Source organism: Pseudophryne corroboree, chromosome 1, assembly GCF_028390025.1.
Source record: "Pseudophryne corroboree isolate aPseCor3 chromosome 1, aPseCor3.hap2, whole genome shotgun sequence".
Taxonomy (NCBI): Eukaryota; Metazoa; Chordata; class Amphibia; order Anura; family Myobatrachidae; genus Pseudophryne; species Pseudophryne corroboree.
Window position 1 is genome coordinate 828,374,578 of NC_086444.1, and position 72,089 is coordinate 828,446,666.

Here is a 72,089-nt window from a genome sequence, read left to right on the forward strand (position 1 = left end):
CCTGAGGTGCCTTTTAGTTGTGCCTATTAAAATATGGAGAACAAAAATGTTGAGGTTCCAAAATTAGGGAAAGATCAAGATCCACTTCCACCTCGTGCTGAAGCTGCTGCCACTAGTCATGGCCGAGACGATGAAATGCCAGCAACGTCGTCTGCCAAGGCCGATGCCCAATGTCATAGTACAGAGCATGTCAAATCCAAAACACCAAATATCAGTAAAAAAAGGACTCCAAAACCTAAAATAAAATTGTCGGAGGAGAAGCGTAAACTTGCCAATATGCCATTTACCACACGGAGTGGCAAGGAACGGCTGAGGCCCTGGCCTATGTTCATGGCTAGTGGTTCAGCTTCACATGAGGATGGAAGCACTCAGCCTCTCGCTAGAAAACTGAAAAGACTCAAGCTGGCAAAAGCACCGCAAAGAACTGTGCGTTCTTCGAAATCCCAAATCCACAAGGAGAGTCCAATTGTGTCGGTTGCGATGCCTGACCTTCCCAACACTGGACGTGAAGAGCATGCGCCTTCCACCATTTGCACGCCCCCTGCAAGTGCTGGAAGGAGCACCCGCAGTCCAGTTCCTGATAGTCAGATTGAAGATGTCAGTGTTGAAGTACACCAGGATGAGGAGGATATGGGTGTTGCTGGCGCTGGGGAGGAAATTGACCAGGAGGATTCTGATGGTGAGGTGGTTTGTTTAAGTCAGGCACCCGGGGAGACACCTGTTGTCCGTGGGAGGAATATGGCCACTGACATGCCTGGTGAAAATACCAAAAAAATCAGCTCTTCGGTGTGGAAGTATTTCAACAGAAATGCGGACAACAGGTGTCAAGCCGTGTGTTGCCTTTGTCAAGCTGTAATAAGTAGGGGTAAGGACGTTAACCACCTCGGAACATCCTCCCTTATACGTCACCTGCAGCGCATTCATAATAAGTCAGTGACAAGTTCAAAAACTTTGGGTGACAGCGGAAGCAGTCCACTGACCAGTAAATCCCTTCCTCTTGTAACCAAGCTCACGCAAACCACCCCACCAACTCCCTCAGTGTCAATTTCCTCCTTCCCCAGGAATGCCAATAGTCCTGCAGGCCATGTCACTGGCAATTCTGACGATTCCTCTCCTGCCTGGGATTCCTCCGATGCATCCTTGCGTGTAACGCCTACTGCTGCTGGCGCTGCTGTTGTTGCCGCTGGGAGTCGATGGTCATCCCAGAGGGGAAGTCGTAAGACCACTTTTACTACTTCCACCAAGCAATTGACTGTCCAACAGTCCTTTGCGAGGAAGATGAAATATCACAGCAGTCATCCTACTGCAAAGCGGATAACTGAGGCCTTGGCATCCTGGGTGGTGAGAAACGTGGTTCCGGTATCCATCATTACTGCAGAGCCAACTAGAGACTTGTTGGAGGTACTGTGTCCCCGGTACCAAATACCATCTAGGTTCCATTTCTCTAGGCAGGCGATACCGAAAATGTACACAGACCTCAGAAAAAGAGTCACCAGTGTCCTAAAAAATGCAGCTGTACCCAATGTCCACTTAACCACGGACATGTGGACAAGTGGAGCAGGGCAGGGTCAGGACTATATGACTGTGACAGCCCACTGGGTAGATGTATGGACTCCCGCCGCAAGAACAGCAGCGGCGGCACCAGTAGCAGCATCTCGCAAACGCCAACTCTTTCCTAGGCAGGCTACGCTTTGTATCACCGGTTTCCAGAATACGCACACAGCTGAAAACCTCTTACGGCAACTGAGGAAGATCATCGCGGAATGGCTTACCCCAATTGGACTCTCCTGTGGATTTGTGGCATCGGACAACGCCAGCAATATTGTGTGTGCATTAAATCTGGGCAAATTCCAGCACGTCCCATGTTTTGCACATACCTTGAATTTGGTGGTGCAGAATTATTTAAAAAACGACAGGGGCGTGCAAGAGATGCTGTCGGTGGCCAGAAGAATTGCGGGACACTTTCGGCGTACAGGCACCACGTACAGAAGACTGGAGCACCACCAAAAACTACTGAACCTGCCCTGCCATCATCTGAAGCAAGAAGTGGTAACGAGGTGGAATTCAACCCTCTATATGCTTCAGAGGTTGGAGGAGCAGCAAAAGGCCATTCAAGCCTATACAATTGAGCACGATATAGGAGGTGGAATGCACCTGTCTCAAGCGCAGTGGAGAATGATTTCAACGTTGTGCAAGGTTCTGATGCCCTTTGAACTTGCCACACGTGAAGTCAGTTCAGACACTGCCAGCCTGAGTCAGGTCATTCCCCTCATCAGGCTTTTGCAGAAGAAGCTGGAGACATTGAAGGAGGAGCTAACACGGAGCGATTCCGCTAGGCATGTGGGACTTGTGGATGGAGCCCTTAATTCGCTTAACAAGGATTCACGGGTGGTCAATCTGTTGAAATCAGAGCACTACATTTTGGCCACCGTGCTCGATCCTAGATTTAAAGCCTACCTTGGATCTCTCTTTCCGGCAGACACAAGTCTGCTGGGGTTGAAAGACCTGCTGGTGAGAAAATTGTCAAGTCAAGCGGAACGCGACCTGTCAACATCTCCTCCTTCACATTCTCCCGCAACTGGGGGTGCGAGGAAAAGGCTCAGAATTCCGAGCCCACCCGCTGGCGGTGATGCAGGGCAGTCTGGAGCGACTGCTGATGCTGACATCTGGTCCGGACTGAAGGACCTGACAACGATTACGGACATGTCGTCTACTGTCACTGCATATGATTCTCTCAACATTGAAAGAATGGTGGAGGATTATATGAGTGACCGCATCCAAGTAGGCACGTCACACAGTCCGTACTTATACTGGCAGGAAAAAGAGGCAATTTGGAGGCCCTTGCACAAACTGGCTTTAACCTAAGTTGCCCTCCCACAAGTGTGTACTCCGAAAGAGTGTTTAGTGCCGCCGCTCACCTTGTCAGCAATCGGCGTACGAGGTTACATCCAGAAAATGTGGAGAAGATGATGTTCATTAAAATGAATTATAATCAATTCCTCCGCGGAGACATTGACCAGCAGCAATTGCCTCCACAAAGTACACAGGGAGCTGAGATGGTGGATTCCAGTGGGGACGAATTGATAATCTGTGAGGAGGGGGATGTACACGGTGATATATCGGAGGATGATGATGAGGTGGACATCTTGCCTCTGTAGAGCCAGTTTGTGCAAGGAGAGATTAATTGCTTCTTTTTTGGTGGGGGTCCAAACCAACCCGTCATATCAGTCACAGTCGTGTGGCAGACCCTGTCACTGAAATGATGGGTTGGTTAAAGTGTGCATGTCCTGTTTATACAACATAAGGGTGGGTGGGAGGGCCCAAGGACAATTCCATCTTGCACCTCTTTTTTCTTTAATTTTTCTTTGCGTCATGTGCTGTTTGGGGAGTGTTTTTTAGAAGGGCCATCCTGCGTGACACTGCAGTGCCACTCCTAGATGGGCCCGGTGTTTGTGTCGGCCACTAGGGTCGCTTATCTTACTCACACAGCTACCTCATTGCGCCTCTTTTTTTCTTTGCGTCATGTGCTGTTTGGGGAGGGTTTTTTGGAAGGGACATCCTGCGTGACACTGCAGTGCCACTCCTAGATGGGCCCGGTGTTTGTGTCGGCCACTAGGGTCGCTTATCTTACTCACACAGCTACCTCATTGCGCCTCTTTTTTTCTTTGCGTCATGTGCTGTTTGGGGAGGGTTTTTTGGAAGGGACATCCTGCGTGACACTGCAGTGCCACTCCTAGATGGGCCCGGTGTTTGTGTCGGCCACTAGGGTCGCTTATCTTACTCACACAGCTACCTCATTGTGCCTCTTTTTTTCTTTGCGTCATGTGCTGTTTGGGGAGGGTTTTTTGGAAGGGACATCCTGCGTGACACTGCAGTGCCACTCCTAGATGGGCCCGGTGTTTGTGTCGGCCACTAGGGTCGCTTATCTTACTCACACAGCTACCTCATTGCGCCTCTTTTTTTCTTTGCGTCATGTGCTGTTTGGGGAGGGTTTTTTGGAAGGGACATCCTGCGTGACACTGCAGTGCCACTCCTAGATGGGCCCGGTGTTTGTGTCGGCCACTAGGGTCGCTTATCTTACTCACACAGCTACCTCATTGCGCCTCTTTTTTTCTTTGCGTCATGTGCTGTTTGGGGAGGGTTTTTTGGAAGGGACATCCTGCGTGACACTGCAGTGCCACTCCTAGATGGGCCCGGTGTTTGTGTCGGCCACTAGGGTCGCTTATCTTACTCACACAGCTACCTCATTGCGCCTCTTTTTTTCTTTGCGTCATGTGCTGTTTGGGGAGGGTTTTTTGGAAGGGACATCCTGCGTGACACTGCAGTGCCACTCCTAGATGGGCCCGGTGTTTGTGTCGGCCACTAGGGTCGCTTATCTTACTCACACAGCTACCTCATTGCGCCTCTTTTTTTCTTTGCGTCATGTGCTGTTTGGGGAGGGTTTTTTGGAAGGGACATCCTGCGTGACACTGCAGTGCCACTCCTAGATGGGCCCGGTGTTTGTGTCGGCCACTAGGGTCGCTTATCTTACTCACACAGCTACCTCATTGCGCCTCTTTTTTTCTTTGCGTCATGTGCTGTTTGGGGAGTTTTTTTTGGAAGGGACATCCTGCGTGACACTGCAGTGCCACTCCTAGATGGGCCAGGTGTTTGTGTCGGCCACTAGGGTCGCTTAGCTTAGTCATCCAGCGACCTCGGTGCAAATTTTAGGACTAAAAATAATATTGTGAGGTGTGAGGTATTCAGAATAGACTGAAAATGAGTGGAAATGATGGTTTTTGAGGTTAATAATACTTTGGGATCAAAATGACCCCCAAATTCTATGATTTAAGCTGTTTTTTAGGTTTTTTGGAAAAAAACACCCGAATCCAAAACACACCCGAATCCGACAAAAAAAATTCGGTTAGGTTTTGCCAAAACGCGGTCGAACCCAAAACACGGCCGCGGAACCGAACCCAAAACCAAAACACAAAACCCGAAAAATTTCCGGCGCTCATCTCTAACCTCAACCCTGGCACACCAAATGCACCAGATATCTGCAAAAATGCTCACGTACTGCTGAGCGTCACTGGAGGACATCACGCTCTAAGGCAGACTTCCTCCATTTCAAACTTATGCTCTCATCCTTCAGTGCTGCCCTTTCTCTTGCTAAACAGTCATACTTCAAGAACCTCATCTCTTCCCAGTTTTCCAACCCCCGGCGCCTCTTTGCCACTCTCAACTCACTCATTAGTTCTTTTGGCTTCCAATATCATCTCTATGCTGATGACACCCAAATCTATCTTTCCTCTGCAGACCTCTCCCTTGCTCTCCTCACTCGTATCTCCAACTGTCTCTCTGCTACCTCTTCCTGGATGTCACAGCGCTTTCTTAAAGTTAACATGTCTAAGACCGAGCTGATCATCTTCCATCCCTCCCGCATAACCTCACCTCCTACAATCTCATTATCTATTGATGGCACTACTATCTCCTCTAGCCCCCAAGTTCACTGTCTTGAAGTAATCCTTGACTCCTCCTTCTCCTTCAAACCACACATTCAGCACCTCTCACAAATCTGCCGTTTTCATCTAAAAAATATTTCCAGGATCAGACCCTTTCTGACCCAGGATGCTACTAAGACTCTTATCCACTCACTGGTCATCTCCAGACTGGACTACTGTAATCTCCTCCTGACTGGCATTCCTGACAAACACCTCTCTCCACTCCAATCTATCCTCAATGCTGCTGCCCGGCTCATTTTCCTCACCAAACGCACTATGTCTGCCTCTCCTCTCCTACTAGCCCTTCACTGGCTCCCCTTCCCTTTCAGAATCCATTTCAAGCTTCTCACACTCGCTTACAAAGCCCTCACCCACTCCTCTCCCACCTACATCTCTGACCTTATCTCCCTTTACACTCCCACCCGTCCTCTTCGCTCTGGTAATGCACGACGACTCTCCTGCCTACGGATTACTTCCTCCCACTCCTACCTCCAAGATTTTTCGCGTGCTGCACCACTTCTCTGGAATTCCCTACCTCTCCCCCTCAGACTCTCCACCTCTCTACAAAACTTCAAACGGGCTCTCAAGACCCACTTCTTCACCAAACCCAGCCAAATCTCATCTTAAGCCTCTGTTCCACATTCTCTATGTACCCCATCTGTGTCACCCCTGCCTGTCTACCCCTCCCCTTTAGATTGTAAGCTCTCACGAGCAGGGCCCTCTTCCCTCATGTGCTTTTCCTTTGTCTTACTTTAATATTCTTCAACTGTACCACATCCAGCAGTCTTCTGCCACCTGATACTTATTCCAGTGTCATCTGCTGATGTAACTATGTTTATTTACCCTGTACTTATCCCATACTGTCTTCAACTGTAAGTTGCTGTTTTCCTGTTTGATTATTTATGTACTCTGTAATTGGGCGCTGCGGAACCCTTGTGGCGCCATATAAATAAAGAATAATAATAAAATAATAATTAATTGCAAACATTGGAGGCAGTAGTCTGTCAGAGATCTGCACCTAGCATGGGGCAGGTGCAGTTCTTGAAGTTTGTGTTTTAAGATGCACCAAGAGGGTTTGCAATGTCTAAAGAAGCTGTAAGTGGACATGTCACTGCTTGCATATACACACGCACCGCTGTACACCAACGATGGGCTTGTACCAATAATAGCATACAGAAGCAAAAGATGCACACACAGATGTGCCTGAGTTTGACTCAGAATCAGGCCCAATATTTTGGTTATTATATATGTTTTAATGGGGTTGGTATCAGGATCCCGACGGTTGGGATGCCAGCTGTCAAAATACAGACAGCGGCATCCTGATGTTGAAAATACCGACATGAACTAATTAACTAAGCTAACCCTGATCCCTAACCCCCCCTAACCCTAACCCACCATTCCCGTAGCCTAACCCTAACCGCCCCCCACCGCAGACTAACGCTCCCTGGGCGTGCCTAACCCTTACCCTCCCTCCCCACAGCTTAACCCTGACCTCATTCCGCGCCCCCCCGCAACCTAAACCTAACATCCCTCCCCCCCGCGGCTTATCTCTGGTGGTCTGTGTAATCATTGTTCGAGATTCCGGCGCCGGTATAGTGATCAATGCCAGGATCCCGGCGCCGGTTTTCTGAGTACTGTCGGGTTTCTGGCATCGGTATTTCGACTGCCAGGATCCCGACTACAGGGATCCTGACTGAATCCTGTTTTAATGGTGCTAAACTATCTGTATATTATATTCTGGTGCTATACACATAAAATATTTTTTGGGGGACAGCGGGGCAGGCTTTGGTTTTTATTGAGGGGGGTTGGCAATACACAAAAAAGGACCCAACACACAGTATATATAACACTACAAGCAGCACACTCAGTTTGCTCCCTCCCCCCCCAAACAAACAATATTTACTATACACAAAACTTTTCTATACAGGCAAGCAGGGATTGGCTGTACACAGAGTGCATCTCCAGAGACCATTTTGTTTTATATAAGCGAGTTATTGATCCTAATTTCTGGGTAAAATACACGCTTATATGAATTATTATTTAAAGCAATATGCACTCCTCCCGCAGTCTCACCAGTAAGGGTGCTACATAATGTCACCGCATCCAAAGGTGATCACATGCAGGCAATTTTCCACTAACAGGGCACTCACCGATACACAAACGATATAACCACTTTTGAATTTTACATCACCTTGAGAAATCTCCAGTTATGGGAAACAGTTGACTTCATATTCATACCACTGAGCTGGTAATCATTCTTAAGACACATTGGCACCCGACAGGAAAATACAAACAAAAACATTGGCACCTACAGGTAAAATAAAACACACTGGACCCCAAAAGGGCGGAAAAAAACCTCAATGGCCTCAGTAGGAAAAACACATTGCCCCCACACTCCCTTGTGGCCTGTGCTGTATCACACTGACACACTCCCTCCCCCCCGCGGCCTGCGCTACATCACACTGACACACTCTCCTCCCATGGCCTGCACTTTACCACACTCCCTCCCCCCGCGCTATATCACGCTCACACACTCCCTCCCCCCTCACTCTATTACATTCACACTCCCACCCCCACAATACAATCTATTACATTAACACACTCCCCTCCCCCGCGCCCTACGCTTTAGCACACTCTCTCCCCACATGCTCTATCACACACTTCCTTTGCCTGCTCTTTATCACACCCCTCACCTTGTGCTTTATCACAGTCACACACACCCTCCCCCGTGCTCTATCACAGTCACACACTCCCTCCCCCCTGCGCTTTATCACACCCCCTCCCCCGTGCTCTATCACAGTCACACAATCCCTCCCCCTACACTTTATTACACTCCCTCCCCCATGGTCTATCACAGTAACACCCCCCCTCCCCCACGCTCTATCACAGTCCCACACTCCCTCCCACTGCGCTTTATCACACCCCATCCCTTGCGCTCTATCAGTCACACACTCCCTCCCACTGCGCTTTATCACCCCCCCTCCCCTACGCTCTATCACAGTCACACACTCCGTCCTCCTGCGCTTTATCACACCCCCTCCCCCGTGCTCTATCACAGTCACACACTCCGTCCTCCTGCGCTTTATCACACCCCCTCCCTTGCGCTCTATCACAGTCACACACTTTCTTACCCTTGCACTATACTAACTCCTGACCCCTGCAGCTGCTCACATGCAAGACACACACACATATAGAAGTTCACATGGAAGTCACACACACAGATATATACATACACAAGTCACACACACAGTCACACAATTCCCTGTACCTTACACACTACAGCATAGTGTAGTCTCACTGGGCTGGGCCGTCCCTGCATTCTCTCTCCTGCTTCAACTCTCCCTCTCACAGCAGCAGCAGCCATGAGCAGCAGGCAGCCTTAGTGTCCCATGTAGCCCCGCCCCCTGGACCCCGTAGCCCCGCCCCCTGCCGAGTTCCTGCATCACCTGCCCATGTGTTTGAGCTTTGAGCCGTTCCGCCGGCATCTACTACCTATCAATACATCTAACTGCGCGCAGGAGGTACTGTCACTTGTAAGCTGCTGTAGCAGGAAAAAAAATCCTGGCTGCAGCAGCATAACAGGTGCTGTGGGCCTATTGTGATGGGGGGCCTGGAGCTGCAGCTCCACCCGCCCCATTGTTAATCCGGCCCTGGTTCTATTCCCACTCTATGAGTGTCACGGACCCCCACGAGTGGGAATAGCCCTTGGCCCCCTGCCGGCATTCTGGCGGCCGGGATCCCAGCGTCGGTATGCTGACCACCGGCATCCCGACTTAAAATAATATGTAAAAAGAAGCATATAAGGAGATAAAATAGGTCTAAGTGTGTAAGGTGTGAAACACTAATAGAAACACTAAGGACACATCGGCAGACGCTGCTTTGTGCAACCGCAGCAGCCTGTTTACTGTCGTCTGCTAATGCGAATATCCGCCATCTATGCTGGTTATCTGTTTGTCTTCACACAGAAGGACGTGCCGCCGAGTATCTCCATCCACAGTCACTATTAGTATCGGGACTTACACCCACCCCTTACTGGTGATAATGGAATTGTTTTCCCTGACAATATGAATATTTTTTCATATTATAAATAATTATCATAGTTATATATTTAGATAGACATAAGATATATTTCTCACTACAAATACATTAAATAGAGACAATAATGCACTGAAGACAATATCTTTGCTCTGGCTCTTTATTGATGTTAAAGATTAACTACCAGGTATAACCACAGTAAGCTGTAACCAGTAGATGTTGGCCATGGATCACTGTTTTTATGTACTTACCTATTAGAGAAGGTGAGAAAAGGTGGAAAATACACACTGACAGATTTCTGCAGACTTCAAAAAAGAAAGGTCGCTCCTTTTCGATTAGAAGATTACAGAAACCTCTCAGTGCATATTTCCCCCTGCTCTAATAGGTGAGTGCATAAAGATAAGAATCCATGGTTACTGGTCAGCTACTGGGTGAGCCTCCGTAACGGCGGCGGAGTTACACAGGGGCCTACAACAGCTCTATGACCTTCGTTAGCGTGTCTTTAAGCATTTCAACCTTGATCTTTAATAAGGTGTTTTCTGCTGCTAACAAGTTGTTCTCCTCGACTAACTGTTTGTTAATGAGATCGAGGACTTTTATCTGGCGATCCTTGTTCTTCTCACTGGGAGATAGTTTTTTGGATAAACTGCCATCAGAGTGATCATAACCCACTGGCTTGGTTGGAGGCATTTCTTCCTCAAGCCTGGTATGGCGAGGCAAGTGGGCATCTCTTCTCTGTGCATTCCAGCTCCTGTATCTTCTGCATGGACAGCAGGCAGTTATCGTCTCCCACAGTGTGATCATCCATCTCGGGGCCATAGTGCTGATGTGGAGAAAGATGAAGAGTAGACAGTGTTAGATGCCTTGCAATGCATTTACAATTGTAAGTAACATCAACTACAGTATTTAAGGATATACATTCATATTTAAGATCAGCTAGAACCTGAAACTGTAAGCTGTATAATGGCCTTTCTGGACAGTCCATTTCACCGGTTACTATTATACTTATGTAAGCTGAGAACATTTTCATTGTTGGAATTTGTAAAATCATCTGCGGTGTCCGACATAAACCTACTTTCTGCCTTCCCTAATATTTTCAGACTTATCAAACCTTCTAAAGAGTATAAAAAGGAGCTGTTGCCCATAGCAACCAATTATCTTCTAGCTATTATTTATCTAGTATACTCCATGCAATGATACAGTAGTTAACATTGGATTGTTGCTATAGGCAACACCTCCCATCATTAGAAGGGAATTGAGATCTCCCCCTAGATTACTAGTAATTAATGGTGGCCATGTATTACTGATGTACTCTATGGCTCAGTGTGTAATAAGGAAACCAGGAGAGCGGTGAGGATTTCTCAGTACATAAATAGCTCCGTAGTTTGGCTTCAGTGGCAGAAGATGAAACCATCATGGAAAACCTCAGTGACCACTATAATAAACTAACATACACATGTATAATACAAAACATTTTAAATAAAACATATGATAGTATTATTTAAATAAGCACCAGCTACAGTATGACATAATTTAATTTACTATGTATTTGTTTCCAGTTTAATGTGTAGTATCTGTATCCTATGTTCTGTCTTATTAAATCATTAAAGCAATCATTTCTATTCCCCTCTGATTCTTGTTGCCCATTTATCAATGATTTTTAGCTGTTTAAAACTCATTCCGTATGATAAATGTTGCTCCAGCCAATCAGCTCCCAATGGTCATTTTTAAACACATGACAGTTGGGAGCTGATTGGCTGGAGCACATATGCAACAGGTTTTGAATAGCTGATAAATGGGCCCCTAAGTCTGCTGCCACATCTAACTAAGCTGCCCTTGTCTTTGTCCAGTTACTAACCTCAGCCAAGTGTGTTTCTCCTGCCAGTTGTTTCTACTCCTGCCGGTGAGCTTTGTGTCTCCAGGTATTGAAGGAGAATGAGAGAGGCAGCAGCCAAGCCGGGATATAGGCAGTTGATACCGTTATGACATCACAGCATGACCTCACAGACCCCACCAGGCCAGCCGGGACTGGTTCTTTCTGGTTTGAGTCCCATTATGACATCACAGCATAACCTCACAGACTCACCTGTCTTTTGTGTGACTGACATAAGGAAAATGTGATATCACACCTTATTTAAAGTTATTACATTCACATTAGAATATGAGTTATTATTTTATGGCAGGGTTTCCCTATTGATTTCCCTATTTGATTATGGGAGACTTTGTATAAACCCAATGTTCACTGTGCTTTCGTTGTTTGTTAATGTTACTGTGTATCCGCAATAGCCTCAATTAAGGATAAAACACTGCTTATGGCACTGACCTCCTTCAGAAGTATTAGGATTCTGTTAATTAAACATCATATTGGCCATAAAGGCCCGTACACACTGGTCGATGTATCGGCCGTTCTCTTGAACGGCCGATACATCGCGGGACCGTCGGCCAGTGTGTACGGGCGATACGTCTGTGAACTCCGTCGTTCACAGACGTATCGCGTCGGCCGCGCAGCACAGCCGACAGCCAATATATCTAACGATATATTGGCCCTTCGCTGTGTGTGTACGGGGCGGTCGTCCGACCGCCCGTACACATGCTGCGGCGGCCGGCGGTGATTGACAGGTGAACTGGGCGGGCGGGCGCGACCGCCCAGTTCATGACGTCAGTCTTTCGACGGATCGGGCTGTGTGTATGCACAGCACACTGCCCGATCCGTACATAGATATATCTGCAGATCAATTGATCTGCAGATATATCTAATAGTGTGTACCCACCTTAAGACTCAACACAACATCTCTCTCCCTTCCCTGTTAGGCTCTGAGTGAAGCTATGGAAGGTGGTGTTACTTCATGCTGGCTGCTCCCCTGCTGTTGCTGCCTGCTGCGGTGCCTCTCTCATAGTGAAGGGCTGGCCCCATTTTTCTGTGCCAGATTCTTAGGGCCTGGTACGGGTGTCCCCTATGACCCCTCCTGTCGCCGGGCCTGCATGCGTCTCTGTGTCTGCTTCTGTTCACAACCATGTGGACACAACCTTGCTTTACTTGGCATAAGCAGTGCCAGATTAAGGTCCATATGGGCCTGGAGCTGAAATTTATGAGGGGCCTATTTCATGCCACCGCAGGGGATGTGAAAACTCTATGGGGGTGTGACTAGTAATGTTGGGGGTGTGGTTGATGTTGTGAGGGTGTGGTCTGCACAGGGGGTGTGACTAGCACCTACCGTGAAAAACCTCAATCTCCCTCACTTCTTCAGTTACTGTATATCAATAGTGTAATGTGAGAATCTACAAACGAACAAAGGAAAACATCTCTTGTTAATGTGACTGTAATATGGTAAATGGTGCTTAGTGATGACATAAATATGAAACCTCTCAACGAAAGAGGCTACATGTCGCTTAGGGATGTCATGAATGTGAAATCTATCTAAATAAAAAAAAAATGTTTTACCTTTGTAATAAGTAGTTATACTGAGAAGATATATCAGGAATGGTGGAAAGAGGGGGTGGGGTTGGAGGGAGGGTGTCACACGGACAGGGCAGAACAGGGGGAAGACTGAGGTGACCCAGCATATAGTAGTATGTGTAGTAGTATGTGTACACACACACACACACACACACACACACACACACACACACACACACACACACACACAGATAGATTCAAACCCAAATTGCTCATCTCCAATACATAGCTACAGTATAATGTATCAGGGGTTGCTGACTGGGGAATGGCATAAGACACCACAGAGATGCACCATCTTACGGACATGTTGTAGGAATGTCACTGCAGTTGTAGTGAAATCCCCTACTAGCCATTACTGAAACTTGGATTACGCCCCCTGACACTACCTCTCCTGCTGCTCTCTCTGCTGGAGGCCTCGCATTCACACACACACCCGGCCTGGGGGTCGCCATGGGGGGTGGTGTTGGGGTCCTTTTACCTTCTAGTTACTCCTACCAACTCATACCACCAGAACCATCCCTTACATTCTCTACATTTGAGGTCCATACTATACGCCTTTTCCAACCAGTCCATCTTAGAGTAGCTGTCATTTACCGCCCCCCTGGCGCTGCTTCCAAATTCATCAACAACTTTGCTTCCTGGCTTCCTCACTTCCTCTCTTCTGACATTCCCTCCATTATCCTAGGCGATTTTAACATCCCTATTGACATCCCCACACAATCCCCTGCCTCTAAACTCCTTAACCTTACCTCTTCACTTGGTCTCTCCCAGTGGACCTCCTCACCCTCCCATGTGAATGGGAGCTCACTGGATCTGGTCTTCACTCACCGCTGTGATATTTCAGATTTGTCCAATTCCCCATTTCCCCTCTCTGACCACCACCTGCTTTCCTTTAACCTATCTCTCTCGACTTCCCCATCTCTACCTCCTAAGGCTACCATCACTAAGCGTAACATTGAAGCTATTGACACCACATTCCTTTCCTCCTTGTTTGATTCACTTCTCTCTCCTATTCTCTCTCTCTCATGCCCTGAACAAGCCACTTCCCTATACAATGCATCCCTCACTTCTGCTCTTGACTCTGTTGCTCCACCAACCACTATTCACCCTTGCAAATTAACACCTCAACCCTGGCACACCAAATGCACCAGATATCTGCAAAAATGCTCACGTACTGCTGAGCGTCACTGGAGGACATCACGCTCTAAGGCAGACTTCCTCCATTTCAAACTTATGCTCTCATCCTTCAGTGCTGCCCTTTCTCTTGCTAAACAGTCATACTTCAAGAACCTCATCTCTTCCCAGTTTTCCAACCCCCGGCGCCTCTTTGCCACTCTCAACTCACTCATTAGTTCTTTTGGCTTCCAATATCATCTCTATGCTGATGACACCCAAATCTATCTTTCCTCTGCAGACCTTTCCCCTGCTCTCCTCACTCGTATCTCCAACTGTCTCTCTGCTACCTCTTCCTGGATGTCACAGTGCTTTCTTAAACTTAACATGTCTAAGACCGAGCTGATCATCTTCCATCCCTCCCGCATAACCTCACCTCCTACAATCTCATTATCTATTGATGGCACTACTATCTCCTCTAGCCCCCAAGTTCGCTGTCTTGGAGTAATCCTTGACTCCTCCTTCTCCTTCAAACCACACATTCAGCACCTCTCACAAATCTGCCGTTTTCATCTAAAAAATATTTCCAGGATCAGACCCTTTCTGACCCAGGATGCTACTAAGACTCTTATCCACTCACTGGTCATCTCCAGACTGGACTACTGTAATCTCCTCCTGACTGGCATTCCTGACAAACACCTCTTTCCACTCCAATCTATCCTCAATGCTGCTGCCCGGCTCATTTTCCTCACCAAACGCACTACGTCTACCTCTCCTCTCCTACTAGCCCTTCACTGGCTCCCCTTCCCTTTCAGAATCCATTTCAAGCTTCTCACACTCGCTTACAAAGCCCTCACCCACTCCTCTCCCACCTACATCTCTGACCTTATCTCCCTTTACACTCCCACCTGTCCTCTTCGCTCTGGTAATGCACGACGACTCTCCTGCCTACGGATTACTTCCTCCCACTCCTACCTCCAAGATTTTTCGCGTGCTGCACCACTTATCTGGAATTCCCTACCTCTCCCCCTCAGACTCTCCACCTCTCTACAAAACTTCAAACGGGCTCTCAAGACCCACTTCTTCACCAAACCCAGCCAAATCTCATCCTAAGCCTCTGTTCCACATTCTCTATGTACCCCATCTGTGTCACCCCTGCCTGTCTACCCCTCCCCTTTAGATTGTAAGCTCTCACGAGCAGGGCCCTCTTCCCTCATGTGCTTTTCCTTTGTCTTACTTTAATATTCTTCAACTGTACCACATCCAGCAGTCTTCTGCCACCTGATACTTATTCCAGTGTCATCTGCTGATGTAACTATGTTTATTTACCCTGTACTTATCCCATACTGTCTTCAACTGTAAGTTGCTGTTTTCCTGTTTGATTATTTATGTACTCTGTAATTGGGCGCTGCGGAACCCTTGTGGCGCCATATAAATAAAGAATAATAATAAAATAATAATTAATTGCAAACATTGGAGGCAGTAGTCTGTCAGAGATCTGCACCTAGCATGGGGCAGGTGCAGTTCTTGAAGTTTGTGTTTTAAGATGCACCAAGAGGGTTTGCAATGTCTAAAGAAGCTGTAAGTGGACATGTCACTGCTTGCATATACACACGCACCGCTGTACACCAACGAAGGGCTTGTACCAATAATAGCATACAGAAGCAAAAGATGCACACACAGATGTGCCTGAGTTTGACTCAGAATCAGGCCCAATATTTTGGTTATTATATATGTTTTAATGGGGTTGGTATCAGGATCCCGACGGTTGGGATGCCAGCTGTCAAAATACAGACAGCGGCATCCTGATGTTGAAAATACCGACATGAACTAATTAACTAAGCTAACCCTGATCCCTAACCCCCCCTAACCCTAACCCATCATTCCCGTAGCCTAACCCTAACCGCCCCCCACCGCAGACTAAGGCTCCCCGGGCGTGCCTAACCCTTACCCTCCCTCCCCACAGCTTAACACTGACCTCATTCCGCGCCCCCCCCGCAACCTAAACCTAGCATACCTCCCCCCCGCGGATTATCTCTGGTGGTCTGTGTAATCATTGTTCGAGATTCCGGCGCCGGTATAGTGATCAATGCCAGGATCCCGGCGCCGGTTTTCTGAGTACTGTCGGGATTCTGGCATCGGTATTTCGACTGCCAGGATCCCGACTACAGGGATCCTGACTGAATCCTGTTTTAATGGTGCTAAACTATCTGTATATTATATTCTGGTGCTATACACATAAAATATTTTTTGGGGGACAGCGGGGCAGGCTTTGGTTTTTATTGAGGGGGGTTGGCAATACACAAAAAAGGACCCAACACACAGTATATATAACACTACAAGCAGCACACTCAGTTTGCTCCCTCCCCCCCAAACAAACAATATTTACTATACACAAAACTTTTCTATACAGGCAAGCAGGGATTGGCTGTACACAGAGTGCATCTCCAGAGACCATTTTGTTTTATATAAGCGAGTTCTTGATCCTAATTTCTGAGTAAAATACACGCTTATATGAATTATTATTTAAAGCAATATGCACTCCTCCCGCAGTCTCACCAGTAAGGGTGCTACATAATGTCACCGCATCCAAAGGTGATCACATGCAGGCAATTTTCCACTAACAGGGCACTCACCGATACACAAACGATATAACCACTTTTGAATTTTACATCACCTTGAGAAATCTCCAGTTATGGGAAACAGTTGACTTCATATTCATACTAGAGATGAGCGCCTGAAATTTTTCGGGTTTTGTGTTTTGGTTTTGGGTTCGGTTCCGCGGCCGTGTTTTGGGTTCGACCGCGTTTTGGCAAAACCTCACCGAATTTTTTTTGTCGGATTCGGGTGTGTTTTGGATTCGGGTGTTTTTTTAAAAAAACACTAAAAAACAGCTTAAATCATAGAATTTGGGGGTCATTTTGATCCCATATTATTATTAACCTCAAAAACCATAATTTCCACTCATTTTCAGTCTATTCTGAATACCTCACACCTCACAATATTATTTTTAGTCCTAAAATTTGCACCAAGGTCGCTGGATGACTAAGCTAAGCGACACTAGTGGCCGACACAAACACCTGGCCCATCTAGGAGTGGCACTGCAGTGTCACGCAGGATGTCCCTTCCAAAAAACCCTCCCCAATCAGCACATGACGCAAAGAAAAAAAGAGGCGCAATGAGGTAGCTGACTGTGTGAGTAAGATAAGCGACCCTAGTGGCCGACACAAACACCGGGCCCATTTAGGAGTGGCACTGCAGTGTCACGCAGGATGTCCCTTCCAAAAAACCCTCCCCAATCAGCACATGACGCAAAGAAAAAAAGAGGCGCAATGAGGTAGCTGACTGTGTGAGTAAGATTAGCGACCCTAGTGGCCGACACAAACACCGGGCCCATTTAGGAGTGGCACTGCAGTGTCACGCAGGATGTCCCTTCCAAAAAACCCTCCCCAATCAGCACATGACGCAAAGAAAAAAAGAGGCGCAATGAGGTAGCTGACTGTGTGAGTAAGATTAGCGACCCTAGTGGCCGACACAAACACCGGACCCATTTAGGAGTGGCACTGCAGTGTCACGCAGGATGTCCCTTCCAAAAAACCCTCCCCAATCAGCACATGACGCAAAGAAAAAAAGAGGCGCAATGAGGTAGCTGACTGTGTGAGTAAGATTAGCGACCCTAGTGGCCGACACAAACACCGGGCCCATTTAGGAGTGGCACTGCAGTGTCACGCAGGATGTCCCTTCCAAAAAACCCTCCCCAATCAGCACATGACGCAAAGAAAAAAAGAGGCGCAATGAGGTAGCTGACTGTGTGAGTAAGATTAGCGACCCTAGTGGCCGACACAAACACCGGGCCCATTTAGGAGTGGCACTGCAGTGTCACGCAGGATGTCCCTTCCAAAAAACCCTCCCCAATCAGCACATGACGCAAAGAAAAAAAGAGGCGCAATGAGGTAGCTGACTGTGTGAGTAAGATTAGCGACCCTAGTGGCCGACACAAACACCGGGCCCATTTAGGAGTGGCACTGCAGTGTCACGCAGGATGTCCCTTCCAAAAAACCCTCCCCAATCAGCACATGACGCAAAGAAAAAAAGAGGCGCAATGAGGTAGCTGACTGTGTGAGTAAGATTAGCGACCCTAGTGGCCGACACAAACACCGGGCCCATTTAGGAGTGGCACTGCAGTGTCACGCAGGATGTCCCTTCCAAAAAACCCTCCCCAAACAGCACATGACGCAAAGAAAAATAAAAGAAAAAAGAGGTGCAAGATGGAATTGTCCTTGGGCCCTCCCACCCACCCTTATGTTGTATAAACAAAACAGGACATGCACACTTTAACCAACCCATCATTTCAGTGACAGGGTCTGCCACACGACTGTGACTGATATGACGGGTTGGTTTGGACCCCCCCCAAAAAAGAAGCAATTAATCTCTCCTTGCACAAACTGGCTCTACAGAGGCAAGATGTCCACCTCATCATCACCCTCCGATATATCACCGTGTACATCCCCCTCCTCACAGATTATCAATTCGTCCCCACTGGAATCCACCATCTCAGCTCCCTGTGTACTTTGTGGAGGCAATTGCTGCTGGTCAATGTCTCCGCGGAGGAATTGATTATAATTCATTTTAATGAACATCATCTTCTCCACATTTTCTGGATGTAACCTCGTACGCCGATTGCTGACAAGGTGAGCGGCGGCACTAAACACTCTTTCGGAGTACACACTTGTGGGAGGGCAACTTAGGTAGAATAAAGCCAGTTTGTGCAATGGCCTCCAAATTGCCTCTTTTTCCTGCCAGTATAAGTATGGACTGTGTGACGTGCCTACTTGGATGCGGTCACTCATATAATCCTCCACCATTCTTTCAATGGTGAGAGAATCATATGCAGTGACAGTAGACGACATGTCCGTAATCGTTGTCAGGTCCTTCAGTCCGGACCAGATGTCAGCATCAGCAGTCGCTCCAGACTGCCCTGCATCACCGCCAGCGGGTGGGCTCGGAATTCTGAGCCTTTTCCTCGCACCCCCAGTTGCGGGAGAATGTGAAGGAGGAGATGTTGACAGGTCGCGTTCCGCTTGACTTGACAATTTTCTCACCAGCAGGTCTTTCAACCCCAGCAGACTTGTGTCTGCCGGAAAGAGAGATCCAAGGTAGGCTTTAAATCTAGGATCGAGCACGGTGGCCAAAATGTAGTGCTCTGATTTCAACAGATTGACCACCCGTGAATCCTTGTTAAGCGAATTAAGGGCTCCATCCACAAGTCCCACATGCCTAGCGGAATCGCTCCGTGTTAGCTCCTCCTTCAATGTCTCCAGCTTCTTCTGCAAAAGCCTGATGAGGGGAATGACCTGACTCAGGCTGGCAGTGTCTGAACTGACTTCACGTGTGGCAAGTTCAAAGGGCATCAGAACCTTGCACAACGTTGAAATCATTCTCCACTGCGCTTGAGACAGGTGCATTCCACCTCCTATATCGTGCTCAATTGTATAGGCTTGAATGGCCTTTTGCTGCTCCTCCAACCTCTGAAGCATATAGAGGGTTGAATTCCACCTTGTTACCACTTCTTGCTTCAGATGATGGCAGGGCAGGTTCAGTAGTTTTTGGTGGTGCTCCAGTCTTCTGTACGTGGTGCCTGTACGCCGAAAGTGTCCCGCAATTTTTCTGGCCACCGACAGCATCTCTTGCACGCCCCTGTCGTTTTTTAAATAATTCTGCACCACCAAATTCAAGGTATGTGCAAAACATGGGACGTGCTGGAATTTGCCCATATTTAATGCACACACAATATTGCTGGCGTTGTCCGATGCCACAAATCCACAGGAGAGTCCAATTGGGGTAAGCCATTCCGCGATGATCTTCCTCAGTTGCCGTAAGAGGTTTTCAGCTGTGTGCGTATTCTGGAAACCGGTGATACAAAGCGTAGCCTGCCTAGGAAAGAGTTGGCATTTGCGAGATGCTGCTACTGGTGCCGCCGCTGCTGTTCTTGCGGCGGGAGTCCATACATCTACCCAGTGGGCTGTCACAGTCATATAGTCCTGACCCTGCCCTGCTCCACTTGTCCACATGTCCGTGGTTAAGTGGACATTGGGTACAACTGCATTTTTTAGGACACTGGTGAGTCTTTTTCTGAGGTCCGTGTACATTCTCGGTATCGCCTGCCTAGAGAAGTGGAACCTAGATGGTATTTGGTAACGGGGGCACACTGCCTCAATAAATTGTCTAGTTCCCTGTGAACTAACGGCGGATACCGGACGCACGTCTAACACCAACATAGTTGTCAAGGCCTCAGTTATCCGCTTTGCAGCAGGATGACTGCTGTGATATTTCATCTTCCTCGCAAAGGACTGTTGAACAGTCAATTGCTTACTGGAAGTAGTACAAGTGGGCTTACGACTTCCCCTCTGGGATGACCATCGACTCCCAGCAGCAACAACAGCAGCGCCAGCAGCAGTAGGCGTTACACGCAAGGATGCATCGGAGGAATCCCAGGCAGGAGAGGACTCGTCAGAATTGCCAGTGACATTGCCTGCAGGACTATTGGCATTCCTGGGGAAGGAGGAAATTGACACTGAGGGAGTTGGTGGGGTGGTTTGCGTGAGCTTGGTTACAAGAGGAAGGGATTTACTGGTCAGTGGACTGCTTCCGCTGTCACCCAAAGTTTTTGAACTTGTCACTGACTTATTATGAATGCGCTGCAGGTGACGTATAAGGGAGGATGTTCCGAGGTGGTTAACGTCCTTACCCCTACTTATTACAGCTTGACAAAGGGAACACACGGCTTGACACCTGTTGTCCGCATTTCTGTTGAAATAGTTCCACACCGAAGAGCTGATTTTTTTGGTATTTTCACCAGGCATGTCAACGGCCATATTCCTCCCACGGACAACAGGTGTCTCCCCGGGTGCCTGACTTAAACAAACCACCTCACCATCAGAATCCTCCTGGTCAATTTCCTCCCCAGCGCCAGCAACACCCATATCCTCCTCATCCTGGTGTACTTCAACACTGACATCTTCAATCTGACTATCAGGAACTGGACTGCGGGTGCTCCTTCCAGCACTTGCAGGGGGCGTGCAAATGGTGGAAGGCGCATGCTCTTCACGTCCAGTGTTGGGAAGGTCAGGCATCGCAACCGACACAATTGGACTCTCCTTGTGGATTTGGGATTTCGAAGAACGCACAGTTCTTTGCGGTGCTACTGCTTTTGCCAGCTTGAGTCTTTTCATTTTTCTAGCGAGAGGCTGAGTGCCTCCATCCTCATGTGAAGCTGAACCACTAGCCATGAACATAGGCCAGGGCCTCAGCCGTTCCTTGCCACTCCGTGTGGTAAATGGCATATTGGCAAGTTTACGCTTCTCCTCCGACAATTTTATTTTAGGTTTTGGAGTCCTTTTTTTACTGATATTTGGTGTTTTGGATTTGACATGCTCTGTACTATGACATTGGGCATCGGCCTTGGCAGACGACGTTGCTGGCATTTCATCGTCTCGGCCATGACTAGTGGCAGCAGCTTCAGCACGAGGTGGAAGTGGATCTTGATCTTTCCCTAATTTTGGAACCTCAACATTTTTGTTCTCCATATTTTAATAGGCACAACTAAAAGGCACCTCAGGTAAACAATGGAGATGGATGGATACTAGTATACAATTATGGACGGACTTCCGAGTGCCGACACAGAGGTAGCTACAGCCGTGAACTACCGTACTGTGTCTGCTGCTAATATAGACTGGTTGATAAAGAGATGTCGTAGTATGTATGTATGAAGAAGAAAGAAAAAAAAACCACGGTTAGGTGGTATACAATTATGGACGGACTGCCGAGTGCCGACACAGAGGTAGCCACAGCCGTGAACTACCGTACTGTACTGTGTCTGCTGCTAATATAGACTGGTTGATAAAGAGATGTCGTAGTATGTATATATGAAGAAGAAAGAAAAAAAAACCACGGGTAGGTGGTATACAATTATGGACGGACTGCCGAGTGCCGACACAGAGGTAGCCACAGCCGTGAACTACCGTACTGTACTGTGTCTGCTGCTAATATAGACTGGTTGATAAAGAGATGTAGTAGTATGTATGTATGAAGAAGAAAGAAAAAAAAACCACGGGTAGGTGGTATACAATTATGGACGGACTGCCGAGTGCCGACACAGAGGTAGCCACAGCCGTGAACTACCGTACTGTACTGTGTCTGCTGCTAATATAGACTGGTTGATAAAGAGATGTAGTAGTATGTATGTATGAAGAAGAAAGAAAAAAAAACCACGGGTAGGTGGTATACAATTATGGACGGACTGCCGAGTGCCGACACAGAGGTAGCCACAGCCGTGAACTACCGTACTGTACTGTGTCTGCTGCTAATATAGACTGGTTGATAAAGAGATGTCGTAGTATGTATGTATGAAGAAGAAAGAAAAAAAAACCACGGTTAGGTGGTATACAATTATGGACGGACTGCCGAGTGCCGACACAGAGGTAGCCACAGCCGTGAACTACCGTACTGTACTGTGTCTGCTGCTAATATAGACTGGTTGATAAAGAGATGTCGTAGTATGTATGTATAAAGAAGAAAGAAAAAAAAAACCACGGTTAGGTGGTATACAATTATGGACGGACTGCCGAGTGCCGACACAGAGGTAGCCACAGCCGTGAACTACCGTACTGTACTGTGTCTGCTGCTAATATAGACTGGTTGATAAAGAGATGTCGTAGTATGTATGTATGAAGAAGAAAGAAAAAAAAACCACGGTTAGGTGGTATACAATTATGGACGGACTGCCGAGTGCCGACACAGAGGTAGCCACAGCCGTGAACTACCGTACTGTACTGTGTCTGCTGCTAATATAGACTGGTTGATAAAGAGATGTCGTAGTATGTATGTATAAAGAAGAAAGAAAAAAAAACCACGGTTAGGTGGTATACAATTATGGACGGACTGCCGAGTGCCGACACAGAGGTAGCCACAGCCGTGAACTACCGTACTGTACTGTGTCTGCTGCTAATATAGACTGGTTGATAAAGAGATGTAGTAGTATGTATGTATAAAGAAGAAAGAAAAAAAAAACACGGGTAGGTGGTATACAATTATGGATGGACTGCCGAGTGCCGACACAGAGGTAGCTACAGCCGTGAACTACCGTACTGTGTCTGCTGCGACTGGATGATAAATAATGATATAAAAAATATATATATATCACTACTGCAGCCGGACAGGTATATATATTATATAATGACGGACCTGCTGGACACTGTCTGTCAGCAGAATGAGTTTTTTATAGAATAAAAAAAAAAACACCACACAAGTGAAGTCACACGACGAGTGTTTAACTTTTTCAGGCAATCACAATATAGTATACTACTAACTATACTTGTGGTCAGTGTGGTCAGGTCACTGGTCAGTCACACTGGCACTCCTGCAGCAAAAGTGTGCACTGTTTAATTTTAATATAATATGTACTCCTGGCTCCTGCTATAACCTATAACTGGCACTGCAGTGCTCCCCAGTCTCCCCCACAATTATAAGCTGTGTGAGCTGAGCACAGTCAGATATATAATATATACATAGATGATGCAGCACACTGGGCTGAGCAGTGCACACAGATATGGTATGTGACTGTCTTGTACTCCTGGCTCCTGCTATAACCTATAACTGGCACTGCAGTGCTCCCCAGTCTCCCCCACAATTATAAGCTGTGTGAGCTGAGCACAGTCAGATATATAATATATACATAGATGATGCAGGCATGCAGCACACTGGGCTGAGCAGTGCACACAGATATGGTATGTGACTGAGTCACTGTGTGTACCGTTTTTTTCAGGCAGAGAACGGATATATTAAATAAAACAACTGCACTGCTGGTGGTCACTGTGGTCAGTCACTAAACTCTGCACTCTCTTCTACAGTATCAGCCTCAGGTCAATCTCTCTCTCTCTCTCCTAATCTAAATGGAGAGGACGCCAGCCACGTCCTCTCCCTATCAATCTCAATGCACGTGTGAAAATGGCGGCGACGCGCGGCTCCTTATATAGAATCCGAGTCTCGCGAGAATCCGACAGCGTCATGATGACGTTCGGGCGCGCTCGGGTTAACCGAGCAAGGCGGGAAGATCCGAGTCGCTCGGACCCGTGAAAAAAAACATGAAGTTCGTGCGGGTTCGGATTCAGAGAAACCGAACCCGCTCATCTCTAATTCATACCACTGAGCTGGTAATCATTCTTAAGACACATTGGCACCCGACAGGAAAATACAAACAAAAACATTGGCACCTACAGGTAAAATAAAACACACTGGACCCCAAAAGGGCGGAAAAAAACCTCAATGGCCTCAGTAGGAAAAACACATTGCCCCCACACTCCCTTGTGGCCTGTACTGTATCACACTGACACACTCCCTCCCCCCCGCGGCCTGCGCTACATCACACTGACACACTCTCCTCCCATGGCCTGCACTTTACCACACTCCCTCCCCCCGCGCTATATCACACTCACACACTCCCTCCCCCCTCACTCTATTACATTCACACTCCCACCCCACAATACAATCTATTACATTAACACACTCCCCTCCCCCGCGCCCTACGCTTTAACACACTCTCTCCCCACATGCTCTATCACACACTTCCTTTGCCTGCTCTTTATCACACCCCTCACCTTGTGCTTTATCACAGTCACACACACCCTCCCCCGTGCTCTATCACAGTCACACACTCCCTCCCCCCTGCGCTTTATCACACCCCCTCCCCCGTGCTCTATCACAGTCACACAATCCCTCCCCCTGCACTTTATTACACTCCCTCCCCCATGGTCTATCACAGTAACACCCCCCCTCCCCCACGCTCTATCACAGTCCCACACTCCCTCCCACTGCGCTTTATCACACCCCCTCCCTTGCGCTCTATCAGTCACACACTCCCTCCCACTGCGCTTTATCACCCCCCCTCCCCTACGCTCTATCACAGTCACACACTCCGTCCTCCTGCGCTTTATCACACCCCCTCCCCCGTGCTCTATCACAGTCACACACTCCGTCCTCCTGCGCTTTATCACACCCCCTCCCTTGCGCTCTATCACAGTCACACACTTTCTTACCCTTGCACTATACTAACTCCTGACCCCTGCAGCTGCTCACATGCAAGACACACACACATATAGAAGTTCACATGGAAGTCACACACACAGATATATACATACACAAGTCACACACACAGTCACACAATTCCCTGTACCTTACACACTACAGCATAGTGTAGTCTCACTGGGCTGGGCCGTCCCTGCATTCTCTCTCCTGCTTCAACTCTCCCTCTCACAGCAGCAGCAGCCATGAGCAGCAGGCAGCCTTAGTGTCCCATGTAGCCCCGCCCCCTGGACCCCGTAGCCCCGCCCCCTGCTGAGTTCCTGCATCACCTGCCCATGTGTTTGAGCTTTGAGCCGTTCCGCCGGCATCTACTACCTATCAATACATCTAACTGCGCGCAGGAGGTACTGTCACTTGTAAGCTGCTGTAGCAGGAAAAAAAATCCTGGCTGCAGCAGCATAACAGGTGCTGTGGGCCTATTGTGATGGGGGGCCTGGAGCTGCAGCTCCACCCGCCCCATTGTTAATCCGGCCCTGGTTCTATTCCCACTCTATGAGTGTCACGGACCCCCACGAGTGGGAATAGCCCTCGGCCCCCTGCCGGCATTCTGGCGGCCGGGATCCCAGCGTCGGTATGCTGACCACCGGCATCCCGACTTAAAATAATATGTAAAAAGAAGCATATAAGGAGATAAAATAGGTCTAAGTGTGTAAGGTGTGAAACACTAATAGAAACACTAAGGACACATCGGCAGACGCTGCTTTGTGCAACCGCAGCAGCCTGTTTACTGTCGTCTGCTAATGCGAATATCCACCATCTATGCCGGTTATCTGTTTGTCTTCACACAGAAGGACGTGCCGCCGAGTATCTCCATCCACAGTCACTATTAGTATCGGGACTTACACCCACCCCTTACTGGTGATAATGGAATTGTTTTCCCTGACAATATGAATATTTTTTCATATTATAAATAATTATCATAGTTATATATTTAGATAGACATAAGATATATTTCTCACTACAAATACATTAAATAGAGACAATAATGCACTGAAGACAATATCTTTGCTCTGGCTCTTTATTGATGTTAAAGATTAACTACCAGATATAACCACAGTTAGCTGTAACCAGTAGATGTTGGCCATGGATCACTGTTTTTATGTACTTACCTATTAGAGAAGGTGAGAAAAGGTGAAAAATACACACTGACAGATTTCTGCAGACTTCAAAAAAGAAAGGTCGCTCCTTTTCGATTAGAAGATTACAGAAACCTCTCAGTGCATATTTCCCCCTGCTCTAATAGGTGAGTGCATAAAGATAAGAATCCATGGTTAGTGGTCAGCTACTGGGTGAGCCTCCGTAACGGCGGCGGAGTTACACAGGGGCCTACAACAGCTCTATGACCTTCGTTAGCGTGTCTTTAAGCATTTCAACCTTGATCTTTAATAAGGTGTTTTCTGCTGCTAACAAGTTGTTCTCCTCGACTAACTGTTTGTTAATGAGATCGAGGACTTTTATCTGGCGATCCTTGTTCTTCTCACTGGGAGATAGTTTTTTGGATAAACTGCCATCAGAGTGATCATAACCCACTGGCTTGGTTGGAGGCATTTCTTCCTCAAGCCTGGTATGGCGAGGCAAGTGGGCATCTCTTCTCTGAGCATTCCAGCTCCTGTATCTTCTGCATGGACAGCAGGCAGTTATCGTCTCCCACAGTGTGATCATCCATCTCGGGGCCATAGTGCTGATGTGGAGAAAGATGAAGAGTAGACAGTGTTAGATGCCTTGCAATGCATTTACAATTGTAAGTAACTTCAACTACAGTATTTAAGGATATACATTCATATTTAAGATCAGCTAGAACCTGAAACTGTAAGCTGTATAATGGCCTTTCTGGACAGTCCATTTCACCGGTTACTATTATACTTATGTAAGCTGAGAACATTTTCATTGTTGGAATTTGTAAAATCATCTGCGGTGTCCGACATAAACCTACTTTCTGCCTTCCCTAATATTTTCAGACTTATCAAACCTTCTAAAGAGTATAAAAAGGAGCTGTTGCCCATAGCAACCAATTATCTTCTAGCTATTATTTATCTAGTATACTCCATGCAATGATACAGTAGTTAACATTGGATTGTTGCTATAGGCAACACCTCCCATCATTAGAAGGGAATTGAGATCTCCCCCTAGATTACTAGTAATTAATGGTGGCCATGTATTACTGATGTACTCTATGGCTCAGTGTGTAATAAGGAAACCAGGAGAGCGGTGAGGATTTCTCAGTACATAAATAGCTCCGTAGTTTGGCTTCAGTGGCAGAAGATGAAACCATCATGGAAAACCTCAGTGACCACTATAATAAACTAACATACACATGTATAATACAAAACATTTTAAATAAAACATATGATAGTATTATTTAAATAAGCACCAGCTACAGTATGACATAATTTAATTTACTATGTATTTGTTTCCAGTTTAATGTGTAGTATCTGTATCCTATGTTCTGTCTTATTAAATCATTAAAGCAATCATTTCTATTCCCCTCTGATTCTTGTTGCCCATTTATCAATGATTTTTAGCTGTTTAAAACTCATTCCGTATGATAAATGTTGCTCCAGCCAATCAGCTCCCAATGGTCATTTTTAAACACATGACAGTTGGGAGCTGATTGGCTGGAGCACATATGCAACAGGTTTTGAATAGCTGATAAATGGGCCCCTAAGTCTGCTGCCACATCTAACTAAGCTGCCCTTGTCTTTGTCCAGTTACTAACCTCAGCCAAGTGTGTTTCTCCTGCCAGTTGTTTCTACTCCTGCCGGTGAGCTTTGTGTCTCCAGGTATTGAAGGAGAATGAGAGAGGCAGCAGCCAAGCCGGGATATAGGCAGTTGATACCGTTATGACATCACAGCATGACCTCACAGACCCCACCAGGCCAGCCGGGACTGGTTCTTTCTGGTTTGAGTCCCATTATGACATCACAGCATAACCTCACAGACTCACCTGTCTTTTGTGTGACTGACATAAGGAAAATGTGATATCACACCTTATTTAAAGTTATTACATTCACATTAGAATATGAGTTATTATTTTATGGCAGGGTTTCCCTATTGATTTCCCTATTTGATTATGGGAGACTTTGTATAAACCCAATGTTCACTGTGCTTTCGTTGTTTGTTAATGTTACTGTGTATCCGCAATAGCCTCAATTAAGGATAAAACACTGCTTATGGCACTGACCTCCTTCAGAAGTATTAGGATTCTGTTAATTAAACATCATATTGGCCATAAAGGCCCGTACACACTGGTCGATGTATCGGCCGTTCTCTTGAACGGCCGATACATCGCGGGACCGTCGGCCAGTGTGTACGGGCGATACGTCTGTGAACTCCGTCGTTCACAGACGTATCGCGTCGGCCGCGCAGCACAGCCGACAGCCAATATATCTAACGATATATTGGCCCTTCGCTGTGTGTGTACGGGGCGGTCGTCCGACCGCCCGTACACATGCTGCGGCGGCCGGCGGTGATTGACAGGTGAACTGGGCGGGCGGGCGCGACCGCCCAGTTCATGACGTCAGTCTTTCGACGGATCGGGCTGTGTGTATGCACAGCACACTGCCCGATCCGTACATAGATATATCTGCAGATCAATTGATCTGCAGATATATCTAATAGTGTGTACCCACCTTAAGACTCAACACAACATCTCTCTCCCTTCCCTGTTAGGCTCTGAGTGAAGCTATGGAAGGTGGTGTTACTTCATGCTGGCTGCTCCCCTGCTGTTGCTGCCTGCTGCGGTGCCTCTCTCATAGTGAAGGGCTGGCCCCATTTTTCTGTGCCAGATTCTTAGGGCCTGGTACGGGTGTCCCCTATGACCCCTCCTGTCGCCGGGCCTGCATGCGTCTCTGTGTCTGCTTCTGTTCACAACCATGTGGACACAACCTTGCTTTACTTGGCATAAGCAGTGCCAGATTAAGGTCCATATGGGCCTGGAGCTGAAATTTATGAGGGGCCTATTTCATGCCACCGCAGGGGATGTGAAAACTCTATGGGGGTGTGACTAGTAATGTTGGGGGTGTGGTTGATGTTGTGAGGGTGTGGTCTGCACAGGGGGTGTGACTAGCACCTACCGTGAAAAACCTCAATCTCCCTCACTTCTTCAGTTACTGTATATCAATAGTGTAATGTGAGAATCTACAAACGAACAAAGGAAAACATCTCTTGTTAATGTGACTGTAATATGGTAAATGGTGCTTAGTGATGACATAAATATGAAACCTCTCAACGAAAGAGGCTACATGTCGCTTAGGGATGTCATGAATGTGAAATCTATCTAAATAAAAAAAAATGTTTTACCTTTGTAATAAGTAGTTATACTGAGAAGATATATCAGGAATGGTGGAAAGAGGGGGTGGGGTTGGAGGGAGGGTGTCACACGGACAGGGCAGAACAGGGGGAAGACTGAGGTGACCCAGCATATAGTAGTATGTGTAGTAGTATGTGCACACACACACACACACACACACACACACACACACACACACACACACACACACACACACACACACACACACACACACACACAGATAGATTCAAACCCAAATTGCTCATCTCCAATACATAGCTACAGTATAATGTATCAGGGGTTGCTGACTGGGGAATGGCATAAGACACCACAGAGATGCACCATCTTACGGACATGTTGTAGGAATGTCACTGCAGTTGTAGTGAAATCCCCTACTAGCCATTACTGAAACTTGGATTACGCCCTCTGACACTACCTCTCCTGCTGCTCTCTCTGCTGGAGGCCTCGCATTCACACACACACCCGACCTGGGGGTCGCCATGGGGGGTGGTGTTGGGGTCCTTTTACCTTCTAGTTACTCCTACCAACTCATACCACCAGAACCATCCCTTACATTCTCTACATTTGAGGTCCATACTATATGCCTTTTCCAACCAGTCCATCTTAGAGTAGCTGTCATTTACCGCCCCCCTGGCGCTGCTTCCAAATTCATCAACAACTTTGCTTCCTGGCTTCCTCACTTCCTCTCTTCTGACATTCCCTCCATTATCCTAGGCGATTTTAACATCCCTATTGACATCCCCACACAATCCCCTGCCTCTAAACTCCTTAACCTTACCTCTTCACTTGGTCTCTCCCAGTGGACCTCCTCACCCTCCCATGTGAATGGGAGCTCACTGGATCTGGTCTTCACTCACCGCTGTGATATTTCAGATTTGTCCAATTCCCCATTTCCCCTCTCTGACCACCACCTGCTTTCCTTTAACCTATCTCTCTCGACTTCCCCATCTCTACCTCCTAAGGCTACCATCACTAAGCGTAACATTGAAGCTATTGACACCACATTCCTTTCCTCCTTGTTTGATTCACTTCTCTCTCCTATTCTCTCTCTCTCATGCCCTGAACAAGCCACTTCCCTATACAATGCATCCCTCACTTCTGCTCTTGACTCTGTTGCTCCACCAACCACTATTCACCCTTGCAAATTAACACCTCAACCCTGGCACACCAAATGCACCAGATATCTGCAAAAATGCTCACGTACTGCTGAGCGTCACTGGAGGACATCACGCTCTAAGGCAGACTTCCTCCATTTCAAACTTATGCTCTCATCCTTCAGTGCTGCCCTTTCTCTTGCTAAACAGTCATACTTCAAGAACCTCATCTCTTCCCAGTTTTCCAACCCCCGGCGCCTCTTTGCCACTCTCAACTCACTCATTAGTTCTTTTGGCTTCCAATATCATCTCTATGCTGATGACACCCAAATCTATCTTTCCTCTGCAGACCTCTCCCCTGCTCTCCTCACTCGTATCTCCAACTGTCTCTCTGCTACCTCTTCCTGGATGTCACAGCGCTTTCTTAAACTTAACATGTCTAAGACCGAGCTGATCATCTTCCATCCCTCCCGCATAACCTCACCTCCTACAATCTCATTATCTATTGATGGCACTACTATCTCCTCTAGCCCCCAAGTTCGCTGTCTTGGAGTAATCCTTGACTCCTCCTTCTCCTTCAAACCACACATTCAGCACCTCTCACAAATCTGCCGTTTTCATCTAAAAAATATTTCCAGGATCAGACCCTTTCTGACCCAGGATGCTACTAAGACTCTTATCCACTCACTGGTCATCTCCAGACTGGACTACTGTAATCTCCTCCTGACTGGCATTCCTGACAAACACCTCTCTCCACTCCAATCTATCCTCAATGCTGCTGCCCGGCTCATTTTCCTCACCAAACGCACTACGTCTACCTCTCCTCTCCTACTAGCCCTTCACTGGCTCCCCTTCCCTTTCAGAATCCATTTCAAGCTTCTCACACTCGCTTACAAAGCCCTCACCCACTCCTCTCCCACCTACATCTCTGACCTTATCTCCCTTTACACTCCCACCTGTCCTCTTCGCTCTGGTAATGCACGACGACTCTCCTGCCTACGGATTACTTCCTCCCACTCCTACCTCCAAGATTTTTCGCGTGCTGCACCACTTCTCTGGAATTCCCTACCTCTCCCCCTCAGACTCTCCACCTCTCTACAAAACTTCAAACGGGCTCTCAAGACCCACTTCTTCACCAAACCCAGCCAAATCTCATCCTAAGCCTCTGTTCCACATTCTCTATGTACCCCATCTGTGTCACCCCTGCCTGTCTACCCCTCCCCTTTAGATTGTAAGCTCTCACGAGCAGGGCCCTCTTCCCTCATGTGCTTTTCCTTTGTCTTACTTTAATATTCTTCAACTGTACCACATCCAGCAGTCTTCTGCCACCTGATACTTATTCCAGTGTCATCTGCTGATGTAACTATGTTTATTTACCCTGTACTTATCCCATACTGTCTTCAACTGTAAGTTGCTGTTTTCCTGTTTGATTATTTATGTACTCTGTAATTGGGCGCTGCGGAACCCTCGTGGCGCCATATAAATAAAGAATAATAATAAAATAATAATTAATTGCAAACATTGGAGGCAGTAGTCTGTCAGAGATCTGCACCTAGCATGGGGCAGGTGCAGTTCTTAAAGTTTGTGTTTTAAGATGCACCAAGAGGGTTTGCAATGTCTAAAGAAGCTGTAAGTGGACATGTCACTGCTTGCATATACACACGCACCGCTGTACACCAACGAAGGGCTTGTACCAATAATAGCATACAGAAGCAAAAGATGCACACACAGATGTGCCTGAGTTTGACTCAGAATCAGGCCCAATATTTTGGTTATTATATATGTTTTAATGGGGTTGGTATCAGGATCCCGACGGTTGGGATGCCAGCTGTCAAAATACAGACAGCGGCATCCTGATGTTGAAAATACCGACATGAACTAATTAACTAAGCTAACCCTGATCCCTAACCCCTCCTAACCCTAACCCACCATTCCCGTAGCCTAACCCTAACCGCCCCCCACCGCAGACTAACGCTCCCCGGGCGTGCCTAACCCTTACCCTCCCTCCCCACAGCTTAATTCTGACCTCATTCCGCGCCCCCCCCGCAACCTAAACCTAACATCCCTCCCCCCCGCGGCTTATCTCTGGTGGTCTGTGTAATCATTGTTCGAGATTCCGGCGCCGGTATAGTGATCAATGCCAGGATCCCGGCGCCGGTTTTCTGAGTACTGTCGGGATTCTGGCATCGGTATTTCGACTGCCAGGATCCCGACTACAGGGATCCTGACTGAATCCTGTTTTAATGGTGCTAAACTATCTGTATATTATATTCTGGTGCTATACACATAAAATATTTTTTGGGGGACAGCGGGGCAGGCTTTGGTTTTTATTGAGGGGGGTTGGCAATACACAAAAAAGGACCCAACACACAGTATATATAACACTACAAGCAGCACACTCAGTTTGCTCCCTCCCCCCCCAAACAAACAATATTTACTATACACAAAACTTTTCTATACAGGCAAGCAGGGATTGGCTGTACACAGAGTGCATCTCCAGAGACCATTTTGTTTTATATAAGCGAGTTCTTGATCCTAATTTCTGGGTAAAATACACGCTTATATGAATTATTATTTAAAGCAATATGCACTCCTCCCGCAGTCTCACCAGTAAGGGTGCTACATAATGTCACCGCATCCAAAGGTGATCACATGCAGGCAATTTTCCACTAACAGGGCACTCACCGATACACAAATGATATAACCACTTTTGAATTTTACATCACCTTGAGAAATCTCCAGTTATGGGAAACAGTTGACTTCATATTCATACCACTGAGCTGGTAATCATTCTTTAGACACATTGGCACCCGACAGGAAAATACAAACAAAAACATTGGCACCTACAGGTAAAATAAAACACACTGGACCCCAAAAGGGCGGAAAAAACCCTCAATGGCCTCAGTAGGAAAAACACATTGCCCCCACACTCCCTTGTGGCCTGTGCTGTATCACACTGACACACTCCCTCCCCCCGCGGCCTGCGCTACATCACACTGACACACTCTCCTCCCATGGCCTGCACTTTACCACACTCCCTCCCCCCGCGCTATATCACACTCACACACTCCCTCCCCCCTCACTCTATTACATTCACACTCCCACCCCCACAATACAATCTATTACATTAACACACTCCCCTCCCCCGCGCCCTACGCTTTAGCACACTCTCTCCCCACATGCTCTATCACACACTTCCTTTGCCTGCTCTTTATCACACCCCTCACCTTGTGCTTTATCACAGTCACACACACCCTCCCCCGTGCTCTATCACAGTCACACACTTCCTCCCCCCTGCGCTTTATCACACCCCCTCCCCCGTGCTCTATCACAGTCACACAATCCCTCCCCCTGCACTTTATTACACTCCCTCCCCCATGGTCTATCACAGTAACACCCCCCCTCCCCCACGCTCTATCACAGTCCCACACTCCCTCCCACTGCGCTTTATCACATCCCATCCCTTGCGCTCTATCAGTCACACACTCCCTCCCACTGCGCTTTATCACCCCCCCTCCCCTACGCTCTATCACAGTCACACACTCCGTCCTCCAGCGCTTGATCACACCCCCTCCCCCGTGCTCTATCACAGTCACACACTCCGTCCTCCTGCGCTTTATCACACCCCCTCCCTTGCGCTCTATCACAGTCACACACTTTCTTACCCTTGCACTATACTAACTCCTGACCCCTGCAGCTGCTCACATGCAAGACACACACACATATAGAAGTTCACATGGAAGTCACACACACAGATATATACATACACAAGTCACACACACAGTCACACAATTCCCTGTACCTTACACACTACAGCATAGTGTAGTCTCACTGGGCTGGGCCGTCCCTGCATTCTCTCTCCTGCTTCAACTCTCCCTCTCACAGCAGCAGCAGCCATGAGCAGCAGGCAGCCTTAGTGTCCCATGTAGCCCCGCCCCCTGGACCACGTAGCCCCGCCCCCTGCTGAGTTCCTGCATCACCTGCCCATGTGTTTGAGCTTTGAGCCGTTCCGCCGGCATCTACTACCTATCAATACATCTAACTGCGCGCAGGAGGTACTGTCACTTGTAAGCTGCTGTAGCAGGAAAAAAAATCCTGGCTGCAGCAGCATAACAGGTGCTGTGGGCCTATTGTGATGGGGGGCCTGGAGCTGCAGCTCCACCCGCCCCATTGTTAATCCGGCCCTGGTTCTATTCCCACTCTATGAGTGTCACGGACCCCCACGAGTGGGAATAGCCCTCGGCCCCCTGCCGGCATTCTGGCGGCCGGGATCCCAGCGTCGGTATGCTGACCACCGGCATCCCGACTTAAAATAATATGTAAAAAGAAGCATATAAGGAGATAAAATAGGTCTAAGTGTGTAAGGTGTGAAACACTAATAGAAACACTAAGGACACATCGGCAGACGCTGCTTTGTGCAACCGCAGCAGCCTGTTTACTGTCGTCTGCTAATGCGAATATCCGCCATCTATGCTGGTTATCTGTTTGTCTTCACACAGAAGGACGTGCCGCCGAGTATCTCCATCCACAGTCACTATTAGTATCGGGACTTACACCCACCCCTTACTGGTGATAATGGAATTGTTTTCCCTGACAATATGAATATTTTTTCATATTATAAATAATTATCATAGTTATATATTTAGATAGACATAAGATATATTTCTCACTACAAATACATTAAATAGAGACAATAATGCACTGAAGACAATATCTTTGCTCTGGCTCTTTATTGATGTTAAAGATTAACTACCAGGTATAACCACAGTAAGCTGTAACCAGTAGATGTTGGCCATGGATCACTGTTTTTATGTACTTACCTATTAGAGAAGGTGAGAAAAGGTGGAAAATACACACTGACAGATTTCTGCAGACTTCAAAAAAGAAAGGTCGCCCCTTTTCGATTAGAAGATTACAGAAACCTCTCAGTGCATATTTCCCCCTGCTCTAATAGGTGAGTGCATAAAGATAAGAATCCATGGTTACTGGTCAGCTACTGGGTGAGCCTCCGTAACAGCGGCGGAGTTACACAGGGGCCTACAACAGCTCTATGACCTTCGTTAGCGTGTCTTTAAGCATTTCAACCTTGATCTTTAATAAGGTGTTTTCTGCTGCTAACAAGTTGTTCTCCTCGACTAACTGTTTGTTAATGAGATCGAGGACTTTTATCTGGCGATCCTTGTTCTTCTCACTGGGAGATAGTTTTTTGGATAAACTGCCATCAGAGTGATCATAACCCACTGGCTTGGTTGGAGGCATTTCTTCCTCAAGCCTGGTATGGCGAGGCAAGTGGGCATCTCTTCTCTGTGCATTCCAGCTCCTGTATCTTCTGCATGGACAGCAGGCAGTTATCGTCTCCCACAGTGTGATCATCCATCTCGGGGCCATAGTGCTGATGTGGAGAAAGATGAAGAGTAGACAGTGTTAGATGCCTTGCAATGCATTTACAATTGTAAGTAACATCAACTACAGTATTTAAGGATATACATTCATATTTAAGATCAGCTAGAACCTGAAACTGTAAGCTGTATAATGGCCTTTCTGGACAGTCCATTTCACCGGTTACTATTATACTTATGTAAGCTGAGAACATTTTCATTGTTGGAATTTGTAAAATCATCTGCGGTGTCCGACATAAACCTACTTTCTGCCTTCCCTAATATTTTCAGACTTATCAAACCTTCTAAAGAGTATAAAAAGGAGCTGTTGCCCATAGCAACCAATTATCTTCTAGCTATTATTTATCTAGTATACTCCATGCAATGATACAGTAGTTAACATTGGATTGTTGCTATAGGCAACACCTCCCATCATTAGAAGGGGATTGAGATCTCCCCCTAGATTACTATTAATGGTGGCCATGTATTACTGATGTACTCTATGGCTCAGTGTGTAATAAGGAAACCAGGAGAGCGGTGAGGATTTCTCAGTACATAAATAGCTCCGTAGTTTGGCTTCAGTGGCAGAAGATGAAACCATCATGGAAAACCTCAGTGACCACTATAATAAACTAACATACACATGTATAATACAAAACATTTTAAATAAAACATATGATAGTATTATTTAAATAAGCACCAGCTACAGTATGACATAATTTAATTTACTATGTATTTGTTTCCAGTTTAATGTGTAGTATCTGTATCCTATGTTCTGTCTTATTAAATCATTAAAGCAATCATTTCTATTCCCCTCTGATTCTTGTTGCCCATTTATCAATGATTTTTAGCTGTTTAAAACTCATTCCGTATGATAAATGTTGCTCCAGCCAATCAGCTCCCAACGGTCATTTTTAAACACATGACAGTTGGGAGCTGATTGGCTGGAGCACATATGCAACAGGTTTTGAATAGCTGATAAATGGGCCCCTAAGTCTGCTGCCACATCTAACTAAGCTGCCCTTGTCTTTGTCCAGTTACTAACCTCAGCCAAGTGTGTTTCTCCTGCCAGTTGTTTCTACTCCTGCCGGTGAGCTTTGTGTCTCCAGGTATTGAAGGAGAATGAGAGAGGCAGCAGCCAAGCCGGGATATAGGCAGTTGATACCGTTATGACATCACAGCATGACCTCACAGACCCCACCAGGCCAGCCGGGACTGGTTCTTTCTGGTTTGAGTCCCATTATGACATCACAGCATAACCTCACAGACTCACCTGTCTTTTGTGTGACTGACATAAGGAAAATGTGATATCACACCTTATTTAAAGTTATTACATTCACATTAGAATATGAGTTATTATTTTATGGCAGGGGTTCCCTATTGATTTCCCTATTTGATTATGGGAGACTTTGTATAAACTAGAGATGAGCGCCTGAAATTTTTCGGGTTTTGTGTTTTGGTTTTGGGTTCGGTTCCGCGGCCGTGTTTTGGGTTCGAACGCGTTTTGGCAAAACCTCACCGAATTTTTTTTGTCGGATTCGGGTGTGTTTTGGATTCGGGTGTTTTTTTCAAAAAACACTAAAAAACAGCTTAAATCATAGAATTTGGGGGTCATTTTGATCCCAAAGTATTATTAACCTCAAAAACCATAATTTACACTCATTTTCAGTCTATTCTGAATACCTCACACCTCACAATATTATTTTTAGTCCTAAAATTTGCACCGAGGTCGCTGTGTGAGTAAGATAAGCGACCCTAGTGGCCGACACAAACACCGGGCCCATCTAGGAGTGGCACTGCAGTGTCACGCAGGATGTCCCTTCCAAAAAACCCTCCCCAAACAGCACATGACGCAAAGAAAAAAAGAGGCGCAATGAGGTAGCTGTGTGAGTAAGATTAGCGACCCTAGTGGCCGACACAAACACCGGGCCCATCTAGGAGTGGCACTGCAGTGTCACGCAGGATGGCCCTTCCAAAAAACCCTCCCCAAACAGCACATGACGCAAAGAAAAAAAGAGGCGCAATGAGGTAGCTGTGTGAGTAAGATTAGCGACCCTAGTGGCCGACACAAACACCGGGCCCATCTAGGAGTGGCACTGCAGTGTCACGCAGGATGTCCCTTCCAAAAAACCCTCCCCAAACAGCACATGACGCAAAGAAAAAAAGAGGCGCAATGAGGTAGCTGTGTGAGTAAGATTAGCGACCCTAGTGGCCGACACAAACACCGGGCCCATCTAGGAGTGGCACTGCAGTGTCACGCAGGATGTCCCTTCCAAAAAACCCTCCCCAAACAGCACATGACGCAAAGAAAAAAAGAGGCGCAATGAGGTAGCTGACTGTGTGAGTAAGATTAGCGACCCTAGTGGCCGACACAAACACCGGGCCCATCTAGGAGTGGCACTGCAGTGTCACGCAGGATGTCCCTTCCAAAAAACCCTCCCCAAACAGCACATGACGCAAAGAAAAAAAGAGGCGCAATGAGGTAGCTGACTGTGTGAGTAAGATTAGCGACCCTAGTGGCCGACACAAACACCGGGCCCATCTAGGAGTGGCACTGCAGTGTCACGCAGGATGTCCCTTCCAAAAAACCCTCCCCAATCAGCACATGATGCAAAGAAAAAGAAAAGAAAAAAGAGGTGCAAGATGGAATTGTCCTTGGGCCCTCCCACCCACCCTTATGTTGTATAAACAAAACAGGACATGCACACTTTAACCAACCCATCATTTCAGTGACAGGGTCTGCCACACGACTGTGACTGATATGACGGGTTGGTTTGGACCCCCCCCAAAAAAGAAGCAATTAATCTCTCCTTGCACAAACTGGCTCTACAGAGGCAAGATGTCCACCTCATCTTCACCCTCCGATATATCACCGTGTACATCCCCCTCCTCACAGATTATCAATTCGTCCCCACTGGAATCCACCATCTCAGCTCCCTGTGTACTTTGTGGAGGCAATTGCTGCTGGTCAATGTCTCCGCGGAGGAATTGATTATAATTCATTTTAATGAACATCATCTTCTCCACATTTTCTGGATGTAACCTCGTACGCCGATTGCTGACAAGGTGAGCGGCGGCACTAAACACTCTTTCGGAGTACACACTTGTGGGAGGGCAACTTAGGTAGAATAAAGCCAGTTTGTGCAAGGGCCTCCAAATTGCCTCTTTTTCCTGCCAGTATAAGTACGGACTGTGTGACGTGCCTACTTGGATGCGGTCACTCATATAATCCTCCACCATTCTATCAATGTTGAGAGAATCATATGCAGTGACAGTAGACGACATGTCCGTAATCGTTGTCAGGTCCTTCAGTCCGGACCAGATGTCAGCATCAGCAGTCGCTCCAGACTGCCCTGCATCACCGCCAGCGGGTGGGCTCGGAATTCTGAGCCTTTTCCTCGCACCCCCAGTTGCGGGAGAATGTGAAGGAGGAGATGTTGACAGGTCGCGTTCCGCTTGACTTGACAATTTTGTCACCAGCAGGTCTTTCAACCCCAGCAGACCTGTGTCTGCCGGAAAGAGAGATCCAAGGTAGGCTTTAAATCTAGGATCGAGCACGGTGGCCAAAATGTAGTGCTCTGATTTCAACAGATTGACCACCCGTGAATCCTTGTTAAGCGAATTAAGGGCTGCATCCACAAGTCCCACATGCCTAGCGGAATCGCTCCCTTTTAGCTCCTTCTTCAATGCCTCCAGCTTCTTCTGCAAAAGCCTGATGAGGGGAATGACCTGACTCAGGCTGGCAGTGTCTGAACTGACTTCACGTGTGGCAAGTTCAAAGGGCATCAGAACCTTGCACAACGTTGAAATCATTCTCCACTGCACTTGAGACAGGTGCATTCCACCTACTATATCGTGCTCAATTGTATAGGCTTGAATGGCCTTTTGCTGCTCCTCCAACCTCTGAAGCATATAGAGGGTTGAATTCCACCTCGTTACCACTTCTTGCTTCAGATGATGGCAGGGCAGGTTCAGTAGTTTTTGGTGGTGCTCCAGTCTTCTGTACGTGGTGCCTGTACGCCGAAAGTGTCCCGCAACTTTTCTGGCCACCGACAGCATCTCTTGCACGCTCCTGTCGTTTTTAAAAAAATTCTGCACCACCAAATTCAAGGTATGTGCAAAACATGGGACGTGCTGGAATTTGCCCATATTTAATGCACACACAATATTGCTGGCGTTGTCCGATGCCACAAATCCACAGGAGAGTCCAATTGGGGTAAGCCATTCCGCGATGATCTTCCTCAGTTGCCGTAAGAGGTTTTCAGCTGTGTGCGTATTCTGGAAAGCGGTGATACAAAGCGTAGCCTGCCTAGGAAAGAGTTGGCGTTTGCGAGATGCTGCTACTGGTGCCGCCGCTGCTGTTCTTGCGGCGGGAGTCCATACATCTACCCAGTGGGCTGTCACAGTTATATAGTCCTGACCCTGCCCTGCTCCACTTGTCCACATGTCCGTGGTTAAGTGGACATTGGGTACAGCTGCATTTTTTAGGACACTGGTGACTCTTTTTCTGAGGTCTGTGTACATTTTCGGTATCGCCTGCCTAGAGAAATGGAACCTAGATGGTATTTGGTACCGGGGACACAGTACCTCCAACAAGTCTCTAGTTGGCTCTGCAGTAATGATGGATACCGGAACCACGTTTCTCACCACCCAGGATGCCAAGGCCTCAGTTATCCGCTTTGCAGTAGGATGACTGCTGTGATATTTCATCTTCCTCGCAAAGGACTGTTGAACAGTCAATTGCTTACTGGAAGTAGTACAAGTGGGCTTACGACTTCCCCTCTGGGATGACCATCGACTCCCAGCGGCAACAACAGCAGCGCCAGCAGCAGTAGGCGTTACACGCAAGGATGCATCGGAGGAATCCCAGGCAGGAGAGGACTCGTCAGAATTGCCAGTGACATGGCCTGCAGGACTATTGGCATTCCTGGGGAAGGAGGAAATTGACACTGAGGGAGTTGGTGGGGTGGTTTGCGTGAGCTTGGTTACAAGAGGAAGGGATTTACTGGTCAGTGGACTGCTTCCGCTGTCACCCAAAGTTTTTGAACTTGTCACTGACTTATTATGAATGCGCTGCAGGTGACGTATAAGGGAGGATGTTCCGAGGTGGTTAACGTCCTTACCCCTACTTATTACAGCTTGACAAAGGGAACACACGGCTTGACACCTGTTGTCCGCATTTCTGGTGAAATACCTCCACACCGAAGAGCTGATTTTTTTGGTATTTTCACCTGGCATGTCAACGGCCATATTCCTCCCACGGACAACAGGTGTCTCCCCGGGTGCCTGACTTAAACAAACCACCTCACCATCAGAATCCTCCTGGTCAATTTCCTCCCCAGCGCCAGCAACACCCATATCCTCCTCATCCTGGTGTACTTCAACACTGACATCTTCAATCTGACTATCAGGAACTGGACTGCGGGTGCTCCTTCCAGCACTTGCAGGGGGCGTGCAAATGGTGGAAGGCGCATGCTCTTCACGTCCAGTGTTGGGAAGGTCAGGCATCGCAACCGACACAATTGGACTCTCCTTGTGGATTTGGGATTTCAAAGAACGCACAGTTCTTTGCGGTGCTTTTGCCAGCTTGAGTCTTTTCATTTTTCTAGCGAGAGGCTGAGTGCTTCCATCCTCATGTGAAGCTGAACCACTAGCCATGAACATAGGCCAGGGCCTCAGCCGTTCCTTGCCACTCCGTGTGGTAAATGGCATATTGGCAAGTTTACGCTTCTCCTCCGACAATTTTATTTTAGGTTTTGGAGTCCTTTTTTTACTGATATTTGGTGTTTTGGTTTTGACATGCTCTGTACTATGCCATTGGGCATCGGCCTTGGCAGACGACGTTGCTGGCATTTCATCGTCTCGGCCATGACTAGTGGCAGCAGCTTCAGCACGAGGTGGAAGTGGATCTTGATCTTTCCCTAATTTTGGAACCTCAACATTTTTGTTCTCCATATTTTAATAGGCACAACTAAAAGGCACCTCAGGTAAACAATGGAGATGGATGGATTGGATACTAGTATACAATTATGGACGGGCTGCCGAGTGCCGACACAGAGGTAGCCACAGCCGTGAACTACCGCACTGTACTGTGTCTGCTGCTAATATAGACTGGTTGATAAAGAGATAGTATACTCGTAACTAGTATGTATGTATAAAGAAAGAAAAAAAAACCACGGTTAGGTGGTATATACAATTATGGACGGGCTGCCGAGTGCCGACACAGAGGTAGCCACAGCCGTGAACTACCGCACTGTACTGTGTCTGCTGCTAATATATAGACTGGTTGATAAAGAGATAGTATACTCGTAACTAGTATGTATGTATAAAGAAAGAAAAAAAAACCACGGTTAGGTGGTATATACAATTATGGACGGGCTGCCGAGTGCCGACACAGAGGTAGCCACAGCCGTGAACTACCGCACTGTACTGTGTCTGCTGCTAATATATAGACTGGTTGATAAAGAGATAGTATACTCGTAACTAGTATGTATGTATAAAGAAAGAAAAAAAACCCACGGTTAGGTGGTATATACAATTATGGACGGGCTGCCGAGTGCCGACACAGAGGTAGCCACAGCCGTGAACTACCGCACTGTACTGTGTCTGCTGCTAATATATAGACTGGTTGATAAAGAGATAGTATACTCGTAACTAGTATGTATGTATAAAGAAAGAAAAAAAAACCACGGTTAGGTGGTATATACAATTATGGACGGGCTGCCGAGTGCCGACACAGAGGTAGCCACCGCCGTGAACTACCGCACTGTACTGTGTCTGCTGCTAATATATAGACTGGTTGATAAAGAGATAGTATACTCGTAACTAGTATGTATGTATAAAGAAAGAAAAAAAAACCACGGTTAGGTGGTATATACAATTATGGACGGGCTGCCGAGTGCCGACACAGAGGTAGCCACAGCCGTGAACTACCGCACTGTACTGTGTCTGCTGCTAATATAGACTGGTTGATAAAGAGATAGTATACTCGTAACTAGTATGTATGTATAAAGAAAGAAAAAAAAACCACGGTTAGGTGGTATATACAATTATGGACGGGCTGCCGAGTGCCGACACAGAGGTAGCCACAGCCGTGAACTACCGCACTGTACTGTGTCTGCTGCTAATATATAGACTGGTTGATAAAGAGATAGTATACTCGTAACTAGTATGTATGTATAAAGAAAGAAAAAAAAACCACGGTTAGGTGGTATATACAATTATGGACGGGCTGCCGAGTGCCGACACAGAGGTAGCCACAGCCGTGAACTACCGCACTGTACTGTGTCTGCTGCTAATATATAGACTGGTTGATAAAGAGATAGTATACTCGTAACTAGTATGTATGTATAAAGAAAGAAAAAAAAACCACGGTTAGGTGGTATATACAATTATGGACGGGCTGCCGAGTGCCGACACAGAGGTAGCCACAGCCGTGAACTACCGCACTGTACTGTGTCTGCTGCTAATATAGACTGGTTGATAAAGAGATAGTATACTACTAATATTATATACTGGTGGTCAGGTCACTGGTCACTAGTCACACTGGCAGTGGCACTCCTGCAGCAAAAGTGTGCACTGTTTAATTTTAATATAATATTATGTACTCCTGGCTCCTGCTATAACCTATAACTGGCACTGCAGTAGTGCTCCCCAGTCTCCCCCACAATTATAAGCTGTGTGAGCTGAGCAGTCAGACAGATATATAATATATATAGATGATGCAGCACACTGCCTGAGCCTGAGCAGTGCACACAGATATGGTATGTGACTGACTGAGTCACTGTGTGTATCGCTTTTTTCAGGCAGAGAACGGATATATTAAATAAACTGCACTGTGTGTCTGGTGGTCACTCACTATATAATATATTATGTACTCCTGGCTCCTGCTATAACCTATAACTGGCACTGCAGTAGTGCTCCCCAGTCTCCCCCACAATTATAAGCTGTGTGAGCTGAGCAGTCAGACAGATATATATAATATTATATATAGATAATAGATGATGCAGCACACTGGCCTGAGCCTGAGCAGTGCACACAGATATGGTATGTGACTGAGTCACTGTGTGCTGTGTATCGCTTTTTTCAGGCAGAGAACGGATGATAAATAAAACTGGTGGTCACTGGTCACTATCAGCAAAACTCTGCACTGTACACTACTGAGTACTCCTAATGCTCCCCAAACTTAGTAAATCAAGTGTCTCTCTAATCTATTCTAAACGGAGAGGACGCCAGCCACGTCCTCTCCCTATCAATCTCAATGCACGTGTGAAAATGGCGGCGACGCGCGGCTCCTTATATAGAATCCGAGTCTCGCGATAGAATCCGAGCCTCGCGAGAATCCGACAGCGTCATGATGACGTTCGGGCGCGCTCGGGTTAACCGAGCAAGGCGGGAAGATCCGAGTCGCTCGGACCCGTGAAAAAAAACATGAAGTTCTGGCGGGTTCGGATTCAGAGAAACCGAACCCGCTCATCTCTAGTATAAACCCAATGTTCACTGTGCTTTCGTTGTTTGTTAATGTTACTGTGTATCCGCAATAGCCTCAATTAAGGATAAAACACTGCTTATGGCACTGACCTCCTTCAGAAGTATTAGGATTCTGTTAATTAAACATCATATTGGCCATAAAGGCCCGTACACACTGGTCGATGAATCGGCCGTTCTCTTGAACGGCGGATACATCGCGGGACCGTCGGCCAGTGTGTACGGGCGATACGTCTGTGAACTCCGTCGTTCACAGACGTATCGCGTCGGCCGCGCAGCACAGCCGACAGCCAATATATCTAACGATATATTGGCCCGTCGCTGTGTGTGTACGGGGCGGTCGTCCGACCGCCCGTACACATGCTGAGGCGGCCGGCGGTGATTGACAGGTGAATTGGGCTGGCGCGAGCGCCCGCCCAGTTCATGACGTCAGTCTCCCGACGGATCGGGCTGTGTGTATGCACAGCACACTGCCCGATCCGTACATAGATATATCTGCAGATCAATTGATCTGCAGATATATCTAATAGTGTGTACCCACCTTAAGACTCAACACAACATCTCTCTCCCTTCCCTGTTAGGCTCTGAGTGAAGCTATGGAAGGTGGTGTTACTTCATGCTGGCTGCTCCCCTGCTGTTGCTGCCTGCTGCGGTGCCTCTCTCATAGTGAAGGGCTGGCCCCATTTTTCTGTGCCAGATTCTTAGGGCCTGGTACGGGTGTCCCCTATGACCCCTCCTGTCGCCGGGCCTGCATGCGTCTCTGTGTCTGCTTCTGTTCACAACCATGTGGACACAACCTTGCTTTACTTGGCATAAGCAGTGCCAGATTAAGGTCCATATGGGCCTGGAGCTGAAATTTATGAGGGGCCTATTTCATGCCACCGCAGGGGATGTGAAAACTCTATGGGGGTGTGACTAGTAATGTTGGGGGTGTGGTTGATGTTGTGAGGGTGTGGTCTGCACAGGGGGTGTGACTAGCACCTACCGTGAAAAACCTCAATCTCCCTCACTTCTTCAGTTACTGTATATCAATAGTGTAATGTGAGAATCTACAAACGAACAAAGGAAAACATCTCTTGTTAATGTGACTGTAATATGGTAAATGGTGCTTAGTGATGACATAAATATGAAACCTCTCAACGAAAGAGGCTACATGTCGCTTAGGGATGTCATGAATGTGAAATCTATCTAAATAAAAAAAAAATGTTTTACCTTTGTAATAAGTAGTTATACTGAGAAGATATATCAGGAATGGTGGAAAGAGGGGGTGGGGTTGGAGGGAGGGTGTCACACGGACAGGGCAGAACAGGGGGAAGACTGAGGTGACCCAGCATATAGTAGTATGTGTAGTAGTATGTGTACACACACACACACACACACACACACACACACACAGATAGATTCAAACCCAAATGGCTCATCTCCAATACATAGCTACAGTATAATGTATCAGGGGTTGCTGACTGGGGAATGGCATAAGACACCACAGAGATGCACCATCTTACGGACATGTTGTAGGAATGTCACTGCAGTTGTAGTGAAATCCCCTACTAGCCATTACTGAAACTTGGATTACGCCCTCTGACACTACCTCTCCTGCTGCTCTCTCTGCTGGAGGCCTCGCATTCACACACACACGACCTGGGGGTCGCCATGGGGGGTGGTGTTGGGGTCCTTTTACCTTCTAGTTACTCCTACCAACTCATACCACCAGAACCATCCCTTACATTCTCTACATTTGAGGTCCATACTATACGCCTTTTCCAACCAGTCCATCTTAGAGTAGCTGTCATTTACCGCCCCCCTGGCGCTGCTTCCAAATTCATCAACAACTTTGCTTCCTGGCTTCCTCACTTCCTCTCTTCTGACATTCCCTCCTAGGCGATTTTAACATCCCTATTGACATCCCCACACAATCCCCTGCCTCTAAACTCCTTAACCTTACCTCTTCACTTGGTCTCTCCCAGTGGACCTCCTCACCCTCCCATGTGAATGGGAGCTCACTGGATCTGGTCTTCACTCACCGCTGTGATATTTCAGATTTGTCCAATTCCCCATTTCCCCTCTCTGACCACCACCTGCTTTCCTTTAACCTATCTCTCTCGACTTCCCCATCTCTACCTCCTAAGGCTACCATCACTAAGCGTAACATTGAAGCTATTGACACCACATTCCTTTCCTCCTTGTTTGATTCACTTCTCTCTCCTATTCTCTCTCTCTCATGCCCTGAACAAGCCACTTCCCTATACAATGCATCCCTCACTTCTGCTCTTGACTCTGTTGCTCCACCAACCACTATTCACCCTTGCAAATTAACACCTCAACCCTGGCACACCAAATGCACCAGATATCTGCAAAAATGCTCACGTACTGCTGAGCGTCACTGGAGGACATCACGCTCTAAGGCAGACTTCCTCCATTTCAAACTTATGCTCTCATCCTTCAGTGCTGCCCTTTCTCTTGCTAAACAGTCATACTTCAAGAACCTCATCTCTTCCCAGTTTTCCAACCCCCGGCGCCTCTTTGCCACTCTCAACTCACTCATTAGTTCTTTTGGCTTCCAATATCATCTCTATGCTGATGACACCCAAATCTATCTTTCCTCTGCAGACCTCTCCCCTGCTCTCCTCACTCGTATCTCCAAATGTCTCTCTGCTACCTCTTCCTGGATGTCACAGCGCTTTCTTAAACTTAACATGTCTAAGACCGAGCTGATCATCTTCCATCCTTCCCGCATAACCTCACCTCCTACAATCTCATTATCTATTGATGGCACTACTATCTCCTCTAGCCCCCAAGTTCGCTGTCTTGGAGTAATCCTTGACTCCTCCTTCTCCTTCAAACCACACATTCAGCACCTCTCACAAATCTGCCGTTTTCATCTAAAAAATATTTCCAGGATCAGACCCTTTCTGACCCAGGATGCTACTAAGACTCTTATCCACTCACTGGTCATCTCCAGACTGGACTACTGTAATCTCCTCCTGACTGGCATTCCTGACAAACACCTCTCTCCACTCCAATCTATCCTCAATGCTGCTGCCCGGCTCATTTTCCTCACCAAACGCACTACGTCTACCTCTCCTCTCCTACTAGCCCTTCACTGGCTCCCCTTCCCTTTCAGAATCCATTTCAAGCTTCTCACACTCGCTTACAAAGCCCTCACCCACTCCTCTCCCACCTACATCTCTGACCTTATCTCCCTTTACACTCCCACCTGTCCTCTTCGCTCTGGTAATGCACAACGACTCTCCTGCCTACGGATTACTTCCTCCCACTCCTACCTCCAAGATTTTTCGCTTGCTGCACCACTTCTCTGGAATTCCCTACCTCTCCCCCTCAGACTCTCCACCTCTCTACAAAACTTCAAACGGGCTCTCAAGACCCACTTCTTCACCAAACCCAGCCAAATCTCATCCTAAGCCTCTGTTCCACATTCTCTATGTACCCCATCTGTGTCACCCCTGCCTGTCTACCCCTCCCCTTTAGATTGTAAGCTCTCACGAGCAGGGCCCTCTTCCCTCATGTGCTTTTCCTTTGTCTTACTTTAATATTCTTCAACTGTACCACATCCAGCAGTCTTCTGCCACCTGATACTTATTCCAGTGTCATCTGCTGATGTAACTATGTTTATTTACCCTGTACTTATCCCATACTGTCTTCAACTGTAAGTTGCTGTTTTCCTGTTTGATTATTTATGTACTCTGTAATTGGGCGCTGCGGAACCCTCGTGGCGCCATATAAATAAAGAATAATAATAAAATAATAATTAATTGCAAACATTGGAGGCAGTAGTCTGTCAGAGATCTGCACCTAGCATGGGGCAGGTGCAGTTCTTGAAGTTTGTGTTTTAAGATGCACCAAGAGGGTTTGCAATGTCTAAAGAAGCTGTAAGTGGACATGTCACTGCTTGCATATACACACGCACCGCTGTACACCAACGAAGGGCTTGTACCAATAATAGCATACAGAAGCAAAAGATGCACACACAGATGTGCCTGAGGTTGACTCAGAATCAGGCCCAATATTTTGGTTATTATATATGTTTTAATGGGGTTGGTATCAGGATCCCGACGGTTGGGATGCCAGCTGTCAAAATACAGACAGCGGCATCCTGATGTTGAAAATACCGACATGAACTAATTAACTAAGCTAACCCTGATCCCTAACCCCCCCTAACCCTAACCCACCATTCCCGTAGCCTAACCCTAACCGCCCCCCACCGCAGACTAACGCTCCCCGGGCGTGCCTAACCCTTACCCTCCCTCCCCACAGCTTAACCCTGACCTCATTCCACGCCCCCCCGCAACCTAAACCTAACATCCCTCCCCCCCGCGGCTTATCTCTGGTGGTCTGTGCAATCATTGTTCGAGATTCCGGCGCCGGTATAGTGATCAATGCCAGGATCCCGGCGCCGGTTTTCTGAGTACTGTCGGGATTCTGGCATCGGTATTTCGACTGCCAGGATCCCGACCACAGGGATCCTGACTGAATCCTGTTTTAATGGTGCTAAACTATCTGTATATTATATTCTGGTGCTATACACATAAAATATTTTTTGGGGGACAGCGGGGCAGGCTTTGGTTTTTATTGAGGGGGGTTGGCAATACACAAAAAAGGACCCAACACACAGTATATATAACACTACAAGCAGCACACTCAGTTTGCTCCCTCCCCCCCCAAACAAACAATATTTACTATACACAAAACTTTTCTATACAGGCAAGCAGGGATTGGCTGTACACAGAGTGCATCTCCAGAGACCATTTTGTTTTATATAAGCGAGTTCTTGATCCTAATTTCTGGGTAAAATACACGCTTATATGAATTATTATTTAAAGCAATATGCACTCCTCCCGCAGTCTCACCAGTAAGGGTGCTACATAATGTCACCGCATCCAAAGGTGATCACATGCAGGCAATTTTCCACTAACAGGGCACTCACCGATACACAAACGATATAACCACTTTTGAATTTTACATCACCTTGAGAAATCTCCAGTTATGGGAAACAGTTGACTTCATATTCATACCACTGAGCTGGTAATCATTCTTAAGACACATTGGCACCCGACAGGAAAATACAAACAAAAACATTGGCACCTACAGGTAAAATAAAACACACTGGACCCCAAAAGGGCGGAAAAAAACCTCAATGGCCTCAGTAGGAAAAACACATTGCCCCCACACTCCCTTGTGGCCTGTGCTGTATCACACTGACATACTCCCTCCCCCCCGCGGCCTGCGCTACATCACACTGACACACTCTCCTCCCATGGCCTGCACTTTACCACACTCCCTCCCCCCGCGCTATATCACACTCACACACTCCCTCCCCCCTCACTCTATTACATTCACACTCCCACCCCCACAATACAATCTATTACATTAACACACTCCCCTCCCCCGCGCCCTACGCTTTAGCACACTCTCTCCCCACATGCTCTATCACACACTTCCTTTGCCTGCTCTTTATCACACCCCTCACCTTGTGCTTTATCACAGTCACACACACCCTCCCCCGTGCTCTATCACAGTCACACACTCCCTCCCCCCTGCGCTTTATCACACCCCCTCCCCCGTGCTCTATCACAGTCACACAATCCCTCCCCCTGCACTTTATTACACTCCCTCCCCCATGGTCTATCACAGTAACACCCCCCCTCCCCCACGCTCTATCACAGTCCCACACTCCCTCCCACTGCGCTTTATCACACCCCATCCCTTGCGCTCTATCAGTCACACACTCCCTCCCACTGCGCTTTATCACCCCCCCTCCCCTACGCTCTATCACAGTCACACACTCCGTCCTCCTGCGCTTTATCACACCCCCTCCCCCGTGCTCTATCACAGTCACACACTCCGTCCTCCTGCGCTTTATCACACCCCCTCCCTTGCGCTCTATCACAGTCACACACTTTCTTACCCTTGCACTATACTAACTCCTGACCCCTGCAGCTGCTCACATGCAAGACACACACATATAGAAGTTCACATGGAAGTCACACACACAGATATATACATACACAAGTCACACACACAGTCACACAATTCCCTGTACCCAGGGCCGGCGCTACCACTAGGCAGCTTTAGGCAGCTGCCTATGGGCGGCGACCACTGGAGGGCGGCACCACACAGTCAGTGAATGAGAGAACTCTGCCCCCCCCCCCCTCGATTGGGCTTCCTGCCACTTACTCGTTCCGCTGCTGCATCTCGTTACCTGCTCCGGCGCCCCCTCACCCTGCGATTGGTCTTCCTGAATCCTGCCACTGATTACGTGCCCCGCTGTCGCATCTCGTTACCCGCTCTGGCGCCGCGCCCCCCCCCCGCGATTGGGCTTCCTGTCACTTGGCAGCGGAGGTGAGGCAGGCACCGCAGAAGCTGTGAGACCACAGCGGCAGGTAAGGCGGGAGCAGCGGGACCACGGCAGGTGAGGCAGGCACCGGCAGTGGTGGGAGCTGTCGGAGTCAGGATCATAGCGGCAGCGGCGGGTGAATTAGGCACCGGCGAGAGCTACTGGACCTCAGCAGCAGTGAGAGGCAGGGCCTTGTGTGACACTGCATGTATTTTTATACGTGTGAGTAGAGTTTACAAATTATATATATATATATATATATACTTATATAAAATAAGTTGTAACAAGTTTGTGTGTATGTATGTATATATATATATATATATATATATATACACCCCTAGATACAAGCAAAGGAGGGTGCGCCCATAGTGCGAATCACTTTATTTTTAAAACATCTATAAAAATATATAGGAAACCATCCAAATCATCTGAATAATACTCGTACCAAGAATTCTTGGTACGAATCTTATTCAAACAATGTGATTTGCACTCCTTTGCTTGTATCTAGATGATTTAAATCCAGGAGTCTGGAGTATGTTTGGAGAGCAATCCACTTTCCAAAGTTTTTATAAACTGTTGTGGATATGTACTGCAAAACGGACCCTTATTCATCATCCTGTTCCTGTTATTTATATTTTTATATATATATATATATATGATGCGTTTGTGTGATCGGCGGTCTCACAATATTGATGCCGGGATCCCGGCATCTGAATATCCTGCAGGTCGGCATGCTCACCAACAGGGACTATTCCCACTCGTGGGTGTCCACGACACCCATAGAGTAGGAACAGAACCTGTGGCGAGCGCACTGTGTGGCGATGGCCCCTCCGGCCAACCAAATGCCGGGATACCGTCGTCATGATGGTGACCGGCGGGCTCCAGACTGTCAGTCACGCAAACCCAACCCATATATATATTATATATATGTATATATAATATATATATATATATATATATATATATATAATATAATTTATATATATATATTGCAAACATACTGTATCTGGAAACCCCCTTTTACAAATCCTGCGTTTGCCCCTGCTGACTGCTCCATATGCCCCTGATATACCCTGACTGCTCCCTATGTCCATGATACACCCTGACTACCCCTATTTCCCTGTTCCTTATGCCCCTGATATACCCTTAATTTCTCCCTATGACCTAGACTGCTCCCTATGCCCCTGATACCCCCCTGACTGCTCCCTATTCCTGATTGCTCCCTATGCCCCTGATACACCCCTGACTGCTCCCTATGCCCTAGACTGCTCCTAATGCCCCTGATACACCACTGACTGCTCCTAATGCCCCTGATACACCACTGACTGCTCCTTATGCCCCTGATACACCACTGACTGCTCCTTATGCCCCTGATACACCACTGACTGCTCCTTATGCCCCTGATACACCACTGACTGCTCCTTATGCCCCTGATACACCACTGACTGCTCCTAATGCCCCTGATACACCACTGACTGCTCCTTATACCCCTGATACACCACTGACTGCTCCTTATGTCCCTGATATACGCCAGACTGCTACCTATGTTCCTGATATACGCCAGACTGCTCCCTATGTTCCCGATACACCCCACACTGCTCCCTTGGGGATCCATTTATCCATAATCATATTTGCAATATAACCTGAGCACGATATTAGCGCCCAGGATCGCATTGCAGAATGCGATCATATCAGGTGTATGTATCACCCAGCACAGGCAGGGACAGGGGCTCCAAAAGGAGCCTGTCCCTGCAAAGCACCTAGTGTGGTGCTGGGCTGCTGCACATGCGCTGACAAGGTGACCGCCATGCACAGCGGCCATTTCTGGCAGAGGGATTCTGGGAAACCCTGCCAGAACTACATCCCACAAAGTGTAGCCCATAGGATACAACGGGCTACCGCAATGAAAAGAGTGGTAAATCTGTCAGCATCGCATCCCCCAAAGAAACCTACAGTATAGGGGATGCGGCTGCGAGTAGCAGTGGAGGGATTGCAACAGTACAACAGTAATATCCCTAATACCCTAACCCCATCCCCGAAACTAACCATAATACCCAAACCACTAAATTATCAGGCGGTGGCTGTGAATCTTGTAAGAGATGCCGTGTCCGAACATTTTCTCCTGAGGGGCTCCGTATTTTGCTGAGTAGTGTGTGTGTGGGGGGGGGGGTTTGCTGTTGATTTGCCTAGGGTGCTGATAAACCTTGCACCGGCCCTGCCTGTACCTTACACACTACAGCATAGTGTAGTCTCACTGGGCTGGGCCGTCCCTGTGTGAAGGGGATTACCACTTTCCCCTCCACGGAGCGACGGGCGGCAGAGCGGCGGGCGGCGGAGCGGCGGGCGGTTTCCAGTCTGGAGGGGCTTGCATCCGAAAGGATTCAAGCCCCTCCAATCCCAGCGGCGTATTTCAAACGGCGCGCCAAGCGCGAGCCAATCAGGGCTCGCGCCTCGGCCGCCAATCAGAGCTCGCCGCGGCGAGCCAATCGGGGCTCGCCGCGTCATAGCTCCGCCCGCTCCCGGCGCCATATAAGAGGCGCTGCGGAGCGGGACCAGTCAGTCGGACGGCGGACGAGGACAGAAGAGGAAGAAGAGCTCCTGCGGAAGAAGACGTCGGCGGAGAAGAAGACATCGGCGGTGCGGAAGAAGACGTCGGCGGTGCGGAGGAAGACGTCGGCGGAGGCACCCAGGAAGACGGAAGACGGCGACCAGCGGCGGATGTCCGGCGGAGAGTGCTGCAGCGTGTGGAGAGCAAAAGAGCTAACGAAGCTCCCCGCTGCAGCCTCTCCCTCCGCGACAGGTAGGCGGCCCTGGGCCACCTCTACCTATATATAATCCTCCCTAAAGCACCAGGGACAGGCACTAGGCCTGCGGGCAGAGTCAGGCCCTGTCGGCCTGTGTGCACGTTAGGCAGGCCTCCGGCCTGTGCCCACTCCAGGCCCCAGGCCTGTGCCCTCCCTCCAGGCCTCAAGCCTGTGCCCTCTCTCCAGGCTCCGGCCTGTGCTCTCTCCAGGCCCCAGGCCTGTGCCCTCCCTCCAGGCCTCAAGCCTGTGCCCTCACTCCAGGCCCCAGGCCTGTGCCCTCACTCCAGGCCCCAGGCCTGTACCCTCACCCCAGGCCTGTGCCCTCACTCCAGGCCCCAGGCCTGTGCCCTCACTCCAGGCCCCAGGCCTGTGCCCTCATTCCAGGCCCCAGGCCTGTGCCCTCACTCCAGGCCCCAGGCCTGTGCCCCTCCTTCAGGCTCCTGCCTGCGCCCTTCCGGCTGGAAGTGGGCTGTGCAGCAGCTCTCGAGGGGTCAGAGGTTGCTGTTTGAAGCCGACCGGCCCCACGCGGTGTATGACCCAGGGGATTGGAAGTGTGGAGTAACGTTCCCGTCCCACACGTCGCCATCCCCCGGTCATGTGAAGTGGGCCAGTCTGTTCCAGACCCCCGCCCTCCCTTGTGAACCGAAGGCACCGGCTGGTGTCCAACATCCGGAAGGTAGGACTAGTAAATCGGGGTATACTGTTAGGCCGGGGAAGTGTTCCACTGACTTGCCGGGTAGTGCACGTGTTAATTAGTACAGTCTCCGTTGATTGGGGCAGAACCAGTAGCCTCCAGTTGTTTGAGTTAGTTTGTTAGGCAGGCGTAGTTGGCTGTATCGTTGTTAGCCGTAGAGTAGCCTGCAGGTAGGGAGGTTGTTCTTCTTGTCCCAACAGGAGTGGAGAGGTGCGACAATCAAGGTGACCCGCAAGTTGGAAGTGAGTATCACCCTGTGTCTGTCTGTCGGTCATCCCCCCTGTATACCGGTCCGGAGGGTTTGCTCGCGGACGCGAGGACCCCCCTCTCACCACACAACGTGCGAGAGTGCGAGTGTGTGAGAATTGGGTAGCTGAGGCCTATTGGCCAGTGATGACCTTCCGCCCAGCCGGTTAAGGTCGCGGCTACCCCTGACGTGTCCCGTACTCCAGGCGGAGGTCGGGCGTACGTCTCAACCGACATATTCCTCTCTTTCCAGACCCCTGTCGTCCGCGGTGAGGTGGTGTCCGCCCTGAGGAGTGGTCTCGAGAGTGAAGTCTCTGGCGTGCCTGGAAATCGTCTGCGGCGGCGTTGCACAGGTGGGTGGAGTGACGACACCTGCACAGCAGCAGGCGGTACATCCTTGTTAGCCGCTCACACTTGGCGTAGTCGGCAGGATGGACGAAGATCGGTCACTACCCACGGCCGAGAAGCCGTGGACAGATGCGCCGAAACCACGCACTCGGAGAGGCTCGACTGCCAGCTCCACTGATGTGGTGGCGAGGGGAACGGACGACGAGCGACGGAGGTCATCGCGTCGACTCAACGTCGGACCAGCCCTCGCCCACCTACCCCGTTACGACGGTCACAATATGACCTTAGAGGACTGGAAGGCCCGACTAGAGGCGACATTCCTCATCTATCGGGTGCCCGACGACCTGCAGGTGCCCCTCGCCCTGAATTCTCTGGAAGGCGAGGCTCGTCGGACGATTCTCTTGCGGCCCGACGATGAACGCGAGGAGCTGGAGGAGATCTATAATATCCTGGGGGATATTTATGGCGACACCTCCTCGGCGGGGACCCTCCGGCAGCGTCTGTTTGGCCGGTTCCAGAGGGAGGATGAGTCCATCCCCCAGTATGCAAACGCGCTCCAAGAGATGATGGGAGAAGTGCGTCGGGAAGACCCCGATGGGTTTGGGGCGCTCACCAACACCAGCCAAATATTGCGGGACCAGTTCGCCATGGGACTCCGGAACGTGCCCCTGAGGCAGGTGATGCTGGATAAGATATCCCAGGATGACACCCTGACCTTCCATCAGGTGGAGATCGACGCCGTAGCCAGGGACCGCAATGCCAATTACGGGCCACACGCCGTTTTTCCCCAGTGGGTACAGCCGATCTCCGCGCCCGTGGCTAGCCGGGAGACCAATCCCTTAGAGACCTGCGTGCAAGACCTGAAAGAGGCCTTCCTTCGGGTGACTAAAGAAATGAGGGAAGAGGTCTCCCAGCTGAGGGAGGAAGTGTACCGGCGTGACCAGCGGGGCACGGAGTCCCGTGAGCGGGACACCAGGCGGCCCCGTGGGCGAGGCGCGGAACCGGACGGCCGTCCGGGAGAGGGCCGGGGCCCTCGTTGTTACCGATGCCATCGGTATGGGCATATTGCGCGGACCTGTACCGAAGCAATCCCGGAGGCACAGTTAAACTGACCTCCCTCGCGGTAACGGGACCACCCGTGGGGGGGAGCGATGGGGAGAGATCAGCCATTAACGAACAGGCTGAATTGGTAGGAGAGTGTCCCGTGGTAGTCAGCCGCCTCGGCGGGAAAGATCAGTCCTGCTTGTTGGATACCGGCTCTCAGGTATCCACCATTTCTGAGGCCTGTTTTCTTGAACATTACGCCCATCTTAAAAGTGAGGTGTCCGAGAGCTTCATTACCCTCACGGCGGCTAATAACCTACCCATTCCCGTGGTGGGGGTGGTGTGGATGGAGATGGTAGTTTGTGGCCGAGAGCTGGGTAGGAAGGGGCTGCTGGTAGTCAGCAGCCCGGGACTGAGCCATGGCCCAGTGATCCTCGGGATGAATGTACTCCGACATCTCGACCAGCTCTTGTTCCAGGAAAATGGGCCACAATATTGGAGGAACCTGGGAGTCCAGCGCCCCGTCCAGCAGGCACTCCAACAAGTGGGACGACGGGGAACCAGGGCCCTAGGGACAATCGAAGAGCACCTGGGCCTTTTGAAGGTCGGTCACCACCAGCGCCTGGAGTTGCCACCTCGCCAGGAAGTCCTGATCCCTCTGGAAGTGCGGACCCATCAGCGCCTAAATGGCATGGAGGTGATGGTCGAGCCCACTGATGTGCTGAGGGTAGGGTCTGGAGTGATGGTGGCACGGACCGTGTCGGTGGTGACCGGTGGAAAGGTCTCCGTCCGCTTTTGCAATCTTACCGACCAGCTTTGCCGAGTCCCGGCTGGGACAGTTATCGCTCAGGTGGTGGCGATTCACGAGAATAGCGTTCAGGGTATGCGTAAACTGTCCCTACGGCCAGAGGCTTCCGAGGCATGGGCGTTATCCGTTCAAGTGGAGGAGCAGGAGGGGCCCTGCCCCGAGTGGAACGGTACCATGATCCGTACACAGATGGACGTGTCGCTGGAAGAGTGCGCGGCCGGGGACGTAGCCAAGCTGGACCAGATGCTCTGGAACCGTCAGAAGGTGTTCTCCCGGCATGAGGAAGATTTTGGGTATACGGAGGACCTGCAGCATGAGATCCGCACCGGAGACGCCCCCCCGGTTCGGGAGCGGTATCGGCCGATACCGCCCCGGTTGTACCAGGAAGTAAAGAGCATGTTGCGTCAGATGCTGGACAACCACGTGATCCAGGAGAGCAAAAGTCCCTGGGCTGCACCCATAGTCTTAGTCCGGAAGAAGGACGGGACTATCCGGTTCTGTGTGGACTACCGGAAGCTGAACAGTTGCACCGTCCGGGACGCTTACCCTCTCCCTAGGATCGAGGAGTCCCTAGCTGCACTGGGCAATGCGAAGTTTTTTTCGACCCTGGACCTGGCCAGTGGATACTGGCAAGTGCCGGTGGCCCCCCAGGATAGGGAGAAGACCGCATTCGTCACTCCCATGGGGTTGTTCGAATTCTGCCGCATGCCGTTTGGGTTAAACAATGCACCCGCCACATTCCAGCGGATGATGGAACGGTGCTTGGGAGACTTGAACTTTGAAGCCTTGCTGATTTACTTGGACGACATCATTGTGTTCGCCCCGACCTTGGAGGAACACTTTGCTCGACTCGACCTGGTTCTTCAGCGGTTGGAAGCATACGGCCTGAAGCTCAAGCCCCGGAAGTGCCACCTGTTGAAATCCAGCTTGGAGTACCTCGGGCATGTAGTGTCACGTGATGGGGTGTACCCAACCCCCAGCAAAGTGGCGGCCGTCCAGGAATGGAAGGTGCCCACCACCGTCACGGAATTGCGGGCATTTCTGGGCTTGGTGGGGTACTACCGGCGCTTCATCAAGGATTTCGCCCGGATCGCGGAACCCCTACATGCCTTGCTTAGGGGGATTGCGACCACTAAGAAAGCTGCCCTGGAGACTTGGGGAGAAGCGCAGAACCTGGCCTTTGACCAACTGAAAGGAAGTCTCACGGAAGCTCCAGTGTTGGGGTACGCAGACTTCGAGAAGCCCTTCGTCCTATACACGGATGGGAGTCTACAGGGGTTGGGCGCGGTCTTGGCTCAGGTCCAGGATGGGCAGGAGCGGGTGATTGCTTACGGCAGTCGTAGCCTGCGAGAGACCGAAAGGAACCCAGACAACTACAGTTCCTTCAAGTTGGAGCTACTGGCAGTGGTGTGGGCCGTGACCGAGAAGTTTGCGGAGTACTTGACCGCCACCCACGTGGATATTTTCACGGATAACAACCCCTTGGCGTACCTGGAGACCGCCAAGTTGGGTGCCTTGGAGCAACGATGGGTGGCCAGGTTGGCCAAGTTCTCCTACAAAATCCGCTATCGACCGGGGAAGAGTAATGCCAACGCAGATGCCCTGTCTCGTTTTCCGGTGGAAACCCCCGAACCTGGTGGGGAAGAAGAGGACTGCGGCGAAGAAATGCCGGATCTCACTCGTGTGCGGCAGGCCACGGCCGGAGAGTTGTACCGACAAAACGCCCAGACTGCCTTGCTTAGGTACACGGAGATGGACTGGGCACAGGAACAGCAGGCTGATGAGGATTTGGACCTCGTTCGACAGTGGGTACAGAGGGGTCATGTGCCATCCCGCCAAGAGCAGGATGGACTGACCGGGTTCTGTAGGAAGGTGGTACGTCGTTGGGACCATTTGCGGGTCTGCGCTGGTACCTTGCGGAGACGCTGCTACTTGGAACAGGAAATGCGTACTGTGGAGCAGATGGTCGTGCCAGAAGCCCGGGTGCGGTCGCTGGTGGAAGAGGCGCACGAGCAAGGGGCCCATTTGGGACCCTATAAGACATACCATTGGTTGAGACGCCAATATTTCGCCCCCCCGGCTGCAAGCGGTCGTGGACCAGGTGTGTCGTGAGTGCAGGCGGTGTGCGGTAGTTAAACCACCGGAACAACACGTGCCCATCCAGACGATCCGGACCAGTCGGCCACTGGAGATGCTGATGATCGACTACGTGTTGGTCGGGGAATCTGTAAGTGGGCACCAGTATGCCTTGGTAATGACTGACCACTTCACTAAATTCACGGTAGTGGTTCCCACCCGAAACCAGACCGCAGAGTCGGCAACACGAGCGATCATCGAACATTTCATTCGGCAGTACGGTTGTCCTGAGCGGATCCATTCGGACCAGGGTGCCTGTTTCCAGGGGCAGCTGATGGAGCGCCTCTGCCAGCTTTATGGCGTTCAAAAGTCCCGCACGACACCTTACCATCCGCAGGGGAATGGCGCCTGCGAGAGATTCAACCGGACTCTGCTGCAGATGCTCCGCGTGTTGGAGCGTGCCGAGAAGCAGCGATGGCCCGAACGTGTTCAGGAGCTGGTCTGGACTTACAACAACAGAGTTCACCACACCACGGGATTTTCACCTTTTTTCTTGTTGTTCGGCCGACCCGGACGGGAGGCACACGACTTACAACTGTCCGGGACTGAGGAGGTAACGCCCCTCGCCCCTGCCGAATGGGTCGAGGACCATCGCCTACGTCTGAAGGCGGCGCACGAGTTGGCTGGGAGGCTGATCGCCGACCACCAGCATCCACCTGTGAGGTCCCACGAGCCTGGATCGTTGGCCGTGGGCCAGCGAGTGTTGGTGCGAAAGGTTCGCCCAGGGGGGAAATTGTCCGAACGGTGGGAAGTAACCCCATACCTTGTTCGCCGTCGCTTGGACCCGGGGGGACCAGTGTATCAAGTGGAGTCTACCGATGGGACGAGACGCCTGCGCACGTTACATCGTAGTAAACTGCGACCTTGTCCGTTCCCGGATCCGGCGAGCGGGGCTGAGTCCCCGGCAGCGGAGGACGGGTTAGGGGCCCCTATCGAGGACGCTCTGACCCCTCTGTCAGACGAGGAATGGTGGTTGCCGGTGGAGGAGAATCATCCGGAGGAGGCATCGGAACCTCAACCCCCAGCCGAAGTAGTGGCCTCTCCCCTGCCAAGGCGCTCTCTGCGCTCAAATAGGGGCGTTCCGGGCCCTCGCTACGCGGATCCGAACTTTGTGTGGTCGGATTCTTGCTTTGTAGAGACCACAAAGGACAAAGGGGGGGGAAATGTGAAGGGGATTACCACTTTCCCCTCCACGGAGCGACGGGCGGCAGAGCGGCGGGCGGCGGGCGGCGGAGCGGCGGGCGGTTTCCAGTCTGGAGGGGCTTGCATCCGAAAGGATTCAAGCCCCTCCAATCCCAGCGGCGTATTTCAAACGACGCGCCAAGCGCGAGCCAATCAGGGCTCGCGCCTCGGCCGCCAATCAGAGCTCGTCATAGCTCCGCCCGCTCCCGGCGCCATATAAGAGGCGCTGCGGAGCGGGACCAGTCAGTCGGACGGCGGACGAGGACAGAAGAGGAAGAAGAGCTCCTGCGGAAGAAGACGTCGGCGGAGAAGAAGACATCGGCGGTGCGGAAGAAGACGTCGGCGGTGCGGAGGAAGACGTCGGCGGAGGCACCCAGGAAGACGGAAGACGGCGACCAGCGGCGGATGTCCGGCGGAGAGTGCTGCAGCGTGTGGAGAGCAAAAGAGCTAACGAAGCTCCCCGCTGCAGCCTCTCCCTCCGCGACAGGTAGGCGGCCCTGGGCCACCTCTACCTATATATAATCCTCCCTAAAGCACCAGGGACAGGCACTAGGCCTGCGGGCAGAGTCAGGCCCTGTCGGCCTGTGTGCACGTTAGGCAGGCCTCCGGCCTGTGCCCACTCCAGGCCCCAGGCCTGTGCCCTCCCTCCAGGCCTCAAGCCTGTGCCCTCTCTCCAGGCTCCGGCCTGTGCTCTCTCCAGGCCCCAGGCCTGTGCCCTCCCTCCAGGCCTCAAGCCTGTGCCCTCACTCCAGGCCCCAGGCCTGTGCCCTCACTCCAGGCCCCAGGCCTGTACCCTCACCCCAGGCCTGTGCCCTCACTCCAGGCCCCAGGCCTGTGCCCTCACTCCAGGCCCCAGGCCTGTGCCCTCATTCCAGGCCCCAGGCCTGTGCCCTCACTCCAGGCCCCAGGCCTGTGCCCCTCCTTCAGGCTCCTGCCTGCGCCCTTCCGGCTGGAAGTGGGCTGTGCAGCAGCTCTCGAGGGGTCAGAGGTTGCTGTTTGAAGCCGACCGGCCCCACGCGGTGTATGACCCAGGGGATTGGAAGTGTGGAGTAACGTTCCCGTCCCACACGTCGCCATCCCCCGGTCATGTGAAGTGGGCCAGTCTGTTCCAGACCCCCGCCCTCCCTTGTGAACCGAAGGCACCGGCTGGTGTCCAACATCCGGAAGGTAGGACTAGTAAATCGGGGTATACTGTTAGGCCGGGGAAGTGTTCCACTGACTTGCCGGGTAGTGCACGTGTTAATTAGTACAGTCTCCGTTGATTGGGGCAGAACCAGTAGCCTCCAGTTGTTTGAGTTAGTTTGTTAGGCAGGCGTAGTTGGCTGTATCGTTGTTAGCCGTAGAGTAGCCTGCAGGTAGGGAGGTTGTTCTTCTTGTCCCAACAGGAGTGGAGAGGTGCGACAATCAAGGTGACCCGCAAGTTGGAAGTGAGTATCACCCTGTGTCTGTCTGTCGGTCATCCCCCCTGTATACCGGTCCGGAGGGTTTGCTCGCGGACGCGAGGACCCCCCTCTCACCACACAACGTGCGAGAGTGCGAGTGTGTGAGAATTGGGTAGCTGAGGCCTATTGGCCAGTGATGACCTTCCGCCCAGCCGGTTAAGGTCGCGGCTACCCCTGACGTGTCCCGTACTCCAGGCGGAGGTCGGGCGTACGTCTCAACCGACATATTCCTCTCTTTCCAGACCCCTGTCGTCCGCGGTGAGGTGGTGTCCGCCCTGAGGAGTGGTCTCGAGAGTGAAGTCTCTGGCGTGCCTGGAAATCGTCTGCGGCGGCGTTGCACAGGTGGGTGGAGTGACGACACCTGCACAGCAGCAGGCGGTACATCCTTGTTAGCCGCTCACACTTGCATTCTCTCTCCTGCTTCAACTCTCCCTCTCACAGCAGCAGCAGCCATGAGCAGCAGGCAGCCTTAGTGTCCCATGTAGCCCCACCCCCTGGACCCCGTAGCCCCGCCCCCTGCCGAGTTCCTGCATCACCTGCCCATGTGTTTGAGCTTTGAGCCGTTCCGCCGGCATCTACTACCTATCAATACATCTAACTGCGCGCAGGAGGTACTGTCACTTGTAAGCTGCTGTAGCAGGAAAAAAAATCCTGGCTGCAGCAGCATAACAGGTGCTGTGGGCCTATTGTGATGGGGGGCCTGGAGCTGCAGCTCCACCCGCCCCATTGTTAATCCGGCCCTGGTTCTATTCCCACTCTATGAGTGTCACGGACCCCCACGAGTGGGAATAGCCCTCGGCCCCCTGCCGGCATTCTGGCGGCCGGGATCCCAGCGTCGGTATGCTGACCACCGGCATCCCGACTTAAAATAATATGTAAAAAGAAGCATATAAGGAGATAAAATAGGTCTAAGTGTGTAAGGTGTGAAACACTAATAGAAACACTAAGGACACATCGGCAGACGCTGCTTTGTGCAACCGCAGCAGCCTGTTTACTGTCGTCTGCTAATGCGAATATCCGCCATCTATGCCGGTTATCTGTTTGTCTTCACACAGAAGGACGTGCCGCCGAGTATCTCCATCCACAGTCACTATTAGTATCGGGACTTACACCCACCCCTTACTGGTGATAATGGAATTGTTTTCCCTGACAATATGAATATTTTTTCATATTATAAATAATTATCATAGTTATATATTTAGATAGACATAAGATATATTTCTCACTACAAATACATTAAATAGAGACAATAATGCACTGAAGACAATATCTTTGCTCTGGCTCTTTATTGATGTTAAAGATTAACTACCAGGTATAACCACAGTAAGCTGTAACCAGTAGATGTTGGCCATGGATCACTGTTTTTATGTACTTACCTATTAGAGAAGGTGAGAAAAGGTGGAAAATACACACTAACAGATTTCTGCAGACTTCAAAAAAGAAAGGTCGCTCCTTTTCGATTAGAAGATTACAGAAACCTCTCAGTGCATATTTCCCCCTGCTCTAATAGGTGAGTGCATAAAGATAAGAATCCATGGTTACTGGTCAGCTACTGGGTGAGCCTCCGTAACAGCGGCGGAGTTACACAGGGGCCTACAACAGCTCTATGACCTTCGTTAGCGTGTCTTTAAGCATTTCAACCTTGATCTTTAATAAGGTGTTTTCTGCTGCTAACAAGTTGTTCTCCTCGACTAACTGTTTGTTAATGAGATCGAGGACTTTTATCTGGCGATCCTTGTTCTTCTCACTGGGAGATCGTTTTTTGGATAAACTGCCATCAGAGTGATCATAACCCACTGGCTTGGTTGGAGGCATTTCTTCCTCAAGCCTGGTATGGCGAGGCAAGTGGGCATCTCTTCTCTGTGCATTCCAGCTCCTGTATCTTCTGCATGGACAGCAGGCAGTTATCGTCTCCCACAGTGTGATCATCCATCTCGGGGCCATAGTGCTGATGTGGAGAAAGATGAAGAGTAGACAGTGTTAGATGCCTTGCAATGCATTTACAATTGTAAGTAACATCAACTACAGTATTTAAGGATATACATTCATATTTAAGATCAGCTAGAACCTGAAACTGTAAGCTGTATAATGGCCTTTCTGGACAGTCCATTTCACCGGTTACTATTATACTTATGTAAGCTGAGAACATTTTCATTGTTGGAATTTGTAAAATCATCTGCGGTGTCCGACATAAACCTACTTTCTGCCTTCCCTAATATTTTCAGACTTATCAAACCTTCTAAAGAGTATAAAAAGGAGCTGTTGCCCATAGCAACCAATTATCTTCTAGCTATTATTTATCTAGTGTACTCCATGCAATGATACAGTAGTTAACATTGGATTGTTGCTATAGGCAACACCTCCCATCATTAGAAGGGATGAGAGATCTCCCCCTAGATTACTATTAATGGTGGCCATGTATTGCTGATGTACTCTATGGCTCAGTGTGTAATAAGGAAACCAGGAGAGCGGTGAGGATTTCTCAGTACATAAATAGCTCCGTAGTTTGGCTTCAGTGGCAGAAGATGAAACCATCATGGAAAACCTCAGTGACCACTATAATAAACTAACATACACATGTATAATACAAAACATTTTAAATAAAACATATGATAGTATTATTTAAATAAGCACCAGCTACAGTATGACATAATTTAATTTACTATGTATTTGTTTCCAGTTTAATGTGTAGTATCTGTATCCTATGTTCTGTCTTATTAAATCATTAAAGCAATCATTTCTATTCCCCTCTGATTCTTGTTGCCCATTTATCAATGATTTTTAGCTGTTTAAAACTCATTCCGTATGATAAATGTTGCTCCAGCCAATCAGCTCCCAACGGTCATTTTTAAACACATGACAGTTGGGAGCTGATTGGCTGGAGCACATATGCAACAGGTTTTGAATAGCTGATAAATGGGCCCCTAAGTCTGCTGCCACATCTAACTAAGCTGCCCTTGTCTTTGTCCAGTTACTAACCTCAGCCAAGTGTGTTTCTCCTGCCAGTTGTTTCTACTCCTGCCGGTGAGCTTTGTGTCTCCAGGTATTGAAGGAGAATGAGAGAGGCAGCAGCCAAGCCGGGATATAGGCAGTTGATACCGTTATGACATCACAGCATGACCTCACAGACCCCACCAGGCCAGCCGGGACTGGTTATTTCTGGTTTGAGTCCCATTATGACATCACAGCATAACCTCACAGACTCACCTGTCTTTTGTGTGACTGACATAAGGAAAATGTGATATCACACCTTATTTAAAGTTATTACATTCACATTAGAATTAGTGATGAGCACCGGAAATTTTTCGGGTTTTGTGTTTTGGTTTTGGGTTCGGTTCCGCGGCCGTGTTTTGGGTTCGAACGCGTTTTGGCAAAACCTCACCGAATTTTTTTTGTCGGATTCGGGTGTGTTTTGGATTCGTTTTTTTTTTTTTCAAAAAACCCTAAAAAACAGCTTAAATCATAGAATTTGGGGGTAATTTTGATCCCAAAGTATTATTAACCTCAATAACCATTATTTCCACTCATTTTCAGTCTATTCTGAACACCTCACACCTCACAATATTATTTTTAGTCCTAAAATTTGCACCGAGGTCGCTGGATGACTAAGCTCAGCGACCCAAGTGGCCGACACAAACACCTGGCCCATCTAGGAGTGGCACTGCAGTGTCACGCAGGATGGCCCTTCCAAAAAACACTCCCCAAACAGCACATGATGCAAAGAAAAAAAGAGGCGCAATGAGGTAGCTGTGTGAGTAAGATAAGCGACCCAAGTGGCCGACACAAACACCTGGCCCATCTAGGAGTGGCACTGCAGTGTCACGCAGGATGGCCCTTCCAAAAAACACTCCCCAAACAGCACATGACGCAAAGAAGAAAAAAAAGAGGCGCAATGAGGTAGCTGTGTGAGTAAGATAAGCGACCCAAGTGGCCGACACAAACACCTGGCCCATCTAGGAGTGGCACTGCAGTGTCACGCAGGATGGCCCTTCCAAAAAACACTCCCCAAACAGCACATGACGCAAAGAAAAATGAAAGAAAAAAGAGGTGCAAGATGGAATTGTCCTTGGGCCCTCCCACCCACCCTTATGTTGTATAAACAGGACATGCACACTTTAACCAACCCATCATTTCATTGACAGGGTCTGCCACACGACTGTGACTGAAATGACGGGTTGGTTTGGACCCCCACCAAAAAGGAAGCAATTAATCTCTCCTTGCACAAACTGGCTCTACAGAGGCAAGATGTCCACCTCATCATCATCCTCCGATATATCACCGTGTACATCCCCCTCCTCACAGATTATCAATTCGTCCCCACTGGAATCCACCATCTCAGCTCCCTGTGTACTTTGTGGAGGCAATTGCTGCTGGTGAATGTCTCCACGGAGGAATTGATTATAATTCATTTTAATGAACATCATCTTCTCCACATTTTCTGGATGTAACCTCGTACGCCGATTGCTGACAAGGTGAGCGGCGGCACTAAACACTCTTTCGGAGTACACACTTGTGGTAGGGCAACTTAGGTAGAATAAAGCCAGTTTGTGCAAGGGCCTCCAAATTGCCTCTTTTTCCTGCCAGTATAAGTACGGACTGTCTGACGTGCCTACTTGGATGCGGTCACTCATATAATCCTCCACCATTCTTTCAATGGGGAGAGAATCATATGCAGTGACAGTAGACGACATGTCCGTAATCGTTGTCAGGTCCTTCAGTCCGGACCAGATGTCAGCATCAGCAGTCGCTCCAGACTGCCCTGCATCACCGCCAGCGGGTGGGCTCGGAATTCTGAGCCTTTTCCTCGCACCCCCAGTTGCGGGAGAATGTGAAGGAGGAGATGTTGACAGGTCGCGTTCCGCTTGACTTGACAATTTTGTCACCAGCAGTTCTTTGAACCCCAGCAGACTTGTGTCTGCCGGAAAGAGAGATCCAAGGTAGGTTTTAAATCTAGGATCGAGCACGGTGGCCAAAATGTAGTGCTCTGATTTCAACAGATTGACCACCCGTGAATCCTTGTTAAGCGAATTAAGGGCTCCATCCACAAGTCCCACATGCCTAGCGGAATCGCTCTGTGTTAGCTCCTCCTTCAATGTCTCCAGCTTCTTCTGCAAAAGCCTGATGAGGGGAATGACCTGACTCAGGCTGGCAGTGTCTGAACTGACTTCACGTGTGGCAAGTTCAAAAGGTTGCAGAACCTTGCACAACGTTGAAATCATTCTCCACTGCGCTTGAGACAGGTGCATTCCACCTCCTATATCGTGCTCAGTTGTATAGGCTTGAATGGCCTTTTGCTGCTCCTCCAACCTCTGAAGCATATAGAGGGTTGAATTCCACCTCGTTACCACTTCTTGCTTCAGATGATGGCAGGGCAGGTTCAGGCGTTTTTGGTGGTGCTCCAGTCTTCTGTACGTGGTGCCTGTACGCCGAAAGTGTCCCGCAATTCTTCTGGCCACCGACAGCATCTCTTGCACGCCCCTCTCGTTTTTTAAATAATTCTGCACCACCAAATTCAAGGTATGTGCAAAACATGGGACGTGCTGGAATTTGCCCAGATTTAATGCACACACAATATTGCTGGCGTTGTCCGATGCCACAAATCCACAGGAGAGTCCAATTGGGGTAAGCCATTCTGCGATGATCTTCCTCAGTTGCCGTAAGAGGTTTTTAGCTGTGTGCGTATTCTGGAAAGCGGTGATACAAAGCGTAGCCTGCCTAGGAAAGAGTTGGCGTTTGCGAGATGCTGCTACTGGTGCCGCCGCTGCTGTTCTTGCGGCGGGAGTCCATACATCCACCCAGTGGGCTGTCACAGTCATATAGTCCTGAGCCTGCCCTGCTCCACTTGTCCACATGTCCGTGGTTAAGTGGACATTGGGTACAACTGCATTTTTTAGGACACTGGTGAGTCTTTTTCTGAGGTCTGTGTACATTTTCGGTATCGCCTGCCTAGAGAAATGGAACCTAGATGGTATTTGGTACCGGGGACACAGTACCTCCAACAAGTCTCTAGTTGGCTCTGCAGTAATGATGGATACCGGAACCACGTTTCTCACCGCCCAGGATGCCAAGGCCTCAGTTATCCGCTTTGCAGCAGGATGACTGCTGTGATATTTCATCTTCCTCGCAAAGGACTGTTGGACAGTCAATTGCTTGGTGGAAGTAGTAAAAGTGGTCTTACGAGTACGACTTCCCCTCTGGGATGACCATCGACTCCCAGCAGCAACAACAGCAGCGCCAGCAGCAGTAGGCGTTACACGCAAGGATGCATCGGAGGAATCCCAGACAGGAGAGGACTCGTCAGAATTGCCAGTGACATGGCCTGCAGGACTATTGGCATTCCTGGGGAAGGAGGAAATTGACACTGAGGGAGTTGGTGCAGTGGCGCACGCAGGGGGGTTTCCGAGTGCCTGGAAACCCCCCCTGATGAGCCGAGATTTCCATTTTGAGACGGAGACAGCTTTGCCTCCGTCTCAGCAAAAGCCGCTACCGCGATCGCGACCGCGGAGCTGCAGCAGCAAGAGAGAGCTGTGGAGCTCTCTGCTGTGCTTACAGAATGTGCCGGGGGAGCTGCTGGCTGCGCATGCTCAGCAACAGCAGCTCCCTCCGCTCCGTCCTCACTCCGCCGTCCTTCTGCTCCCAGGCCCTGATGGATCATGTAAGTTTGCAGCCAGTGTTTATGTGTGTATTTGTATGCTTGTATGTACAGTATGCCTGTGTGTTTGTGCACTGGTGTATGTACAGTATGTATGTATGTATGGATGTGTACTTGTGTATATGTGTGCGTTTGTGTATGTATATTTTAATGTGGTATATATGTATGTATGTATGTATTTATGTGTGTGTGTGTGTGTATGTATATATATATATATATATACACATGTAGGTATGTGTGTATATATATAAGTGGCGATCCTGCTGTACATTGTACTCCCCGTCCCTGCGCTGCAGCCAGCGGCTGTGTAGAGCGCTGTATTAGCTCACAGCCACCCGCCGCCGCACGCCGCTCACCGCCAGCCGCCCGCCGCTCACCGCACGCTGCTCGCCACCAGCCACCAGCCTCCCGCCGCTGCCAGCAGCTCAGCGCTGCCAGCCACCAGCAACAAATGAGGTAATGTTCCCCTGCTGTCACCTCTCTCCCTGTCGTCACTCTCTCCCTGTCGTCAGTCTCTCTCCCTGTCATCACTGTCGTCACTCTCTCTCCCTGTCGTCACTCTCTCTCCCTGTCGTAACTGTCGTCACTCTCTCTCCCTGTCGTCACTGCCGTCACTCTCTCTCCCTGTCATCACTCTCTCTCCCTGTCGTCACTGTCGTCACTCTCTCTCCCTGTCATCACTCTCTCTCCGTCATCGCTATCGTCACTCTCTCTCTCTGTCGTCACTCTCTCTCCCTGTCGTCACTGTTGTCACTCTCTCTCCCTGTCGTCACTGTCGTCACTCTCTCTCTCCCTGTCGTCGCTGTCTCTCCCTGTCATCACTCTCTCTCTCCCTGTCGTCTCGTCACTCTGGCTGTCCCTGCTGTCACAATTTCAGCTCATTCAGTGTGCTACAATGTGAGTTTCGGCTCATTCAGTGTGCTACAATGTGAGTTTCGGCTCATTCAGTGTGCTACAACGTGAATTTTGGCTCATTCAGTGTGCTACAATGTAAATTTCGGCTCATTCAGTGTGCTGCAATGTGAAATTCGGCTCATTCAGTGTGCTACAATGTGAATTTCGGCTCATTCAGTGTGATACAATGTGAATTTCAGCTCATTCAGTGTCCTACAATGTGAATTTCGGCTCATTCAGTGTGCTACAATGTGAATTTCGGCTCATTCAGTGTGCTACAATGTGAATTTCGGCTCATTCAGTGTGCTACAATGTGAGTTTCGGCTCATTCAGTGTGCTACAATGTGAGTTTGGGCTCATTCAGTGTGCTTCAATGTGAGTTTCGGTTCATTCAGTGTGCTACAATGTAAATTTCGGCTCATTCAGTGTGTTACAATGTGAGTTTCGGCTCATTCAGTGTGCTACAATGTGAGTTTCGGCTCGTACCGTGTGCTATAATGTGAATTTCGGCTCATTCTGTGTGCTACAATGTGAATTTCGGCTCATTCAGTGTGCTACAATGTGAATTTCGGCTCATTCAGTGTGCTACAATGTGAGTTTCGGCTCGTACCGTGTGCTATATTGTGAATTTCAGCTCGTACCGTGTGCTATAAGGTGAAAGGGGCACCAGTACTAGATAGTATAAGGGGTTCTACTACACTGGACACGCCCCCTTTTGGGTGGCCACGCCCCCTTTTGGGTGAATACGCCCCCTTTCTGGAGCGCGCGCGTCTTGGGCGCGCATAATTACGTCCTTGACTTTTGCATACCCCCACTTCAAAATTTCACTTCGACCACTGCGTATATATATATATATATATATATATATATTACACATACATGCACATATACATACACACCCACGGAAACCCCCCTCGCTAAATCCTGCGTTTGCCACTGTGGTGGGGTGGTTTGCGTGAGCTTGGTTACAAGAGGAAGGGATTTACTGGTCAGTGGACTGCTTCCGCTGTCGCCCAAAGTTTTTGAACTTGTCACTGACTTATGATGAATGTGCTGCAGGTGACGTATAAGGGAGGATGTTCCGAGGTGGTTAACGTCCTTACCCCTACTTATTACAGCTTGACAAAGGCAACACACGGCTTGACAAATGTTGTCCGCATTTCTGTTGAAATACTTCCACACCGAAGAGCTGATTTTTTTGGTATTTTCACCAGGCATGTCAATGGCCCTATTCCTCCCACGGACAACAGGTGTCTCCCCGGGTGCCTGACTTAAACAAACCACCTCACCATCAGAATCCTCCTGGTCAATTTCCTCCCCAGCGCCAGCAACACCTATATCCTCCTCATCCTGGTGTACTTCAACACTGACATCTTCAATCTGACTATCAGGAACTGGACTGCGGGTGCTCCTTCCAGCACTTGCAGGGGGCGTGCAAATGGTGGAAGGCGCATGCTCTTCACGTCCAGTGTTGGGAAGGTCAGGCATCGCAAACGACACAATTGGACTCTCCTTGTGGATTTGTGATTTCGAAGAACGCACAGTTCTTTGCTGTGCTTTTGCCAGCTTGAGTCTTTTCATTTTTCTAGCGAGAGGCTGAGTGCTTCCATCCTCATGTGAAGCTGAACCACTAGCCATGAACATAGGCCAGGGCCTCAGCCGTTCCTTGCCACTCCGTGTGGTAAATGGCATATTGGCAAGTTTACGCTTCTCCTCCGACAATTTTATTTTAGATTTTTGAGTCCTTTTTTTACTGATATTTGGTGTTTTGGATTTTACATGCTCTGTACTATGACATTGGGCATCGGCCTTGGCAGACGACGTTGCTGGCATTTCATCGTCTCGGCCATGACTAGTGGCAGCAGCTTCAGCACGAGGTGGAAGTCGATCTTGATCTTTCCCTATTTTTGGAACCTCAACATTTTTGTTCTCCATATTTTAATAGGCACAACTAAAAGGCACCTCAGGTAAACAATGGAGATGGATGGATACTAGTATACTTATGGATGGACGAGCGACTGCCGACACAGAGGTAGCTACAGCCGTGGACTACCATACTGCGTCTGCTGCTAATATAGACTGGATGATAATGATATAAAAAATATATATATATCACTACTGCAGCCGGACAGGTATATATTATATAATGACGGACCTGCTGGACACTGTCAGCAGCACTGCAGACTCCTAAAGTAAGCTACTAGTAGTATCAAGAAGATAGAAAAAAAAAAAACACCACAGGTAGGTGGTATACAATTATGGATGGACGAGCGACTGCCGACACAGAGGTAGCTACAGCCGTGGACTACCGTACTGCGTCTGCTGCTAATATAGACTGGATGATAATGATATAAAAAATATATATATATCACTACTGCAGCCGGACAGGTATATATTATAATGACGGACCTGCTGGACACTGTCAGCACTGCAGACTCCTAAAGTAAGCTACTAGTATCAAGAAGATAGAAAAAAAAAAAAACACCACAGGTAGGTGGTATACAATTATGGATGGACGAGCGACTGCCGACACAGAGGTAGCTACAGCCGTGGACTACCGTACTGCGTCTGCTGCTAATATAGACTGGATGATAATGATATAAAAAATATATATATATATATCACTACTGCAGCCGGACAGGTATATATTATATAATTAATGACGGACCTGCTGGACACTGTCAGCAGAATGCGTTTATAGAAAAAAAACACCACACGACGAGTGTTTAACTTTTTCAGGCAGACAATCACAATATCCTGGTGGTCAGACAGTGGTCACTGGTCAGTCACACTGGCAGTGGCACTCTGGCAGCAAAAGTGTGCACTGTTAAATAATATGTACTCCTGCTACTGCTCCCCAGTCTCCCCCACAATTAAGCTGTGTGAGCACTGAGCACTCAGCACAGTCAGATATACATAGATGATGCAGCACACTGAGGCTGAGCACAGATATGGTATACTGTTACTGTGTCACTGTGTATCGTTTTTTTTC

General features: G+C 49.0%; 3 long non-coding RNA genes across 4 annotated transcripts; all 3 read right to left on the minus strand.

Annotated features, from left to right (window-relative positions):
• Nucleotides 1–9,661: 9,661 nt before the first annotated feature.
• LOC134949918 (uncharacterized) lies at nt 9,662–25,431 on the minus strand. Of its 2 annotated transcripts, none has more exons than XR_010183195.1 (2): nt 25,316–25,431; nt 9,662–10,338 (listed from the first exon to the last, which is right to left on the minus strand). It is a non-coding gene; the product is annotated as an uncharacterized LOC134949918 (long non-coding RNA). The 2 variants fall into 2 exon arrangements; XR_010183193.1 differs by lacking the exon at nt 25,316–25,431 and adding an exon at nt 11,374–11,871.
• A 797-nt stretch (nt 25,432–26,228) lies between these two features.
• On the minus strand, nt 26,229–34,545 carry LOC134950050 (uncharacterized). The gene is made up of 2 exons (XR_010183198.1): nt 34,430–34,545; nt 26,229–26,905 (listed from the first exon to the last, which is right to left on the minus strand). It is a non-coding gene; the product is annotated as an uncharacterized LOC134950050 (long non-coding RNA).
• A 797-nt stretch (nt 34,546–35,342) lies between these two features.
• LOC134950161 (uncharacterized) lies at nt 35,343–37,335 on the minus strand. The gene is made up of 2 exons (XR_010183206.1): nt 37,051–37,335; nt 35,343–36,019 (listed from the first exon to the last, which is right to left on the minus strand). It is a non-coding gene; the product is annotated as an uncharacterized LOC134950161 (long non-coding RNA).
• Nucleotides 37,336–72,089: the final 34,754 nt, after the last annotated feature.